Below are 72,089 nucleotides of genomic sequence, written 5' to 3'. Positions count from 1 at the left end.
AAACTCATAAAGTACATCATTCTGATTGAAACTAAGGGCATACAAAACTATTTAACAAGCTCTGTAGAGCCCAAAAATCTGAATCCAACGACTCCAAGATCACCCGAGTTCGACACCATTTACCCCATCATCCTAAGACCTGAAGCTGGAACCGATTCCGATCGTTCGATCAGAGTTATTTTGATCCTAATCCTCATTTCACATCAAATCCAAAATTTGAGACCATAGGTATGTAGAGCCCAAAAATCCAACACCAGCAACACCAAGGTCACCCAAATTCGACACCGCTTTGAAAGAATGGTAGGATCCATCTAATGGACGCCATGAAGGTTGCGGAATGGGTGGGGCGAATTTCAAAAATTTCCTACCTTCTCCCAACTGGGAATCATATTCCCTGAATTTAGAATACAATATTCAAGGATCTACTTGAACCCTAATCAAACCAGATCTGTACCAAAAGATAAATGGGAGGATTATACCTGATCCGGAGAAGCAGTATCTCCCAAAGTTGGTGTTCACGCCCAAAGAATGCTCCAAGATCTGTCCCTGCTGAAGATGACACAGCTGTGGATGGAACAGAACCAGCAGGGTGCGTCCTACACACTGGATCCTTCACAAGAATCCCCTGGATGTACTAAACACTGAATTCTTTCAGTCTTTCTTGCAAGACTGATGTCAAGAACTGGTTTCTTGACTTTCTTTTCTGCAAAGATCAAATCTTGCAACAATGCAGATGGCGGCGGCAGGAGGAGATCTCCAGAAACGAAAAGGCTGAACTGTTTTCTTTTCTGGAGAGAATGAGATCTAATCTCAATTCGCAGGAACCTTTCTTGCTTACCAGAACCTCTTGGATCGAAATCTGATTTCCCTGTATTTTGGTTCATTCGAAAATCTCCTCTCTTTTCTTCTTGATTAAGAAATCTCCTAATTAGGAGTTATCCCAATCCAAATCAGTATTTGGATAGGGGATAATCTTAATCCCTTTCCCAGATAGAGTTAGCTTACTCCTGATCTTATCAGGAGGTTACCAGATTCAAATCTGATTTGAATTTGGTCTCTAAGAGTGGATAAGGCTAAGAGCCCAATCCTTTTTGCTAACTTCAATCTCAAATTCGCCCCATTGATGGGTGATCATATCAGCCCACTTCGAAATGGGCTTTTGGCCCATTAAGTATTCAGTGTTTAATTAGTTTCCAATCTGCTGCCCAGTTGGGCTTCTTTGTATGGCGTGGGACCCAAGCATTGATCTACACACCAGCCACATGGGTTCGGCCCAGCCTTTAATACAAGGCCCAGCCAAATTCACTGAAAATCTCAATGAACCCCTTGAGTCCATCGTATGAACCCTATGGGCCCAACACTTACATTAAGTGGTCCCTGGGCCAAGCCATCTTATAAAAACCCAGGGACTGTGGGCAGGTGCAAGATTAGCCCATCAGGTATTATCCTAAATGGTCTTACACTTAACCTCTCAGCCCTTAATGATCAAGCACTGCCCGACAAGAGAGGACCTCTCCCTCGGCTGCAAGGAACAGTGCCGCACTCTCCTCTCACATGGATCCCGGGAATTAAAACCATTTGCAAACATTTTGAAACCATACATATATATGTAAATATATTAATTTTGCAAAACAAAATTCCAACGATTGAAATCAACTGCCGGCAGTTTGGTTTCCATCAGAGAGAGTGCATTCCCGATCATTACCCTTTGTCCGACAAAGTGGCCGATTCTGTCACTATGACCACCCACTCAGATGAATTCTCAAACTGCCCCAACATACCCAGGTTTTGATCCCCACTAAGGATCTCACTGATTGGCATATCAAAGGCAGCCTGATCTAGCACCTAGTGAAGTGTCATAATCGAGTCTAGGGGTCAGGTGTAACTTTCCAGTTTTGCCCATCTATCTCCAAGGTCCAGGGCAAGACTGGAAATCTGGTCCGGTTCAAGGATTCAAGTAATCCCATGCTGTATGTGCCTCGGGTCTTACCCTGATGGCTGAGACAGGCCATCCCAACACTTGGTGGCACACCAGTATCAGCCTTGGCAGGATAAATCTCCCCAGACTTATCCAACGGCTGTGAACATTTAAAACTAACATGAGTCTCTACAAATGTCCAGTTTTAGGGTTTTACACAGAATTAAACCAAACAACATGAATCAAACATGCACTTTATTTATTTCCACTAAATAACAAAAGTACATCAAAATGATTGAAGCTAAGGGCATACAAAACTGTCTAACAGCTCCCACTTGCACTTAGGTCCAATCTGGTACAAGCCGGAGTCCCATACTTTCCACGTGTTTCTCAAACACCTTCTGTGTCAGTGGCTTGGTCAATGGGTCTGCCACATTATCCGCTGATGCTACCTTTTGAATTAGGACGTCCCCTCTACCAACGATCTCCCGCAGTACATGGTACTTCCTCTCGATGTGCTTTGACTTCGAGTGGGCCCGAGGCTCTTTAGCCTGGGCGATCGCTCCATTGTTGTCACACAACAACGGGATGGGTGATGTGCTGGATGGAATCGCTCCCAATTCGTGTATGAATTTCTTCATCCACACGGCTTCCTTGGCAGCTTCACTTGCGGCAATGTACTCGGCCTCGGTTGTGGAGTCTGCAGTGGACCCCTGTTTGCTGCTTTTCCAGCAAACAGCACACGATCCTATCTTGAAAACATACCCAGATGTAGACTTTCTATCATCTGGATCCGACTGGAAATCGGCATCGGTATACCCTAGAACTTGCAGTGAACTACCATCGAATACCAGACAACTCTTTCGTCCTTCGAAGGTATTTGAGTATGTTCTTCACAGCAGTCCAATGCTCCTGTCCTGGGTTTGCCTGGAATCTGCTTACCACACTCACCGCCTGAGCTATGTCCGGGCGAGTGCACAACATGGCATACATGATGCTCCCCACAGCTGAGGCATAGGGAACGTCTCTCATGCTCTCAATCTCCTCAGAAGTCTTGGGAGACATCTTCTTGGAGAGAGTGACTCCGTGCCTGAAAGGAACGTTTCCTTTCTTGGAGTTTTCCATGCTGTATCTTTTGACAATTTTGTCAATGTAAGCAACCTGGGATAATCCAATTATCCGCTTCGATCTATCTCTATAGAGTCGAAGACCCAGTATGTATGAAGCTTCTCCAAGATCTTTCATGGAGAACTGCTGTGATAGCCATACCTTGACCGAAGTCAACATTCCTACATCATTCCCAATGAGTAGGATATCGTCCACATACAAGACTAAAAAGGTGATCTTATCCCCACTGGATTTCCTGTAAACACAGGGCTCATCCGGATTCTGCTCAAAGTCAAACGTTTTGACTGCAGAATCAAAACGGATGTTCCAAATCCTAGAAGCCTGCTTAAGTCCATATATGGATCTATTAAGTTTACATACCATGTGTTCCTGACCAGCAGCATTGAAGCCTTGCGGCTGCTGCATGTAGATATCTTCACTAAGATCTCCATTCAGGAACGCTGTTTTGACATCCATTTGCCAAATCTCGTAATCATGGTACGCTGCTACAGCTAGCAGGATCCTAATGGATTTAAGCATGGTCACCGGTGAAAAGGTTTCCTCATAGTCGATGCCTTCTTTCTGAGTATACCCTTTCGCCACCAAACGAGCTTTAAAGGTCTCAATCCTGCCATCGGGGCCCTTCTTCCTCTTGTAGATCCATTTGCAACCAATTGCTTTTACCCCGGAGGGCGGATCCACTAGAGTCCAGACTCCATTGGTCTCCATTGAGTCCATCTCGGCTCTCATGGCCTCCACCCACTTCTGGGAGTCTATGTCTAACATAGCTTCCGCGTAAGACACGGGATCCTCTTCACTAGTCAAGGCTTCCACCAGGTAACTATCCTGGTCATAACCATATCGGACTGGTGGTCAGGATACCCAGGTGGACCTTCTAGGTTGGTCATTACCTGGAACTTGTGGGTCATCTCCCACTGCTCCTGAGCTCTCCTCATCAAGAACTATTTCCTGACGATGGGTGTCCAGGATGTAATCGGATTCTAAGAATCGGGCGTTTCGACTGCAGAACACTTTCTGCTCACTTGGGTCATAGAATAGATAACCCACCGAATCCTTTGGGTAGCCTATAAACAGGCAACGGCTGGTTTTAGATTCCAACTTGTCCGCACTTGTTCTTTTAACGTGTGCAGGACAACCCCAAATCTTCAAGTGTCTCACACTTGGCTTCCTTCTGGTCCAAAGCTCATATGGAGTTTTCGGAACTGATTTGGTTGGAACCCTATTCAGCACGTAGATAGCAGTCTCTAATGCGTATCCCCAAAAGGATGTGGGTAATTCTGAGCGTACGAGAAGTGACCGGACCATGTCTAATAAGGTTCTATTTCTCCTCTCTGAAACACCGTTGAGTTGAGGTGTAGCAGGAGGAGCTAGTTGTGACACTATCCCATTGGCCTTTAAGTAGTCTCTGAATTCGTCAGAGAGATACTCGCCACCTCGATCTGATCGAAGGGCCTTAATTTCTCTCCCTAACTGTTTCTCGACTTCCTGTCTGAACTCTTTGAACTTTTCAAATGATTCAGACTTATGTCTCATTAGGTACACGTAACCATATCGTGAAAAATCATCTGTAAAGGTGATGAAGTACACGTGTTGATTCCGTGTCCTAACACTCAGGGGACCACATACATCAGTATGTATTAGGTCAAGTGTGCCTGCACATCTTTTAGGCTTACCGTCAAATGGCCGCTTAGTCATCTTACCTTGGAGGCAAGGTTCACAAGTGGGAAGATTTTCTACGGTTAGAAAATCCAAAGGACCATCCTTTACCAGTCTTGTGATTCGGTCGACACCGATGTGGCCAAGTCGGTAATGCCAGAGGCACGTGAGATTTACTGTATCACGAGTCCTTTTCTTGGGATTTTCGACCGACGTAGTTTCGGTTAAGTTAGTTTCCAAAGAAGGATGCAGAACATAGAGACCGTTCTCTAGCTCCCCGCATGCGATGAATTTATTATTCCGTTTAACAGTAATCATATTACTAAAGTAAACAGTATATCCATCAGCACACAATTTTGAAACAGAAATTAAATTCCTTCTCAAGTTCTGTACATAAAGACAATCTTTAAGTACAAGGACTCCTTCTTTAAAAACTAATTCTACGGTTCCTATTGCCACAGCTGCAACACTTGCAGTTGTTCCCAAGAACAGTGTCACTTCACCTTCACTCAGCCTTCTGCTAACTTTGAACCCCTGCAGTGAGTTACACGCATGAGTTGAAGCCCCGGAGTCAACACACCAGGACACAGAAGTAACTAACATATTAGTTTCTCTGACACAAGTTTCGATATTACCTTTCTTAGATTCCAGGTAGGTAGGACAGTTCCTCTTCCAGTGGCCGGTCTGCTTGCAGAAGTGACAGACATCAGATGCCTTGTTCTTCTTCTGCTTCTTGGGTTTGGTAGTCTTCTTCTGGGGCTTCTTTGCCTTTCTCTTTCTCTTGCCCGATTTGTTAGCTTCAGCAAGCATAACCACAGGCTCATCCTTCTTGAGTAAATCCTCGGCCCTCTGCAACATATTGCTGAGTTCCTGGACGCTGACATTCAGCTTATTCATATTGTAGTTCATAGTGAACGCATTGAAGGAAGAGGGCAAAGAATTTAGGATGGCATCCACTTGCGTGCCAAGATCTAGCCCGGATCCAAGAGCTTCAAGTTCGTTGATGTATCCCATCATCCGAAGACAATGGTCATGAACTTTCTGCCCTTTGGTCATCTGCGCGGTCATGAACAATTTCAGGACCTTCTGTCGAGTAGAACGGTTCTGCTCCTCATACATTGTCCTTAGACTGTCCAATATGTCCTTGGCAAGTTCGATCTGATCGAACTGCCTCTGTATTGAGTTGTCTAATGAGGCAATGACAAAGCAGCGGGCTAGGGAGTTCTTATCCTCCCAATCTTGGTAGTCCCTCCTACGGGCCTCAGAAGCCCTATCACCCGGACGTTCCGGGGCAGGATTTTTCACTACCTTGTCTAACTTTTCAGAAGTTAGGACCAACATAAGATTTCTGTACCAGTCGGCATAATTTGGGCCCTTAAGCTTGTTATTGTCTAGAAGCTTTGCAAATTGACCGTTTGCCATTTTCTGATAAAACAGCAAAATCATTAGTCCACAACCTTAGTTTGATTCATGTTTACCTACATAGATATGGCTTTTAATCTATGTTCCATTCCCATTTGTTCATCTCTGAGATTTCCCTCCTATCTCAGTGACGGAGACGACGAAATGTCTCTGGAAATGTGGGAAATCACATGGGGTGCGTGAAGCCAACTGTTTCAGCTGCATAACCCCACCACCTTTCTGTGACGGATCATATCCACTCATCAAATGAGTTTCCCTTTGGCCTCTGTCAGACAAGGTTCAGAGCCGTTTTCAGGTAAACCCTTCTGTCAGTGAGTGCACACCCATCATATTCAGGTTACGCCAAGGTACCGTGAGAGAGTTCCCATTTTCTGGTGAAGCCCCTCCCACATCGGTCTATGACGCCCCTATCATCTTATGAAACACTCTAACAGATCCAACAGCAAATGGATAGCCCAATTTTATGGTGCGTTTCCTCATTACTGATGGACCCATCATTGTGCTAATGACGGAAGGCCTTTAGAGAGTCCATCATATGGATCTCCCTATCACTTGCATTCATATTTGCTGGAGGGAACAAAATCACGGCCTAGTTCTAATTTAGGTCAAACCAAAGTGGCTCCCACTGACTTTCATAAAGTCAGATTTCTGGTGGGCCTTCATCGGCTAGGGGTTCCGTACGCATCCCTTTTCAGGGTTGTGGGGCCCACCAGGCAAAGAGGGGGTCATCCAATGACCTTCAGGGACACCATGGCAATGATGTGCATTCAGCCATGGTGTGCGCAAGAGCCACTAACGAGTCATCACGGGCCAAGTACTTATGGCCCATGGTCGCAGCACATCAAACATCCAAACATCACATGTAAAGGAGGAATTGATCCAATCAATTAATTGCTGTAAAGCCCATTCAACGGCCCATTTAAAAACCAAGTCATTAACGATTAATGTCCACTAGGTGTATGGGCTGAATCGCAGATAGCAGTTCGGCCCATACAGCTTATCTCACAATAATGGGCTTTTGCAGTTTTAACCCTTTAAAACTGGGCTTTACAGGTGGGTCGAATTAATCCCTGTAATTAAACATCAGATTTGGAACAAAAGTGTGAGACAATTGGACTGAGAACAGCCCCTTTCGAAACCCAGATTCGGTCCAAACAGTTTTGGTCCAATCTAGTCCGAAATGGTCCAAAACTGATTTTCAATTCAAGAATTAATTATTGAATGATCTGAAATTAATAGTTTTGATTTCTAGCAAACACAAAACAATTATGGACTGTTCGCACCACCTGCAAAACAGAGGTTAATCACAAGGGTTGCAGTTTCATAAACTGCAAATCGCAGAAAATGATTTCTCCATCTGCAAATCTCCTGCGCCGCCATCTTCTTCCATCTTCTTTAATCAAGAAAAATAACAGAAATCCTATTTCTATTAATTACATTCTTGATCAAATCCTATACATTCAGTCTAAAAAATAAAAAAAAATTATTTACAGACCGAATTGAATGAAATAAATAAATAGAAAAGAAAAAGGGTGCGCAGACCATCTGCGCTAAAACTGCACTGCGATCTCCAGGTTTGAACAGTCCATTAAATCAAAATAAATAAAGAACAATTCCAAATAAATTTTGGATTTAATAGAAATTAATTTCAGATCAATCGCCCTTAACAAGAAACAGTTTCTTGAAAAAAAGAAGACAATCTGCGCAATCTTGAAAGAACACCTTCTATCCATCTGCGCAGGGTCAGATCTGATTTTCTTTTGGTTCAAGATTCGAACCTGTGGCTCTGATACCACTGAAAGAATGGTAGGATCCATCTAATGGACGCCATGAAGGTTGCGGAATGGGTGGGGCGAATTTCAAAAATTTCCTACCTTCTCCCAACTGGGAATCATATTCCCTGAATTTAGAATACAATATTCAAGGATCTACTTGAACCCTAATCAAACCAGATCTGTACCAAAAGATAAATGGGAGGATTATACCTGATCCGGAGAAGCAGTATCTCCCAAAGTTGGTGTTCACGCCCAAAGAATGCTCCAAGATCTGTCCCTACTGAAGATGACACAGCTGTGGATGGAACAGAACCAGCAGGGTGTGTCCTACACACTGGATCCTTCACAAGAATCCCCTGGATGTACTAAACACTGAATTCTTTCAGTCTTTCTTGCAAGACTGATGTCAAGAACTGGTTTCTTGACTTTCTTTTCTGCAAAGATCAAATCTTGCAACAATGCAGATGGCGGCGGCAGGAGGAGATCTCCAGAAACGAAAAGGCTGAACTGTTTTCTTTTCTGGAGAGAATGAGATCTAATCTCAATTCGCAGGAACCTTTCTTGCTTACTAGAACCTCTTGGATCGAAATCTGATTTCCCTGTATTTTGGTTCATTCGAAAATCTCCTCTCTTTTCTTCTTGATTAAGAAATCTCCTAATTAGGAGTTATCCCAATCCAAATCAGTATTTGGATAGGGGATAATCTTAATCCCTTTCCCAGATAGAGTTAGCTTACTCCTGATCTTATCAGGAGGTTACCAGATTCAAATCTGATTTGAATTTGGTCTCTAAGAGTGGATAAGGCTAAGAGCCCAATCCTTTTTGCTAACTTCAATCTCAAATTCGCCCCATTGATGGGTGATCATATCAGCCCACTTCGAAATGGGCTTTTGGCCCATTAAGTATTCAGTGTTTAATTAGTTTCCAATCTGCTGCCCAGTTGGGCTTCTTTGTATGGCGTGGGACCCAAGCATTGATCTACACACCAGCCACATGGGTTCGGCCCAGCCTTTAATACAAGGCCCAGCCAAATTCACTGAAAATCTCAATGAACCCCTTGAGTCCATCGTATGAACCCTATGGGCCCAACACTTACATTAAGTGGTCCCTGGGCCAAGCCATCTTATAAAAGCCCAGGGACTGTGGGCAGGTGCAAGATTAGCCCATCAGGTATTATCCTAAATGGTCTTACACTTAACCTCTCAGCCCTTAATGATCAAGCACTGCCCGACAAGAGAGGACCTCTCCCTCGGCTGCAAGGAACAGTGCCGCACTCTCCTCTCACATGGATCCCGGGAATTAAAACCATTTGCAAACATTTTGAAACCATACATATATATGTAAATATATTAATTTTGCAAAACAAAATTCCAACGATTGAAATCAACTGCCGGCAGTTTGGTTTCCATCAGAGAGAGTGCATTCCCGATCATTACCCTTTGTCCGACAAAGTGGCCGATTCTGTCACTATGACCACCCACTCAGATGAATTCTCAAACTGCCCCAACATACCCAGGTTTTGATCCCCACTAAGGATCTCACTGATTGGCATATCAAAGGCAGCCTGATCCAGCACCTAGTGAAGTGTCATAATCGAGTCTAGGGGTCAGGTGTAACTTTCCAGTTTTGCCCATCTATCTCCAAGGTCCAGGGCAAGACTGGAAATCTGGTCCGGTTCAAGGATTCAAGTAATCCCATGCTGTATGTGCCTCGGGTCTTACCCTGATGGCTGAGACAGGCCATCCCAACACTTGGTGGCACACCAGTATCAGCCTTGGCAGGATAAATCTCCCCAGACTTATCCAACGGCTGTGAACATTTAAAACTAACATGAGTCTCTACAAATGTCCAGTTTTAGGGTTTTACACAGAATTAAACCAAACAACATGAATCAAACATGCACTTTATTTATTTCCACTAAATAACAAAAGTACATCAAAATGATTGAAGCTAAGGGCATACAAAACTGTCTAACACGCTTACCCCTTCATCTCAAGACCCGAAGTCAAAATCGATCCCGATCGTCCGATCGAGATCATCTCTGATCCTAAATCCTAAACCCCCGAAAATCTGAAATCCAACCATGTAGATGGATAGAGCTCGAAATTCCGAGTCCAACGGTACCAAGATCGTCCAATTCCAACCCATTAGCCCCTCCATCTTGAGACCAAAAGCTAGATTCGATCTGGACCCTCTGTTTAGAATCCTCTTCACAATAACTTCGAACCTAAGGCATTCCATGACCAGAGCTTCCCCTTAGCCTCTAGAAACATCTTAAAAATCAAAGATTTGACCAGATATAGCTTCCAATCAATCAAGTCAATCACCTAAACTTGGAATGTCCAATTTAGGTAAATTTCTTTCACTCTTTATCTTGATTGATTAAGAGAATTTCTCACAAAGCTGTCTTAACAGCTCATTCTCTCAATCAATCTCTTTCTAAAAACTATTTAAACATCAGTCATTGATCTCCATTGTCTCCCATCTCAGCCCTCCATTCCCCTCTCAAAAAATCTATAAATAACACCCATTTCTCACATCCTAGACACTCACTAGTGTAGAGAATATACTCCCTTCACCTCCCAAGCAGCTCCAACTTTCATCCATCACGTCTAAAACCTTCCCCATACACTCTCCAATACCCATGGCTTGCATCTGATCATTTTGTGCTTTTATTCTTTCAATCATTGTAGGTTTCATCAATTGATCTTTCATTTCTACCGTATCTTACAATTACTCTCCATTCATTCTTTCATAGCTTAAGGAATTGGTCCATGCATTTATCTTTCATTCAGGATCATAGCATGTGTCAGTCTTGAGTTTGGCATCTCTTTGCTCACATGACCGATAATTATTCACCCAACTCGTTTTGTTTTCTTGCATTTATATCCCTAGTTAACACACGTAGAAGTTGCTGTTTGACCACCAACCTCATGCTATATTTTGTAAGTCCCTCTCTAAATGTCAAGTCTCATTAATCCCTTTGATCAGTCCTGTATCATCTTCTCAACCATTCTCAATTCACTTGGTCCGTCAACATCTTTCGATTAGTAGCAATTAATATGACCCCATAGTGCTTATCCGTCGCTAATCTGAATTCATGATTGAACATTTAGGCCTTAGTCAATCCTTTAATTATATCATCAAGTTAGGCATGTTGGTAGATTAAATTGTAACTTTTTCTATCCTTCATAAGTGTGCATTAAGTTAGATTCAAGTCCCGTCAACTAATCAAAATCATTTAACTTGCATATAGCATTTGCATATATGTTTTTCCTTGACATTTATCTTCTCTCTAGAATTAGTAAAGTTTAGTAGAATGCATCTGATGTAGTGCGATCCGATCACTCTTAACTGGCACTTATGTGGCTCTTGAGAGGTACTTGAAACGAGGAGGAAGAAGAATTCCCGGGGGATTTACCCAGTGGGAACGCTCCGACGATTAAGTCAGTATTCTGTGTGAGAAGCGAAGGGAAGACGAAGGCTAAGAGTGCAGATTACGCAAGTGGTTCCAAAAGATACCTTGTTCCTTGAGAATAAGCCCCTTATAACAGAATTCCGTTGCATCAGGCCCTCTGGCTTCTGACAGGGCAGGTATAACCGCCACTGTCAGTCTGCCACAGCCGTTACAGGCAAGGCTGAGGTGGCACGCGCGGGGCCGTCGTCGCAGGGTACGTGCCTGTCAGGTGTAAGGCACCTTCTAAAGGTGGCAGGCGCGATGCTGTCCCCAGGTTTGTCGGGTATGGTGGTCGGGTAGGAGATCTTTCGGCGGTATGCCGAATTACCTTTTCACGAGTTACCCTGTGCCGGGCTATCCCATAGGCAGTGAGCTGCCTGTGGCAAGCTATGCCGAGCTGTCCAGCCCGAAGTGTTTTCACCCCGGGGTGTCTAGAGGTAGGTCAGTGAGCTCCCATTGGGGAGTGGCCCGAAGTCCATCGGGAGGAGCTCGGGTATCGAGAAAGGTCAGGGTGCCCCGACCTCGGGGCACCTCAAAGTTCCTTAACCCTGGGGAGGAGATGCAGGCAAGACGGCTTCTGGTGAGTAGTTTATCTGCCCAGTTGCTGAGCTCAACTCGGTGAGACCCTCCCTCGAGATGCGGTTATGTCAGCTGCGCTGTCACGCTAAGTCATTGTTTGAGCAAGGTCACGCCCACATGTACCCGTGTTGCGAGGTCGAGCCAAATCACCCTCCATCAATTGCCTCCCACTCCCTGCGCTGGCGGCGATGACCCAGCTCGGGGAGGTCATGATGCGTTGGGTGGATTTGGCGTCAGTATTTATGCCGCTTTGTCGCACGCTCTATCTAGCTGGACCGGTCTAGCGCCCGGTTCGATCGAAAAAAGACTCGAGTCGCGTCCAGATCCCGCACGGGCTTCACACGACTTTGACTTCGCGGACGTCAAAAACGCGCTAAACCGTTTTCGCCTCAATGAACCCGTAGCTGTGGCTATAAATAGGGGGACCCTGGGCCATTTTCTTAGCCACAAAGCTTTCGTCGTTAGCGTTTGAGCTCGCGCCAGAGGCCTCTTAGCTCAGGTCTTCCAGTTCGTCCAATTCTCTCAGTCCGGTTGCGTTCCTTTGGTGAGTCCTCCCGAGCTTCCTTTTCCCTTCTAGTTTGTTTCTTTCCCTTTGGTCCGCTATGTCGTCTAGCATAGACAGCCTCATCGACGAGCCCGAGGTGGGTTCCTCGGCTTGGGGTGTCTCTTCTGCCGCCTAGCCATCCGATGTATGGGTGGCTTCGGGTCATCTGGCATCCACCCACCGAGGTCGGGTGCCATATCAGTTCGGCCCTTCCACCATGACTGTGGAGAGACTCTAGGACCTCATACAGAAGTTCCATCTTCCTGGGGAGTACTCTTACAGTCTTCCTACCGGCAGTTTCCCATGGGAGCACAGTCCTGATGAGGTCGTGGTCTTCAGGGAACAATTAGTAGCCGGGCTCCCACTTCCTCTCCACCACTTAATTTCTAAGGTGCTGGTGCACTTCAACATAACCTTGGACCAACTTCACCTGAATTCCATACGGAATATAGTTGGAACCATTTCTCTTTGCTTCGACCATTCTCTTCCTATTGACCTGGACATCCTTAGCACCATTTTGGCCATAAAGAAGAGTGCTTCGGGCACTCTCCCCGGGCATAAACGGTCTTACTACCTGTCTCCCCGCCCGGGGTTCAAGCTTATGCACAGACTCCCGAGTAAAGTCCTGGCCTGAAAGCGGGACTACTTTGTAGTTTGGAGCAGCACAGGGTGGCCCTTCCCTATTGATTGGAGGGTGGCTGTTCAAGACCCCAGTGTCATCTTAGATGGGAAGACCAAGAAGGCACTTCAAATGCTGGCTCAGCTCAGGTTAAATTATAAAGACTTCACATCCGAAGAGAAGCTTATCTAGGCCGACTTGAGCTCGGGTAGGTTTTGCTTTACTTCGGCCTTTTGCACGTATGCTTACTTCGGATTGCTAATGCCGTGTCTTGCTGTAGGTCCCATGGAGGTAGAGAGAATAGATAACCAGAAACTCTTCCGCCAGATGAAGAGAAAGAAACGCGTAGCCAAGAAGGCGCGTGTTGAGTCCCCGCAATCCTCAGCCGAGGCCCAACCTCCGCAGACTTCAGCTTCGGGGCTCGAGGTGGTAGTGGAGCCTGTCATCGACTTGGAAGGAGGGGCGGTGCCTCAGGGGCCTGAGGTGGTAGAGGAGCCTGCCATTAGGCCCACCGAACCTGCTGCCAATCCCACTGAACTTGCTGATGAGAGCGTTGCCGAGGCTTGTGCTGCAGGTTCTACTGTCGGGGCTCATCCTGCCAAAGCTGCCGCCGAGGCCTCTGAGAGTTCCACTCGCGATGTAGAGATGACGACGTCTAGCTCGGAGGGTCAGGGGAGTCAAACCGTCCTGAACCCCCAGTGCAGCCTGAAGAAGAGCAAGCTGGCTGCATATCCGGGGGAGGTCAGCGAATGGGCTGATCTCACTCCTGGTCAGCTCAGCGCCCGAGCTGCCACCCATACTATGGTGGTGAGTTTTTTTTTTTTTTTTACTGGTTTCCCTCTTGACCGGTTTCCCTTTTGCAGGTGTACTCCGCAATTCGCGCCTTGACCCTTCAATCAGATCGACACCTGAGGCGGGCTCTAGAGGCTGAGAAGTCATCCCGCGCAGCCCATACTGAGTTGAGGGCAGCTCGTTGTCAGGTCCACCGCCTAGAGAGTGACGCCTCGGCTCAGAAGAGCTTCATCGAGGTGTTAATGGCAAAGAAGGGAGAGCTAGCCTGAGACAAAGATAAGTTGAGGGCCGAGGTAAATGGGCTCAAGGTCGGTCAAGAGGCCTTAGGGCTTGAGGTGAACAGCCTCAAGGCTGAGCGAGATGCCCTGAAGCTCGAGATGCAAGGCCTCAAGGAGGCAAAGAGGAAGCTGGAGCATGAGGTGGAGTACCTCCAAGAAGATATAAGAGAGAAGACCGCGATCTTCGAGGGTTCTCTCAAGGAGGCCAAGACTTAGGCCGTCATCGACTATGTCAACTCTTCAAGGTTTGATGACGTGATGACCGAGGCCTACCGCAAGGGCTTCAAGCTCTGTCGGTGGCTAATCAAACACCTCTACCCCGACTTGGATACGAGCGCCATCACCACTTAACGGATCACTGACGACATCGTGCGTCAGTCAAAAGATGATCCAGATTCTGAAGATGAGGGTGCCGAAGATGAAGCAGAGGATGCTAGCCCAGTTATTGCCCCCGAGGAGGTCCCTAACAGAGGCAACGAGCTCCTGAAGTAGTTTGCTCCCTGTATTTGTAAACTTAATCTCCTCCCTTTTTCTTTCTTGTAATTAAGACGTTCTTAACGGAATTTATGTAATGAATCTTCTGCAATGAAGAGATTTTTTCTTTTTGTCAAAAGTTTGTGCAATTTATTTTTGTCGAAATGGCTATCTCACCCCAAGCTGTTAACCTATCGAGTTGAACTTCCGAAGTGGGTGTTCCTTAATGGCCATTGTAGCCCCGAACTGTTTAGTAGGGGTAGCCTTGTGTACGCCGGGGTGAGGGACATAGTAGGGTGCGTGCCCGACCTGTCTGCACTCGAGGTAGGTTGCCGTTTGTTGTCCTTAACGGGTCCAACTCTTTGCATGCCAGGGCGGGCTATTTGTTGTAAGGTTCGTGCTCAAGCCGCCTGCACCTCAGGCGCTGCAAGTACTTATTTCATCCTGATGGGGCAACTTAGTTTTGTATGCTAACGAGGTTTCTTCATTAACTTGGCGTTTCAACCCTTAGGCTGAAGGAGTGGCTCCTGGCCCACTCTCGGAGTCTGCCCATGCCATAGAGGCGACTGGGTCCTGTTGTGCCGAGGTCATATTAGCTCGGCATTCTGGCCCTTAGGCTTTGAGAGTGGCTCGTGGCTTACTCAATTCTTACAGATAGTATTGTCTTAGGTTGACAATATTCCATGCCCGAGGTACTTGTTTCCCTTCGAGGGTCTCGAGCTCGTATGTTCCTTCCCTGAGCACTCGTTTCACTTGGTAGGGACCTTTCTAGTTGGATCCGAGCTTGCCAACGCCGGGCTCAGGTACCATAACTTTATGAAGGACCAGGTCACCAACGCGGAGGTTCCGCCTCTTGACCCTGACGTTATAGTACCGAGCTACTCTCTGCTGATAGGCTGTTGTCCTGATGTACGCGAGGTCGCTTACTTCGTCGAGTAGATCGACGTTGGTTCGCAGTTCATCTTCGTTTGTTTGATCACTGTATGCTTCTAGTCGCAGCGTAGGTACTTCGATCTTTGAAGGGATCATTGCTTCGGTGCAGTAGGTGAGATTGAAGGGTGTTTCTCCCATGGCGGTCTTCTCCGTGGTCCGGTAGGCCCATAGAACACTGGGTAGTTCATCTGCCCACAATCCTTTAGCTCAGTCCAACTGTGCCTTTAGTCCGCGGAGGATGGCTCTGTTCGTGACTTCTGCCTGACTGTTTGCTTGAGGGTGTGCGACTGAAGTAAAATTCTGTCGGATTCCCATGTCTTGGCACCAGTCTTGAAATTTGATGTCCTCGAATTGCTTGTCGTTGTTGGAAATCATTACCCGAGGTAATCCGAAACTGCACATGATGTTCTTCCAAAAGAAGCTTTGAACATTTCGGGCTGTGATCGTTACAAGAGGTTTGACTTCTACCCACTTGGTAAAGTAGTTCACTACTACTACTAAAAACTTTCTCCCACCCGTTGCTGGCGGGAATGGCCCGAGTAGATCGATGCCCCACTGTGCAAAGGGCCACGGGCTGGTGAGATACTTGAGGTTGGCAACGGGTTGGTGGTGAATATTGGCATGTCTCTGGCATTTGTCACATTTCCTAACGAGCTCGACGGCGCCTGCTTTCATTGTTGGCCAATAATACCCCTGTCGGAGTGCCTTCTGGGCAAGGGCCCTGCCCCCCAAGTGTCCGCCGCACAATCCCTCATGAGTGTCGCGGAGTACGAGCTTGGCTTCGGTAGGTCACAAGCAATGTAGGTAGGGGAGCGTGTAAGATCTCTGGTATAGCCGTTCGTCTATCATGACGTATTTGGCTGCCTGGCGCTGCACCCTTTTGGCTGCATTGTGATCTGCAGGGAGGGTCCCGTGTAGCAAGAAGCTCGCAAGCGGGTCAATCCAGCTCGGCTCTACTTGGACGACGGGAGCGACCTCCTCTGCCCTCCTGAGAATGCTAGGCCGAGGCAAGTCCTCTTTGTACACGGTTCTCATGGTGACGTCACTGGTGCTGGCTAATCTGGACAGGGCGTCGACCTCAGCATTCTCCGACCTAGGGATTTGCCTGATAAAGTGTGACTGAAAGTTGAGCAGGGCCCCCCTAACTTTGGCTAAGTAGGCGATCATGGTTGGCTTGAGAGCTTCGTACTCGCCGGTGACGTGGTTGACCACGAGCTGGGAGTCACTGCAGATAACGATGTGCTTGGTTTTTACTTCTCTGGCTAGAGCTAGTCCAGCTATCAACGCTTCGTACTCCACTTCATTGTTAGATGCTGCGAACCCGAAGCGTAGCGCGTACTCCAGTTTCGTGCCACTTGGGCCGTGCAGAACTATTCCGGCTCCGCTGCCCTGTTGGTTCGAGGAGCCATCTACGTGAAGGATCCAGGGCTCCTCATCCTAGCTCGCACTTGGCCGAACTAGGAGAGATGCCACACTGGCTGCTACCTCATGGGGCTTGGACTCGACCGGCCTGGGAGCCTCGGGCTCACTCGAGCTAGGAGCCTCGTGCTCAACCGGCTTGGGGACTTCGGAGCTGAATGTGCACTCTGCGATGAAATCTGCTAAGGATTGGGCCTTAATGGCAGTTCGTGGCTTGTACTGGAGATCGTACTCGCTGATCTCAACGGCCCATTTCGTCAACCGACCAGAGAGTAAGACTTGCCTCAGAGGTTTGTTGGTGAGGACGATAACAGTGTGAGCCTGGAAGTATGGGCGGAGCTTCCGAGCTGCAATTACCAGGGCATATGCTAGCTTTTCTATCTCCGGATATCTCGTCTCTGCTCCCTGCAATATTTTACTAACATAGTAGATGGGTCGTTGGACCCGATCTACTTCCTTTTTTAGTACCGAACTAACCACTTTGTCGTTCGCCGAGAGGTACAGTTCCAAAACATCGCCCTCCTCGGGCCGGGTTAAGATCGGTACACTAGCAAGGTATTTTTTGAGCTCGTCAAAAGCGAGCTGGCAGTCTTGGGTCCACTCGAACCCTTTGCTCTTAATCGCCTTAAAGAATGACAGACATCGGTCCGCCGATTTGGACATGAAGCGGCTAAGGCGGCTATGCGGCCATTCAACCTCTGAACCTTCTTCAACTTCTGGGGCGATCTCATATCTAAGATGGCCTTAATTTTGTCCGGGTTGGCCTCAATGCCGCGCTGGTTAACGATGTATCCTAGGAACTTGCCCAAGGTCACACCGAATACACACTTGTTTGGGTTCAGTCTCATATTAAACTTACGCAAAATTTCAAAAATAGAATGCAAGTCTTGTATTAATTCATGTAAAAATTGTGTTTTGACGACCATGCCGTCTACATAGCATTCTACTTTTCTACCGATTAATGGCACAAACAACTTATTTGCAAGTCTTTGAAAGGTTGCCCCTGCGTTTTTCAACCCGAAAGGCATAACCTTGTAACAGTACAGACCGAACTCCGTGATGAAGGCAGTCTTTTCTTTGTCCACCGGGTCCATCTTGATTTGGTTATAGCCCGAATAGGCATCCAAGAAACTTAGCAACTCGTGCCCTGAGGTCGCGTCCACCAAGCGGTTAATTTTGGGGAGCGGGAAGTAGTCTTTTGGGCAGGCCCGATTTAGGTCGGTGTAGTCGACGCACATGCGCCAGTTGCCGTTGGCCTTCTTCACCAGGATGGGGTTGGCTACCCAGCTAGGGTAGTGGACTTCTCTTATGAAGTTAGTTGCGAGGAGCTTCTCGACCTCCTCGTTGACCGCTTTCCACCGCTCCAGGGCTAGGTTGTGTTTCTTTTGTCTAACGGGCCTAACTACAGGATCAATATTCAGCTTGTGAGTTATGAGGTCGAGGTTTATACCGGGCATCTCTGCCGCAGACCATGCAAAAATATCCTACTTTTGAAGTAAGAAACCAGTTCGGATCGTAGAGGTTCCTGAACGGAAGCGCTGATCTGAAGCGTCTGAGCTGGGTCTGTTGCCAAGGTCGGAACTGCGACTGTTTCTTTCGTGGGCGCGGCTTGTTCCTCGCCTTGCTCTGTAGGCCACTCCAGTTCGAGGTCGTTGGCCACCTTGGTCTTTCCCTTCAGGGCGGCGACATAGCACTTGTGGGACTCAAGATGGTCGCCCCGCGCTACCCCCACACCAAAGTCTGTAGGGAACTTCATTGCCAAATGGTAAGTGGAGACCACCGTCCGTAGGATATGGGTGATCGGCCGACCTATTATGGCATTGTTGGGGGAGGGGGTCACGACCACCAGGAAGTCGTGTTTGAATCTGACCACGCAAGGCCATGTGCCAACTTCCATAGGTACTGTTATTTTCTCAAGGGGCCGGACTTCTTCTCTGCTGAAACCCACCAAAGGAGTGTCTGCAGGTTTCAAGTCATTTTTCTGCAACTGAAGCTGGTCGAATGCAGCTTTGAAGAGGATATCTGCCGAGTTGCCCGAGTCAACGAGTACGCGCCTGACCTCAAAGTCGTTGATCCTCAGCTTTATCACAAGTGCGTCATCGTGGGGGTAGTGGACCCCTCACGCATCATCTTCTGTGAAGAAAATTGGCTCTTTTGTCCTCGACCACTTCAGAGGATTCCGTTCTTCCTGGGCAGCTTCACGAACTGACGTCCGAGCTGCTGCTGAAGTGCAACCCACGACGATTGAACTTCCCACTATAACGTGGATGGTGCCTCGGACTGGCCTCTCTTCCGGAGGCTGCCTCTATGACTACTCGGTCGGCCTGCTGCTAGACTCAAGAGCATCCTTACCGTGCTCCCCTTGCCGACCTGCTTTATTATTATTATTGTTGTTTTGTACAAAGTTCCTTAAATATCCGCGACGGATGAGTTCTTCAATCTCGTCGTGGAGATTTTTACAATTTTTGGTACTATGACCATGATCTTTGTGAAAGCTACAATATAGATTCTTATTTCTCTCATTGGGATTTCCCCTCAAACGGGGTGGCCACTTCATATACGGAGGTTCCTTGATCGCCATTAGGATTTTGGCCTGCTTCGTGTTCAGTGGGGTGTAATCAGTTCGGTCCGCTAGAGGAACTCGGAACGACTGACCTGGCTTTGCCCCCCGAGCTGCATCCTTTTTCTTTTGGCTGTCCCCTTGGCTGGAAGGCTCTCCTTCCCTCCTTCTCTTTTCGGGCGCGCTCTCGCCCTTCTGGTTGATCTCCTCTTCTGTGGCTATAAACTTGTCCACGAGTTTAAGAAATTTAGTTATGGTTGTTGGTTGGTTGACAACCATGTGCCATTTGAATTCTTTGTGCGTCACACCTTTCTTAGTTGCTGCGAGGCGCACGACGGGGTCCAGGTGCGGTATCTGCATGCAAGCATCGTTGAACCGCTTGACGTAGCCCCAGATGGATTCTCCTTTTCTCTGCACTATGTTGAGGAGGCTTTCTTCAGTTCGTGAGCACCGCTTACTGGTAACAAAGTGGGACGTGAAAGCCTGAGCGGATTGCACCCAACTTCTTATTGATCTGGGCGCCAGGTTCCGGTACCATGTACGGGCTACTCCTCTGAAAATGGTGGAGAAGGCCACGCACATGCACGACTCACTTGCTCTTGCTAGGTGCATCTGCGACGGGAAGGCATCTAGGTGATCATTTGGGTCGAACGACCCGTCGTACTTATCAAGAGGGGGGAGCTTGAAATCTTTATGCATTGGGACTGCCAGGAGCTCGGGAGATAGGGGGGATTGAACTGAAAGGATGGGTGCCTTGACCTCACCCGAGCTTACCACTTCTTTGCCTCCGAGCTCGGGTAGGTCGTGGGTGGCAGACCGGTGAGCTCGGCGGTGGCGTCTCTGCTTCTTGGCGGGCTCGACATCATGCTGCTTACTTTTGTACTATCAGGAATGGTGTGTGTAGGAAGCAGCTCAGGTCATTGGTGATGGCTATGGACGGAGGGCTCCTACTTGGAGCCTGCGGCCAGGATTTCGAATCGGTTTTCCAGGAACGGGGTACTAGGCCTTGAGGGCTGAGGCGACGTGGGCCTGGCGAGCTGAGGTCCTCCCGATCTGACTGCCCGTGGCGAGGTCGGAGCGGCCGGTCTTTCTTGTCTGCTACGGGAGGAGGCCTGGCTCCTTGGAGGGTTCTGGGGGGCCTCTCCTTGGCGAGATGGGTGCTCTTCCTGACGGTGAGACCTAGCTCGCTGCGTGACTGGGTGCCGAGGGGGAAGCTGCGATTGCTGAAGCTGAGGTTGAGGTAACTGGGGAAACTGCTACTGATACTGATATTGGGAGACCTGGTGTAACACATGTTGTTGATATAGCTGAAATTGTTGGAACTGTTGCATTTGGGCCTGCATGGCCCGCATGCATTGCATCAAGTCCTCCAGTTGGTTCGGGTTGGCCGTTGGGGGCACGACCGAAGGTTCGATGAAGGTCGCTCTGACTGTAGCAGGGAGCGGCATGACGACGGGTGCCACTGCAAGAGGCACATTCAAGCTAGGGATTCCGTCCGTCGAGAGGGGGACGGTGAACTGTCCAATGCAGACAGTAGGAATTTGGGGTTGTTCCCTGGAGTTATCCAACTCCGTGCTCCGTCCGATGTTGCTAGAGGAAGCCATGAGTGTTGAGTTTCTGGAGAGTAAAGAGACGTGAAAGTTTGGAGAAAGGCTTCTCGAAGTGTTTCCCATAGACGACGCCAAATGATGTAGCGCAATCTGGTAACTCCTAGCTGGCACTCACGTGGCTCCTGAGAGGTACTTGAAGCGAGGAGGAAGAAGAAGAATTCCCGGGGGATTTACCCGGCGGGAATGCTCTGACGATTAAGTCAGTATTCTATGTGACAAGCGAAGGGAAGACAAAGGCTAAGAGTGCAGATTGCGCAAGTGGTTCCAAAAGATACCTTGTTCCTTGAGAATAAGCCCCTTATAACAGAATTTCGTTGCATCAGGCCCTTTGGCTTCTGACAGGGCAGGTATAACTGCCACTGTCAATCTGCCACAACCGTTACAGGCAAGGCTGAGGTGGCACGCGCGGGGCCATCGTCGCAGGGTACGTGCCTGTCAGGTGTAAGGCACCTTCTAAAGGTGGCAGGTGCGACGCTGTCCCCAGGTTTGTCGGGTAGGAGATCTTTCGGCGGTATGCCAAATTACCCTTTCGCGAGTTACCCTGTGCTGGGCTATCCCATAGGTGGCGAGATGCCTATGGCAAGCTATGCCGAGCTGTCCGACTCGAAGTGTTTTCACCCCAGGGTGTCTAGAGGTGGGTCGGTGAGCTCCCATCAGGGAGTGGCCCGAAGTCCATCAGGAGGAGCTCGGGTATCGAGAAAGGTCAGGGTGCCCCGACCTCGGGGCACCCCGAAGTGCCTTAACCCTAGGGAGGAGATGCAGGCAAGACGACTTCTGGCGAGTAGTTTATCCGCCCAGTTGCCGAGCTCAACTCGGTGAGACCCTCCCCCCGAGTTGCGGTTATGTCAGCTGCGCTGTCACACTGAGTCACTGTTTGAGCAAGGTCACGCCCACATGTACCTGTGCTACGAGGTCGGGCCAAATCACCCTCCATCAACATCACTTACGATTCCACTAGTTTTTGTTTTTTTATTTCCTTTGCAAATAACTAGTTTTATTTCTTAGCTCATGTAACCCCCACTCACTTGTTTTAATGATAGGTACTTCTATGTTTTAGCTAGTTGTTGGATAATTCTCTCTTCATTCGATGTTTTCATTTCTTTAGTTTATTTCTTTTAATAGTTTGAATTTTGTTCCGCTGTTATTATTAAAGTTCTTTTTTGTCCAAAATTACTAAATATTCCTTGGAACATTAGTGAAGTAAAGGCCGGTTCAACTGGGCATGTGTGGGGTGCCTAACACCTTACCGCACCGTACCTTGGACCCCAGACCCAAAGAATCTCATCCCCAGTGGGTGACGAGTCACCAAGAAAACAAAATGTTTTTTCTTGAAAAATCGCAGGTTTTCCTAAATTTTCAATTCAAAAAATCTAGGTGGCGATTCCGAACTTCATACCCAAATTCGTCCCTTCCTCCAGATCGATAAGCCACAGAGGACATTCTTTATTGCAAGGATTTATACCTACCCATAAGTGGTGATGAAGCAAAGCCAAGTGACATGTCAAGTGATGAATGGGGAATCATGCATCGGAAAACTGTAGGCCAAATCCAACAATGGATTGACCACAGTATTTTTCACCATGTTGCACAAGAAACTAGGGCTGATGCTTTATGGAAAAAATTAGTCTATGTATACGGGTTTAAACAAGGCTGCCTTGATTAGAAAACTTGCACACTTGAGATATAAAGATGGGACTAATATGTCTGAACGTTTGAGTGATTTTCAAGCTTTGATAAATCAATTGGCCACTATGAAATTGAATTGGGATGATGAAGAGCATGCCTTGTTGTTACTTAGTTCCTTACTTCACAGTTGGGAAACCTTGGTGGTTTCAGTCGGTAATTCAGCTCCTGATGGCATAGTAACCATTGACATAGTTAAAGACGCCTTGTTAAATGAAGAGTCTAGGAGGAAGGATCAAGGAACTTACTCAAAATCTCAAGCTCTTGTGACAAAAAAGAAAGAAAGATAGAGAAGAAATAAGAGTAGAGGTCCCCGTAACAAATATGATAAGTCTAGAGGAAGGTCCAGGTCCAAGAAAAATATTATTTGTCATCACTGTAATAAACTGGGATATTACAAGAATGAATGCAAGATATAGAAAAGAGAGCAAGCCAAAGGAAAAGGTGAAGCAAGAAAGAAGAAAAAGATACTACAACTGTTGCAGCCAAGGGTGATGTTGTTATTGTTTGTGATGATAACTATGTCAACTTTGCATTCCCAAATAGTGATTGGGTTACATATTCGGGTCCTTCTTTTCATGTTACTCCCCATGGTGATTTTTTCACATCTTACACTATAGGTGATTTTGGAAATGTTCGTATGGGGAATGCTGGTGCATCCAAGATTGTTGGCATATGAGATATTTGTTTAGATAGCAATACCAGTTGCAAATTAATTTTGAAGAATGCTAGACATGTTCCTAATAGCTGCCTAAATATTATTTCCACCGGAAGGTTAGATGATGAATGTTACGCAAACACGTTCAATGATGGAAAATGGAAGCTTAGTCGGGGTTCATTCATTGTGGCAAAGGGAAAGAAGCATAATACCCTTTATGTATGCAAGCAAGGTTGAGCAAAGGAGAGGTGAATGGAGTTCATGATCCATCGATTGAGCTTTAGCATTGGAAGCTTGGACATTTGAGTGAAAAAGGGATTCAGATACTTTCAAGATAAAATCTTCTTCCTGATGTGAAAGGTATGCCTCTTGAAACATGTGTACATTGCTTAGCTGGCAAATAGAGTAAAGTTGCATTCATAAATTTCCTCCATCTAGAAAACCTCATGTTTTAGATTTAGTTCACACTGATGTTTGTTACATGAAAGATAAATCTCTTGGTGGTGCATTATATTTTGTGACATTTATTGATGACCACTCTAGAAAAGTGTGGACATTTGCCTTGAAATATAAGGATCAGGTGTTGGATGTTTTCAAGTATTTTCATGCCAAGGTTGAAAGAGAAATAGGGAAAAAGTTGAAGTGCATCCGAGTTGATAATGGTGGTGAATATAGGGGTCCTTTTGATGAATATTGTAGGATCCATGGTATCAAGCTTGAGAAAAGTGTTTTCAAGACTCCTCAACACAATGGAGTAGCAGGGAGAATGAATAGAACAATAACTGATAGAATTAGATGCATACTCTCTCATGCTAAGTTACCTAAATCATTTTGGGGTGAGGCTATGAGAACTGCAGTTGACCTCATCAATCTTTTTCCTTCAGTTCCTTTGAAGGGAGATACTCTAGAGAGAGTTTGGACAGGGAAATCCATATCATACAGTCATTTGAAAGTGTTCGGTTGCAGAGCATTTGTTTATATTCCCATAGATGAAAGATCCAAGCTTGATGATAAGGCTTAAATAGTGCATTTTCTTAGGCTATGGGCATGAAGAGTTTGGGTATAGGTTATGGGATCCAATGGACAAGAAAGTGATCAAAAGCAAGGATGTTGTATTTCTTAAGGATCAAACAATAGAAGATATAGAAAAAATTGAGAAGCCAAAATCCTCTATTGATGTTCAAATCAACCTTGACCTAGTTTCTCCACCTACAGTTTATGGTGATCATGGGGGAGCTGTACCAAATGAACAGGATGATGCAATTGGTGATGAAACTCCTATAAATGAAAATACAGAGAAAGTACAGAATGAACAGGTACCTCTAGTTTCTTCACCACAAGTTTAGCCTTGAAGATTCACCAGAGAGAGAAGACCTTCCACTAGGTATCCTCCATATGAGTATGTGATGTTGACAAATAGGGAAGAGCTAGAGACTTATCAAGAGGCTATGTCACATGACAAGAAATATGAGTGGCTGAAAGCAGTGCAAGAGGAATTAAAATCCTTGCATGAGAATCACACCTATGATTTGGTAAAATTACCAAAGGGGAAAAGGGCTCTCAAAAACAAATGGGTCTACACACTGAAATTTGACGAGAGTATCTCACAACTAAAATACAAGGCAAGGCTGGTTGTGAAGGGTTTTAGTTAGAAAAAAGAGTGTCGACTTTGAAGAAATATTTTCTCCTATGGTGAAAATGTCTTCTATTCGAGTTGTACTTGGACTAGCTGCAAGTCTAAATTTGGAAGTTGAACAATTTAATGTGAAGACTGCCTTTCTTAATGGTGATTTGGAAGAAGAAATCTATATGGAGCAACCAAAAGGATTCAAAGAAAAAAGAAAAGAACATTCGGTGTGCAGGTTAAAGAAAAACTTGTATGGGTTGAAACAAGCACCAAGGCAATGGTACAACAAATTTGATTCCTTCATGGTTGATCATGGGTACACCAGGACCACTTCAGATCATTGTGTATTTGTAAAGAAAATTTCTGATGGTGATTTCATTATTCTCTTGCTTTATGTTGATGATATGTTGATAGTTGGCCATAATTCTAACAAGATTGACAAGTTAAAAAAGGAGCTTAGAAAGTCTTTTGCAATGAAGGACTTGGGACCAACTAGACAGATTCTTGGTATGAAGATCTCTCGAGATAGATAAAATGGAAAGTTATGATTATCCCAAGAAAAAATATATTGAGAAGGTTCTTGAGAGATTTAACATGAGCAATGCAAAACTAGTGACTACTCCACTTGCAGGTCATTTCAAGCTCAACACTAAACAATATCCTACAAGTGAGAAAGACAAAGCAAAAATGAAGAAAGTTCCTTATGCTTCAGTAGTTGGTAGTTTAATGTATGTTATGGTGTGTACGAGGCCAAATATTGCTCATGCTGTTGGTATAGTTAGTCGGTTTCTCTCTAACCCCGACAAAGAACATTGGGCAACAGTAAAATGGATATTCAAGTATCTCAGAGGTACTTCTCAGTAGACCTGTTCATGGGCCGGGCTCGGGCCGGGCTTTTAGTGTTCATTAACAGAAAAATAATAGGCCCGAGCCCAAGCCTGGCCCGACCAATGGGCCTAGAACTTGGGCTCGAGCCCGGCCCTGATAAAAAGCCTGAAGCCCGAGCCCGAGCTCGAAGCCCGACCTAATAAAAGAAAATCAAAATTTTCCCTATTCAAATAGACATTATCTATTTTAATTCAGGTGTTTTTCCCCTATTTAAATGAACAATGGGCCTACAAGTGAATCAACAACCTTCTCAAATCAAAAAATTTATTCAAATGGACATCACATAGGGTTTTTACTTAGGTTTAACTATAGGTCAAGCCGGACCGGGCTCGGGCTGGGCTATTTTGGCTAAGCCCGACCCCGGCTCGAATTTTATGCGGGCCAGGATTTTTGGCCCGAGGTTAAGCCCGCGGGCCAAAAAGCTTGTTCAAGCCCGTCCGGGTGTCGGGCCGGGCCGGACCGGCCCGTCGGGCCACCTGGCCCATGAACAGGTCTACTTCTCAGATATGCTTATACTTTGGGAATGCTAAAGTCATGTTGGATGGGTACACAGATGCACACATGGCTGGTGATGTTGACTATCGAAAGTTTATTTCGGGATACTTAATGAATTTTGCAGGGGGAGCAATTTCATGGCAATCCAAACTTCAAAAATGTGTTGCTTTGTCCACAACAGAGGCTGAATACATTGCAGCCACATAAGCTTGTAAGGAGATCCTATGGTTGAAGAAGTTCTTACAAGAATTGAGGATGAAGCAAGAAAGATGTGTTCTCTATCGTGATAGTCAAAGTGTTGTCCATCTCTCTAAAAATACAACTTTCCACTCAAGATCCAAACACATTAATGTAAGGTACCATTGGATTCAGGATGTGTTGGATATGAAGTTGATGAATATTGAGAAGATTCATACTGATGAGAATGGCGCAAATATGTTTACAAAGTCCTTGCCTAGAGACAAATTTGAATTTTGCAAAGAAGTTGCGAGCTTGGTGAAGCCCCCCATATAAGCTAGAGGGGGAGAATTGTTGGGTGTGGGTCCAGCCCATATGAGGGGCCTACCCCACCTTTACATGCTCCCAAAAAGGAGCTGTATAGTGGAAGCCAAAAAGGCTTCCACCTTTTTCATTTTTGGTATGCTCTCATTCATAACCACCATAGCAAGACGTGAAGGAGAAGAAAAACAGAACTAAAGGTTTTCTGGGCTTTGAGTTTTGTGAAGAAGAGAAGAAAAGGCTGGTTCATATTCCATTCAAGACCAAGTTCGGAGGTGTCTTTCAAGCCCGTTCTTGATGAGATTAAGTGTTGGAGTTAAGTATCCTTCTCCAGTTCAGATTTGTTGTTTCTTCCTTCTTCTCAGTTTAGATTTACAGCAACTTGGTGAGATCTAAACCTCTGTCTTTGTTGTATCCACCTTGCATTTGGTGATGTTAATGCTGTACTTGTGAGCCAAGGATTATTTCCTTGATGTTTATAAGCCTCTAGTTGCAAATAGAGAAGACTATTGTACCCATTAATTTCTGAATTAGTGGAAGACTTTTACGGACCATAGGTCCCATGGTTTTTCCCCATTTTTGGGGTTTTTCATGTAAAAATTCTGGTGTGCTATTGTGTGGTGACTGTTATATGTTTTTTTGTTACTTGGCTGAACTGTTTATTTGTTATCGTTGTTGTTTGCATACCCATTTCACACACAAACTTAGGGGAAAAGTTCTTGTTGTCCTGAGATTGTTTTTTTCACTCATTTTCTGCTACTGTAGTGTATCTTCCCCAACACGTGAGACTACGTGGTGTTTAAAATTCTTTTAAAATCCAATATTATTTCCTCCTTTGTCTTGAATTCATTTTCGAGAGAACCTAAAAAAAAAAAAAATATTATTCATTTTCAAGAGAAATCGAAAAAACATTCTTCATCATCTCTTCCAACTCTGGGCACAACGACGATGAACTGGCATTGACCCTCTCCTCCTTTAGCCAAGTCCCTTCTATTTTACCCTTCTCTTGATCACCCCAACACCATTGTTAGTGCTCGTCGGAGCTGTAGTTTCAGATATTGTTCCGTTGGCTGGAGCAATATGTTCCTCTCATTTCTGGTGGTTCTTCTGACTCACCAGGCCACTGTAGCACCTTACAAATTGATTAAAGCAAAGACTCTCTAGATTGTATATCCTCTATGTTTTTGCATCGAGTGACTCATCACACTGTCTTTTCTTTTGATTTCTTTTGTTCACAAATTTGACACGCAGTTTCTACAAGCAAAGAAAGCACATTGACCAAATGAACACCAATGAAAATTTTGAAGCATATAAATACATAGTCTAGTCGGTTTTCTGAAATGAACCTAAAGAGATGTCGATAACCCATTCATACAATGACTACAAATAATGAAAGCTGCAAAAGATGCATAGTTTTAAATTTAGTGAAGTGCCATTTTAGCTTCAACGAAAGCTATAAAAGATGCACGACAATGGGGTTCGGGGTGTGAAGGACGCATTGAGATAGAAATTTTAGGGTTTCACGATTCCACTCCATTGTGGACAATAAACCTAGAGAGATTGGTACGTACGATTGACATCAAGCACAAATACAGATCTCAGAAAGGAAAGAGGAAGAGATCGGTACTGCGACTGAGAGAAATGTCCCAATGGCAATAGCAGGTCATAGTTATAGAGAAGCGGCGTCTCCATTCTCCTAGTGCAGACTGGGAAGCATCTGGACGAACCCCGCGGTCGCTGTACTAAGGCCTCCCTTGCTGAAACCTCTAACATATTACATGATGTAGATCTTCATCCTATATGGTTGGGATGTTTTGGTTTAGTTCTATCAAGTCTGCGTGAGCATTCTATGATGGCAATCATCGGAATCAATTTGGGGAGTGGGTTTTTGAGTTTGGTGCTTAGTTTTACACAACTAGGTTATATGCAAGTTCATAAGAGTAGCACCAATAACTGAGATCCGAAAAAAAGAAAGAAAGAGTGATGACCGGAGAAGTTGGATGGAGTTGAAGTGTTGACCGAAGAAGTGATAGATAGATCTCCAGAAAGACCGCCACATAATGAGTGTCCAAAAGATCAACTACGAGGTCCCACTACCGTTTCGAAGCTCTAGAGAAACCCTAGGGCAGAAATAGAGAAGGTACAACTAGTATAGTTGTTTAGAAGTCTACTTCCCTTCTCAAATTGCCCTTGCTGGTGTTGGATATTACCGGTGACTGGTCCAATCATAAAAGGGTACTTTTTAAGACAAAATTGTCTCTCCAAACGAAAAGGGCATTTTTTACCATAGAAGGGTAAAATAGTCTTTTTATCTTGTTGTTAATGGAATATTAAAAGGTACTAACGTAAGGGAAGCATTAGTCAATTGTCAAAAACAATAGGGGTAGCGTTAGTCAATTTTCAAACAGTAAAGATACACTTAGTCAATTAGCTAAACCATAAAGGTAATTTAAGAAATTTACCCTATTCTTTAACCAACAAGAATATCCCGGATGCCACTTCCTTCTTATTCTTGGGGTCGAGAAGGGCAAGGATAAGATTCTAACAATCCATCTCAAAAAGAAGATGAGTGTTGGGTGGCATTTATAGAATCCTGGCTAGCTTTACCCCCTCAAATCTCTAATAACAACGCCACAAGAAAGTTATTTGCATCAAAAGAATTACCTTTACCCACCCAATGTTCAGAGGTGACCAAAAAGAAACCGCAGAATCTTGTTTTCAACCTGCCAGCAAGCTTGCAAGTTTGACAGCGAGCATACCATCCCCTCCTAATAAAGCTTTCTTGTTAATGCAACAAGGGATAAAATGAGGTCTTGTCATTTTTCTCAAAGAACCATTCAACCTAAAATCTTAAGCTGTTAGGTGAGGCCCTTGAGTAGGTTGATGTTCTCTAACATGCCCCCTCACACAAAAACCCATTGGGCTTGAAGTGTGAACAAGCACAGGCCCACTCATACTTTGTGTTGAAACTTAATTAATTATAATGGGGTAATGAGTATGGAACACTAGACCACTTGGTCAAAGTGGCTCTGATACCATCTCAAAGAACCATTCAACCTAAAAGCTTAAGCTCTTAGGTGAGGTCCTTGAATAGGTTGATATTCTCAAACAATTTCAAACACAAAATTATTTATACTATTCCATATTGCCCATATAGATTTAAATCCACATTTCACAATGGGAATGGGAAAGGATTTTGAACATTGTCTTTTTGCACTCTCTTGAAAGCGAAAGCACAAGTCCATCTGTACTCTAAAATCAATATACTCATAATAGAAATCAATTCTAAGGCCAAGAAGTATACCCCCCAAAAAGCATACACTTCTTACAAAAGAGTATGACACTAGAGCATTTGATTCTTCCTTATCTATACTACTAGTAAATTTGCACATGCCAATTTTAGATGATGAAGATAGTAATATACATCCAAATTATTTTAAATTTTGTATATATTTCTATATGTATAAAACAATTCTATATTAAAGATGTCCCAAGAGTTTTATACAAAAATTATGTATTTTTTGTATTTTTTATGTTTTTGTTCTTCTTTAATTTTTATTATTTAATTATGACATAAATGGTTTGACCCATTTGATCAAATGGTTGACTTGCTAACCCACCACCTAGACAAAAGGACAATTTAATTTTTTTTTGGTTCAATTTAAAAAAAAAGAGATTTTTATTGTTAAAACTATTGGATATAGTTATAATAACAGAATTTATTGGTGAAAAATATCTTAAATATGTCATTTAATGAGAGAGAATGGGCATTGGCACCTCAAATATATGACTTAATGTGAGGGATTTGAATAAGGTGAAAAATAATAGTTCAAATAACATTTTCCCTTACAATTAAAAAGAGACTAAATTCAAATTACATTTTTGACATTTTTTATATTTTCATATGTATAAGAATAATTCATATTTATGACACTTGTTTGTGTTTAATATGACAAATATACAATATTAGATATGTGCCCAAATGTTTTTATTGCAAAATTTATGTATTTTTTTATTTGATCTCTTTCTTAATTTTTATTATTTAATTATGACATCAAATATTGACACATTTGACGTAACAGTTGAACTGTTGACCCTAACCAGATAGGAAATCAATTTCATTTTTTGGTTGGTTTTAAAATTTGTATTTCATTTTCATAATCAATAAAAAAATTCTTCTTTATGACTATTTAATATGATTAATATAAAATATCAAAGAAATGGCCCATTTTTCTACATTTTTTATTTTGTAAATTTGTTTCTATTTTAAATATTTTATTATTTAACTATGACATCATGGATTCACCCAATTGATTCAAATGGTTGAATTGGCCTACCCACCACTTGGATGGAAGAATGATTTCTTTTTTTTTTTTGTTAATTTTCAAAAAGGATATAAATTGCTGAAACCTCCGTTGAAGTTTTTAAATGTTGATGCAATCTCCCATAAAATTTGGTAATTGCAATTGCCTCCCCTGAACTTTCTAATACAGCTGCAAGTAAACCCCCTCTCTTAGTATCCTCTAACAAGAGGCATACAAATGTCCAAAATACCCATTTAATAACTATTAAGGCTAGTTTTTGCATAACAAACAATATAAACTTTATGAAAAAATAAAAGAAAGATTGGAAGGGCTTGGGGTAGTGATTGACATGAAGGGGATATTTGGAAAATAAACATTTTAGTCAAAGTAATTACATGGTTATTTTGGACATTTTTATGCCTCTTATTAGAGGATTATAAGAGAAGGGGTCTACTTATACATGTTAGAAAGTTCAGGGGAGGTGATTGTATTTACTAAACTTCAGGGGAGGTTTCAACAATGGTCATGGTTTCGGCATTTTACCCTTTAAAAACATGGGTTTCATATTGTTAAAAAGTATTTAATAAAGATATAATTATTAAAATCTATTAAATAAGAATACCTTAAATAGAATATTTAATGTGAGAGAATGTGAGTTAATACCTTAAATATAAGACTTAATGAGAGAGGATTAAATAAGGTGAAAAATCCTAAATGATATTACATCATTAGCCCTCAAAATTAAAGAGGGACTAAATTCAAAAATATGTGTACTTTAGTCAAAAAGAAAGTTCCACACCGTTATTATTATTTGATATGTCAAATATATGATTTAAAAATGTTCCCAAAATTTTCTTTAATTTCTATATTTCTTTTTGCATTTTATCTATTTCTTAATTTTTATTGTTTAATTGTGGCAACATGAATTGGCCCATTTGACCCAAAATGGTTTAATTTCTTACCACTGCCTAAATAAAAACACTATTTTTCCATGTAGATTTTAAAAGTGTAAGTTTTTATGTTGTTGGAATTATTAATTTATTATGTATGGATTTAATTAGTGGAATTTAGTCATGAAAATAAGTTAATGCTTGAAACATATGATTCAATAAGGGTGAATGTGAGTTAATACCTTAAATGTGAGATTTAATGAGAAGGAATTGATTGTATTGAATAATAGTAATCAAATTACATTTTCTACCCTCATAATAAAGGGACATATTTAAAAAAAATGGCATATTTTAGTAATAAAAATTCCATAAATTTTAGAGGCTATTCATCTTTTAATAGTAAGTATAGATTATTAAAAGTACAAGGTGTGAAACGTTTCTTGACTAAAATGCCCATACTTGCGTATTTAGTCCATCCCTAATTATGAGGTTGAAAATATAATTTCAATTAATTATTTTCATCTCATTTAATGCCCTATCATTAAGTCTTATATTTGAGGTATTAACTCCTATTCTCTCTTATTAAATCCTCTATTTAAGTTATTTTTCACTAATAAATGTTACTAATTAGATCTATGTCAAATACTTTTAACGATATAAACCCATACTCAAAAATAAAACCATGCTTTATCAAGGTAATGAATAAACAATTCAACCATCTGAATGAAACTGGTCAACCCATGAATTCATAGTTAGATAATAAAATCTGTAAATAGAAATAAATATAGAAAATTATAAAAATGTAAAAAATAGACACATCGATGAAATTTTTTTAATCAAATTAAAAAAGTGTGATAAACAAGAATTATTTTTATTAATGATGAAAATGAAATACATAATCTAAAACTAACAAAAAATGAAATTATTTTCCTGTTTAGCGAAAATCAATAATTCAACTTTTGGGTAAAATGTGTCAACCTTTAATGTAATAATTAATTAATAATATTAAAAAACATAAAAACAAAAATGAGAAAAATATATAAATTTTACAAAAAAACTAGTGTACATAACAAAATTATTTTTACACACAGAGAAATAAAAAATATAGAAAAATTGAATACATTTATATTTCTATATTTACCTTACTATTAAAATATGAATAAGATTGTGAAACTTTCTTTTGACTAAAATACTCATTTTTTGAATTTAATCCCTATTTAATTGTGAGATTTAAAATGTAATTTGAACTTCAACTTTCACCTCGTTTAATTCCCTCTCTTTAAATCTTACATTTTTTATAAATGAACAAAAAAAGATACACTAAGAAGATAAAACATTACAAAAAGAAAAGTTCAACCAATCTAGTAGACTTGTCAATGATGCCCAGATGTTTACGTAATTGGACTTGGATTTTTCAATCTGCATTCGATTAATAATGATAAACAAAAGAGAAACATGAATTTTATAGAAAAAATCTGGATACATTATTATTATCATTATCATCGTCCAGAATTGCCACGTGCAAAGCACGTGCACACTTACTAGTCTTTACAAAGAGGACATAGGGGTGAGTACACCTATTCACGGGCCGGGTTTTTTGTCTCTATATTAACATAAAATATTCAGGCCCGGGCCCGACCCTCATATAAAGCCTAAAGCTTGGGTCGAGTCTGAAGCCTGATTAGAAAAGTGGAAAAAGTTTCTTTTTTATTCAATAAAAAATTGATTTATTTGTATTCAAAGACCTCTAAACCCAAAATAATGAAAGATCTCACTTTAACTTGAAAAAAGAGAAGAGAAAAAAAAAACATATTATATAATATATAATGTGTTATCAAGTTGGGCTCGGGTATGGGCCAAACATTTTTGAGAAAGTCCAAATCTGACCTGAAAAATGTTGTCTCTAGTGTTTTGGGCCTAAGCTCAAACCTATAGGCCTAAATTCATGTCCAAGCTTGACTTAAAACAGATCGGGTAGGGCTGGCCTATCTGGATACCTGATCCATCAATAGGTCTAGGGGGAGATAATAACAGTCATTCTCTTCCACAGAAATTGGTTTACAGACAAGACCTTGTTTGAACTTTTCCAAAGAAAGGACACTTAACTTTCTTTTAGACAAGATGATGCTAGTAGATTGTATGCCAAAACTTCTTTTGGATTTGGCCTTTGTTCTTAATTGTGCATTGGACTTTCGAGGTTTGGACTATTTTTCTTCATTTGTTTTGATTATTCCTTGATAGCGATTAAAATGAATATATTAGGGTACATTTGGTTTGTGGGAATAGGGGTTTGGAAGTGAAATCAACCGATTCCAATTCCAACCATTTCGTTGAATGGAATTTGAATCTTGACTCCCATTCATGGTGGAATGGTATTTCTCCATTTGAGAGAATGACCATTCCCTCCCCTTCCCTTGAGAGTGAATATTTCATTCCAACCAATTCTGATTTTGATTTTGGTTTCCATTTGAACCAAATTGGCAAGAGAATAGACCAAACACTTAGCAAACCCCCTACTAAAATTTCTCTTAAATTATCTCTCCCACCTAAAGTTCCTCCTAAAACAACTCTTAATCTATATTACATGCCCAATAAACCAACTAAAAGCCAAAAAAATGTGATTAAATTTGTTAGGGTAGTTAAATTAGTTTGTGAAATATTTTTGATGTTTTCAATAATTATTGATACTATTGAATATTATTCAGTAAATATCAACACCTAAACTATAATTTTTTTTTGTAATTTTGGTAAATTGGAAAATTTAATTACTAAAAATTACATGCTGAAAATGACTGATTTCGGTAATTTAATTTTAGGATTTTTTGAAAATTAATTATTGAAATCAATAATTACTGAAAATTGATAATTAATTAAAATATTAATAAATACAAATTTATTAATAATAAATTATCGGTAAATTTTCATTGAAAATTTTATTTCAATAAATATAAATTTATTTTTACATTTTCAGTAATTTTGATATTATCAATTATTTTTTAGCAACATGTAGTTATTGATATTTTTAGTAATTTTAGTTAATTTATTAATATTTAATGATATTATCTTATTATAATTAAATTTTTTAGCAATTTATTTTTATAATCGAGGTTGAGGCGAGGTGTGGACTTCACTCCCCCTCCCAATCCCGGTCCCCAGGTATTCCTATTAATCCCATCTCCACTCTATCTCCACTAAGGCAATCTCCATCCCCATCCCCACTTGGTCGGGGGAGGTTGGAGTTGAGATGGAGCGTTTGATATTAGATTAGGACAAGATTGATTAGTTAGAGACTGTGTTAGGTGGGCTATGTCTTGAGAGTTTGAATATGCTCCTCACACCGACCTCACAGCATGTACCACTCGCATATCAGGAATATCTCCCATATTTGTGTGTTATTATTATTTATGGGATGTGGCTGTGAGGAGTTCACATCTCCCAATTTGTGTATTTTTTCTTCTATAAATTCTCATAGCGAGGAAGCCCCTGCTTCATAGGGGCAAAATTTAAAAATGCCATTTGGAGATACAACTTTTTTATGCCTATTTGGAGAGATACAATGGTTTTAGAAAATGACATGGAAATAGAACCGTTCTGGCCACTGGTTTTTGGGTTGACGGTTTAACCATCCGGTTTGAACAGATGGTCCGTTTTGACAAAATTAAAAAAAAATAAAAAATAAAAAATGGCCAAAACAATTGAATAGGTTAGTGGATTGGCGGTTCGACCACCCGAGTCAACGGGTCATTGATTGATTCAATGGTTTTTTGCTATGGACTGGGTTTGGGGTAAAACGGAACCGGTTTCTTGAATAGTTCCTAGGCCAAATGGTCCGACCGCCCGGGTCAACAACGGCTCGAAAACCAAGCGAGATACAATAATAAATTAAGTTATATTTCTTAAAATAAAATAACTATAACTATATTATTATGAATAATAAACAACCATATAGAACCAATCTTGAACCGATTATTTAAGTGGGATCAAATCATTGACCTCATTATATTGAAAACAATAGTCAAAATAATACTAATTTATTTTTATGTTAATAAGTTTAAAACATTTTTAACTAATATTATCTTATTGATTATTTATTAAATTTACTATTTAAAACATGAAACATGATAAAAAAATACAAGAAAGATAAAAAATTATATATTTCATAAAATGTTTGGTTCTTGACCTGAATCAATTTTGGCCAAGTAAGAACAAAAATCAATCCAATAATTAATTAAGACAAAATCATGGAACAAAAACTGTTATAATTATGTTTAGTCAATTTAGTTCCATTAGGATACCCAACCATTGGTTCAACCCTAGTTTTTGTTAAAATAAATAAATAAATAAATAAATAAAAGTCTATTGGGATGGGACTAGTATAGGCTATCTCAAACCAAACCCAACCCGTTGATAACACTAAATATTGGGCTTAAGGGGAGAGAATATATAATTTGTTAGAAAATTATTTATAAATAAATAAATAATTTAGTAAAATAAATAAATAAATGTTTATTGAAATCTATCTCTTAATATCACATCTCTTTTATTCTGTTGATTTATTTTATTAAAATAAATAATTTATTTAATTTTATTAAATAAATAAATGTTTAGATAATAATAATAAAATAATTAAATGAATAAATAAAAGTTGAGAAAGAAGAGGAATGACATTTTATTTATAGGATGTCATAATCGTAAATAATTGTATGTGGCTCTACTTAGCTTTCAAATGCCATTGAGTCAATTATAAAGGAGATTTGTCTTATATATGGCATTGTTGTTATTTTTGAATATTACATAGGTAATTATATAGGGAGGTTTGTCTTATATGTGGCATTCTTGTAATTTTCAAGAGAAAGAGAGGTAGGAGAAAAGAGAGAATAAAGAAAAGAAGGGAGAGAGAGACACGTGTCAATAATTTAGAGAACAAAAAATATATATAAGTGTCAACCTCACAATGTTGTCGTACACCCTCCCAATGCTTTAAGTATATAGGTAGATGTATTATCACATTTAGTACTAAAACCTTTTCAACTTTTCTTATATTCTGAGTCCGGATTTCCTACCCATGATAGTTCTACCTACACCTAGGGTTGTTAATGAATTCGGTCTGAGTCGGAACCACCTGGAATCAGAATTGACCCAACACGAAATGTTGAGGATCCTGACCCAATAGGGTCTATAATTTTTGGACATGAAACCGAATTGATTAGTTCTTGGAACAATTGGATCTGACCCGATAGACCCAAATATAATAAATAAAAAATAAATATTTATTTTAATATATATTAAATATTATATATATAATTTATTTAATATATTACACATTTAATTTATATATTATATAAGGTCAGGTCTGAATCAATTTGGGGCTAGGTGGAAGCGATTCCGAACCAATAATAATGAGAATCCTATATTAGGACCCAAAACATGGGGAGATGTTCCCAATGCACCGGGTGCTTTATGGGTAGGCGTGGGTAGAAGATCTAGAGTCATATTCTACATGGTGTTAAGACAAAGGTTTGAACCTAAGGCCCTTCAACGTGTTTTCCGTATTTCCGACAGGTCTACTCTGCACTAATGCTTTACTTTCATTCTTTTAAAATAAGGTAAATTACAAAGACCCCCTGTATTATGGGATCTGCGACAAAGACCCCCTTATACTATGACCATGAGACAAAGACCCCCTTTCTGTTAGCTTTCCGTTGAAATTTGCCATTGCAATATTTTTTAATCTCCATACTACCCTTGCAATAAGGACGATCGAGAGAAAAACAATGTTAATCTTCTCCGACCTCACGATACATGAACATCGCGATAATCCCTTCTACACCAGATTCCTTCACATTTCTCTCTCTCTCGATTTCTCTTCTTTCCCTTCCCCTGTCTCTCCTCCCCTTTCTTCTTCTCGCTTTCCTCTGTTTTCCGTTCCTCTCGGCCATAGCCGCCACAACTCGTTGCGGATAGAGAAGAACCATTGTCCTCTTGAATTGATCTGATTCATTTGCCAAGAGATGATGTTAGGAGATCCCAAGAAGAGACAACGGGTGGGAGGTAGTAGTCACCTCTCCACCTTCTCTGATATCGAATCCCCCATGCTTGATGACACCCTAACTGAGATCTCCCAAAAACCCTTAGGGCTTCACTGTCTCCACGTTCCTTCGTCTTCCTGTAACTTCAAAAACCCCTCCAACGTCGATGTCATTCTCCACCTATACCTCGAATCCTCCCCTTTCAGTCCGAACCCCGACTTAATATCCTCTGTCGGTTCTATTAATGAGGATGACATTCAGCTCCACCTCCACTCTGATATCCTCCGTCGCTCTAAATACTTCTTCGCTCTTTTGTCCGATCGATGGAAGAGGAAGTCCGGCGATGATTCATCAGATGATTTGGATGGGATTCTCTGCCTCAATTTGAAAGCTGCACACTCTATTGGATCCATTCACTCCCATCTCACGGTCCTCCATCTCCTTTATACCAATGATTTCTCCACTATCATTGGTAGTGCCTCCTGCGCTCTGGCAATCCTTCCAGTCACCCATGAGCTCCTCTTTGAGGACTGCATTAGAGCTTGTGTTTGATTCCTCGAAGTTGTACCATGGAGTGAAGAGGAAGAAAATATGGTTCTAAGTTTAATTCCTAATGGAGGGTGATTTGGCCTGACCTCATAATGGGGGGACATGTGGACATGACTCGACAAAAGTGACAACTCGGCATGACAGCCTGGCCGCAACTCGGCGTGATGAGCTCGCTAGAACCCAGCCTGATAGCTCAGCATGGGCAGAAATGAACACCTTCGGAGAGCAACTCAAGATCCCAGCGGTTTGTATTGGATGGTTCACTGTCCCCCTCTCTGCGGATGGAGTTCCCATTTTGAACGTGCCTCAGACAATGGCACCCGTGAACGCTCCACTCCCTTCCACGGTTGGAACAACCTTCATCGAACCCCCCCTTGTTCCTTCGGTGACCGCCCAAAACCAGCTTGAAGACCTGGTGCAATGCATGCGAGCTTTGCAAGCTCAGATGCAACAGGTCCAACAGTTCCAACTATATCAGTAACAAGTGCTGCACCATGTTTCTTAGCATCACTACCAGCAACAGTTTCCTCCACTGCCTCAGACCCAGCAACCGCTTCCTCCTCGACATCTGGCCGTGCAACAAACCAGGCCTCGCCGTCAGAACGAACATCCTTCTCGCTGGGGAGAGACCTCTCAGACCCAGAATCCTCTCAAGAGTCAAGTTTCATCCCACGGGAGGAAGGAAAGACTAGTTACCCCAGCCTCGCTGCGTGCAGTCAGGTCAGGAGGGTCCCAGCCTACCAAACCTGTGTCACCTCAGCTTTCTGAGTTCGTGGCTCTGCTTGTGGAGAACCGGTTCGAGGTCTTGGCCACAGACTCCAGGCAAGATCCCTCTATCCGCAGCCATCACTAGCAATCTGTCCCCCTCCCTATGAAAACTGTGCTCGACAATACCGAGGCCAGTAGCAGCAATCCAGAGCCCGCAAAAAAGCAACGGAGGCGTCGCCGAGCTCGCCAAACTGCAACACACAACCTGCCCGAGCTCAAGGGTAAGGAAAAGGTAAGCTCGGGCGAAGTGAAAGCCACTCCGCTCCTCTCTGTACCATCCCCTCTGTCTCCAGAACTCTTAGTCGTCCCAATGCCCAAGGACTTCAAACTACCTCCCCTAGACAAATATGACGGATCGTTCAACCCGAATGACCATGTTGATGCCTTCCAATCACAGATGCACTTGGCAAGGGCCAGGGAGTCTGGCATGTGCGTGACTTTCTCCACCACTTTCAAAGGAGTTGCCTGCACATGGTACAGAAACCTGGCGCCCAGGTCAATAAGAAGTTGGGCGCAGTTCGTGCAAGTCTTTACCTCCCATTTCGTCACCAGCAAGTGGTGTCCGAGAACCCAAGAGAGCTCCTTGGTATAGTCCAAATGGAAGGAGAGTCTATCCGCAGTTATATCAAGCGGTTCAATGATGCTTGTTTACAGATACCTAACCTGAACCCCGCAACTCAGCTTACTGCGGCCAAGAGAGGCATCACACACAAAGACTTCAAGTGGCACGTAGTTGTTAATCGGCCCAAGACGGTAACTGAGTTCCTTAAGCTTGCGGACCAGTTTATAGGGACAGAGGAGGAAATCAACCAGAAGTGGGTGAGTAGATCCCTGAAAAAAGAAAAAGAGAAGCCGAGTCCTGGACCCAGGGGGACAGCAACAAGAAAAAAGATCTAGCTCGGGGGGCAAGGCCATGTCAGCCTTTCCGAGCTCCACCAGCAGAGAGGACAGACTACACGCCCTTGAACGCGAAGCGGGCCGAGATCCTTATGGCGATCAAGGATGGCTCGTACGTGAAGTGGCCACCCCGGATGAAAGGGGACCCTAATGTAAGGAATAAGAATTTGTATTGTAGCTTCCATAAAGATCACGATCATAGTACCGAGAGTTGTAAAAACCTCCACGACGAGATAGAGGAGCTCATCCGTCACGGATACTTAAGAAATTTTGTACAGAATTATAATAATAATAAAGCAGGTCAGCAGGGGGAGCAAAGTAGGGATGCTCCCGAATCTAGTAGCAAGCAAGCAGAGCAGCTACAGAGGCAGCCCTCGGAAGAGAGACCAGTTCGGGGGACTATCCATGTGATCGTTGGAGGATCGATCATCGCGGGCTGCACCTCGGCTGCAGCTCGGACATCAGCCCGCGAGGTCGGAAGGGAAGACCAGAACCCCCCGAAGTGGCCAAGGATTGAAGACCCGATCTTCTTCACGGAGGATGATGCGCGTGGGGTCCACTACCCCCACGATGATGCTCTCGTCATGAAGATAAGGATCAACGACTTCGAAGTCAAGTGTGTCTTCGTCGACTCCGGTAGTTCGGCGGACATTCTTTTCAAAGTGACATTCGACAAGCTTCAGCTCCAAGAAAGCGACCTCAAGCCTTCAAGTACTCCCTTGGTGGGCTTCAACGAAGAGGAAGTCAGGCCCCTGGGGAGAATCACTGTACCTGTGGAGGTCGGCACGTGGCCTATCATAGTTAGGCTCAACCATGACTTCTTGGTGGTCGCGACTCCCTCCCCGTACAATGCCATAATAGGTCGGCCCATCACCCAGGCCCTACGTGCGGTGGTCTCCACCTACTATCTGGTGATGAAGTTCCCTATGAACTTCGGAGTTGGGGTGGTGCAAGGCGATCAGCTTGAGCCTCGCAAGTGCTACGTCGCCGCTCTCAAAGGGAAAGCCAAGGTGGCAGACGACCTCAAGCTGGAGTGACCTGCGGAGTAGTGCGAGGAGCGAGCTACACCCACAGAAGAGACTGTCTCCGTCCCGACTTCGACAGAGGACCCAACTCGGACACTCCAGATCGGCGCTTCAATCGAGGAGCCTCTGCGATCCCAACTGGTAAGTTTTTTACTTGAAAATTTAGATGTTTTTGCATGGTCCGCGATAGAGATGCCCGGCATAGACCCAAACATCATTACTCGTAGGCTAAATACTAATCCTGTAATTAGGCCCGTTAGATAGAAGAAACGCAACTTAACCCCGGAGTGCTGGAGAGCAATTGACAAGGAGGTCGGGAAGCTCCTCGTAGCCGACTTTATTAGGGAAGTCCATTACCCGAGCTGGGTGGCCAACCCCGTTTTGGTAAAAAAGGCTAACGGTAAATGGCGCATGTGCATCGATTATACCGACCTGAACCGAGCTTGCCCGAAGGACTGCTTCCCACTCCCTAGGATCGACCGTCTGGTGGACGCGACCTCAGGGGATGAGTTGCTGAGCTTCTTAGACGCCTATTTGGGCTACAACCAGAAAACACAACCTTCATAACTGAGCTCGGCCTGTACTGCTACAAGGTCATGCCCTTCGGACTGAAAATGCCGGGGCAACATTCCAAAGACTTGTAAATAAATTGTTTGAGCCGTTAATCGACAAGAAAATAGAATGCTATGTAGACGATGTGGTCGTCAAAACTCAGTCTTCAAATGACTTAATAAAAGATTTGCATTTTGTTTTTGAGATTTTGCGTAAATTTAATATGAAGTTAAACTCAAACAAGTGTGTTTTCGATGTCACCTTGGGTAAAATCCTAGGTCACATCGTCAGTCGGCGTGGCATTGAGGCCAACCCAGATAAAATTAAGGCCATCCTATATATGAGACCACCTCGGAAATTGAAGGAGGTTTAGAGGTTGAATGGCCGCATAGCCGCTCTGAGCCGCTTCATGTCCAAATCAGCAGATCACTGCCTGCCTTTCTTTAAGGTGATTAAAAGCAAAGGCTTTGAATGGATCGAAGAATTCTAGCTCGCGTTCGATGAGCTCAAAAATTACCTTGCCAGTATCCCGGTCTTAACCCAACCCGAGGAGGGTGATATTTTGGAGTTGTACCTCTCTGCAAGTGACGAGGTGGTCAGCTCGGTACTGATAAGAGAGGTAGATAGGGTCCAACGACCTATCTACTATGTTAGCAAAGTGTTGCAGGGAGCAGAGACGAGATATCCAGAGATTGAAAAATTGGCATATGCTCTAGTTATTGTAGCTCAAAAGCTTCGTCCATATTTTCAGGTTGATACTGTCATCGTCCTCACCAACAAGCCTCTGAGGCAAGTCTTGCTCAAGCCCGAGGTCTCCGGTAGGCTGACAAAGTGGCCATCAAGCTCAGCGAATACGACCTCCAATACAAGCCGCGAACTGCTATCAAGGCCCAAGCCTTAGTTGACTTTGTCGCGGAATGCACTTTCAACACCAAAGTCCCCAGGCCGGTCGAGCCCGAGGTCCCCAGGTCGGATGAGCCTGAGGTTCCCAGGCCGGTTGAGCTCGAGCACTGTGAGGCAGCAACCAGTGTGGCTTCTCTCCTAGTTAGATTGAACCTGAGTTGGGATGAGGAGCCCTGGATCCTTCATGTGGATGGCTCATCCAACTAGCAGGGCAGCGGAGCTAGAATCGTTCTGTATGGGCCAAGTGGGGTGAAACTGGAGTATGCATTACGATTTGAGTTTGCGACGACCAACAATGAAGCGGAGTACGAGGGGTTAATAGCCGGGTTGGCTCTAGCAAATGAAGTGAAAGCCAAGCACATCGTCATCTACAGTGATTCTCAGCTCGTGGTCAACCAAGTTACTGGTGAATATGAAGCTTGCGAGACAACCATGATCGCCTACTTAGCTAAAGTCAGAGAGGCTCTACTTGACTTCTAGTCTCATTTCATCAAGCGAATCCGGAGATCTGAGAATGCTAAGGCCGATGCCTTGTCCCGGTTAGCCAGCACCAGTGATAATACCATGAGAACCGTGTATATAGAGAACTTGCCTCGGCCTAGCATTCTCGGGGGGGGGGGGGCAAAGGAGGTCGCTCCTGTCGTTCAAGCAGAGCCGAGCTGGATTGATCCACTTGTGAGCTTCCTGCTACATGGGACCCTCCCTCCATATCGCAATGCCGCAAGAAGGGTAGAGCGTTAGGCGGCCAAATACGTCATAATAGATGAACGACTGTACCGAAGATCTTACACGCTCCCCTATCTGCGCTGCTTGCGACCTTCCGAGGCCGAGCTCGTGCTCCGCGACACTCATGAGGGCCTGTGCGGCGGACACTTTGGGGGTAGGGCTCTCACCCAGAAAGCGCTACGACAGGGATACTACTATCCAACGATGAAGGCAGACGCGATCGAGCTCGTCAGGAGATGTGACAAGTGCCAAAAGCACGCCAACATCCACCACCAACCTGCGGTCGACCTGAAGTATCTCACCAGCCCGTAGCCTTTCGCACAATGAGGGATCGATATACTTGGACCATTTCTGACAACGACAAGGCAGAGGAGGTTCTTAGTGGTGGCAGTTGATTATTTTACTAAGTGGGTAGAAGTTGAACCTCTCACAACGATCACAACCCGGAACTGCGGAACTTCTTCTGGAAGAGTTAGTGTGCCATTTCAGACTACCCCGAGTACTGATCTCCGATAATGGTAAGCAGTTCGAGGATATTAAATTCTAGAACTGGTGCAAAGGTATGAGAATTCAACAAAACTTCACCTCGGTGGCGCACCCTCAAGCAAACGGCCAAGTGGAGGTCACGAACAGAGCCATTCTCCGCGGACTGAAGGCATGCCTCGACCGAGCTAAGGGAATATGGGTAGACGAGCTACCCAGTGTACCATGGGCTTATCGGACCACGGTGAAGACCGCAACAGGCGAGACCCCCTTCAACCTCACTTATGGCACAGAGGCAGTCATCCCAGCCAAGATCGAGATCCCCACGCTACGTCTAGAAGTGTACGATGACAAAGCAAATGAAGACGAGCTACGCACCAACCTCGACCTACTTGACGAGGTACGAGACATCGCATACATTAGGACCGCAGCCTACTAGTAGAGAGTAGCTCGGTACTATAACACCAGGGTTAACAAGCGGAACCTCCGCGTCAGAGACCTGGCTCTTCGTAAAGTTATGGTGCTTGAGCCCGGTGTTGGTAAGCTCGGGCCAAATTGGGAAGGACCTTACCAAGTCAAGCGGGTGTTCGGGGAAGGAACACATGAGTTTGAAACCCTAGAAGGGAAACAAGTACCTCAGGCATGGAATATTGTCAACTTAAGACAATATTACCTATAATTACCTGAGTGGACCATAAGTTGCTCCCAGGGCCTAAGGGCCAAAAAGCCGAGCTAAGGACCTCGGCGCCCAGTTGCCTCTTTGGCACGGGCGAACTCTAGGAGAGCGGACTATAAGTTGCTCCTCGAGCCTAAGGGCTAAAGCTATGAGCTAACAAAAGACCTCGGAACCTCATAAGACCTAGTTGCCTCGTTGGCATGAGATAAGTACGTTTAATGCCAAGGCACGAGCAGCTCGGGTGTGAACCCTATGATGCATAGCCCGCCCCGACATACAACTAGTTGAACCCGCTAGGGGCAACCGATGTCAGCTTAAGTAGCCCGGGGGCAGACTGTTCGGGTATATACCCTACTATGTTGCTCACCCCGGTGTACATCCAGAAGTTACCCCTACTAAGTATTGGGAGACAGTTCGGGGTAACAACAGTTGAGAGATCCCCACTTCGGGTACTTGGCTTGATGGCCTAACACTTCAGGATAACCCCTACACCCATCAGTCCGATCAAAGAAGGATAATGGCACAAGAAGGTCAAATGCACAACACTTAGCAAAAAAAAAACGTATTTCATTATCAGTTTCATTACAATGAGTTCAGTACAAAAAGAGAAGGAAAGAGAAACTGAGCTCATGGGCTTAGAGTACAAAGGCTGAGACTACTCATCATCATCTTTGGCAGAAGTCTCCGCAGGAGTGCCAGCTCGGTCGGCAGCCTCCTTGATGTCAGCGACTTCCTCCTCCTCCTCAGAGTCCGGGTCCTCGGTGGCTAAGCGGGCTACCTCTCCTGTGACCCGCGAGGTAGTGATAGCGCTTACATCGAGTTGTGGGAATTCACGCTTTATCAGCCACTTGCTGATCTTGAAGCCCTTGCGGTAGGCATCTACTATTACCCCGTCGAACTCCTCCAACTTGACATAGTCTTGGACAGCCTTGGCCTTGGCCTCCTCCATAGCGCCAAGAAGGATCTCAGTTCGCTCCTTAACGTCAGCTTCGAGGTTCTCGACCTAGCACTTCAAAGTTCCCTACTCTGACTCAAGGTTCTCCACCTTGCATAGCAACTCCTCCTTCTCGCGTTGCCACTCCTTCTCGCACCGCAACTCCTCTTTCTTTGACGACAGCGACGTAACTAGCTCCCTCTGAGCCAGCACGTCGCCCTCTAGCCAGTGGATTTTTCCGCGAGCTAGTTTCAGATTGGAGTGGGCTGAGTCTTCGACAGCCAGCGCTCGCTTTAAATGCTGCTCAGATTGGTAGGACAGGGCGTGCACGACATTGTTCACCTGCCAAGAGAATGCCAGAGGGCGTCAATAAAGCAAGAATTGTAGAAATTGAAGTCGAAGTGCAACAAGACTTACCACCATGCAGTGGGTAGCCGCTCGAGCTCCGAGCTGAGTGGGTGTTAGCTCGGCCCAACTAGAGACCTCCTCGGCACACACAACCCCTTTGCTCTTCCGGAGTCTATACCGTGGGTTCAGAATACTCCGGGCTGGTGCTCGGGCTGATCCCCCACTTCTCGAAGTAGTGGTAGAGGTCTCAGGAGCGGGCTCCGTAGTTGTCTCGGGAATGGGCTCCGCAATCGCCTCGGGCTCCCGAGGTGAGGGGTTCTCCGACTCCTCCAAGTTAATCACTGGAGGAGCATCAGCAGGTCGCTCAGCAGGCCGGTCGGGCTCGGGAGTAGAAGCCCGTGGAGATTCAATACATGCTTTCTTCGCAGCTCGCTTCTTTCTCCCCTTCATCTTGCCAAAGAGTTTTTCTGCGCTGAATTTCTCCATGCGGCCTGCAACAAGAGTTCGACGTCACTAATACTACCAAAAAGTAGAAACTGGCTACTGAAGGAAAAAATACTAACTCTTGACAAGGCGACCTACCGGGACTTATACCGGCCTCAATGAGCTTGTTCTCAGCGAGGTAGTCATTGTAGTCGAAGCTGAGCTCCACCCAAGATTGAAATACCTCACTTGTTTTCTTGTCCAGCCTAATGCCGGAGTCTTGAATGGCCACCCTCCAGTGCGTAGGGAAGGGCCACCCTGCAGCGTTACGAACTACAAAGTAGTCTCGTTTCCAGGCCGGGACTTTACTAGGAAGTTTGTGTAACAACTTGAAGCCCAGGCAGGGGGAGAGGTAGTAGGTCTGCCTGTGCTCGGGGAGAATGCTAGATGCATTCTTCTTTATTGATAAGATAGAAGAAAATATGTCAAGATCAAGAGGAAGGGCGTAGTCGAAACAGAGGGAAATTGTACCGACCACGTTCTGGACAGAGTTCGGGTGGAGTTGATCTATGGTTACATTGAAGTGATTCAACACTTCAACAATGAGAGGGTGCAGTGGAAGGCGGAGCTCAGCCGCGAGCTGTTCCCCGAAAATTATGATCTCATCATGACCGTGTTCCCAAGGGAAGTCACCCGTAGGAAGGTGGTAAGTGTACTCCCTAGGGAGGTTGTATCGAGCTATCAGGCCCCTAAGCCTGTCTACCGTCATGGTAGAAGGACCAAACTTATTCGGTACGCGACCTCGATTAGAGGTTGATGTCGGGTTACCCGAGGTCCTCCGCACCTCGTAAGTGGAATGTGCCTCGGAGGCACCTACTTGAGCCGTGGTATCCACCTCGGGTTCATTTGAGAGACTTTCAACTGGAGCCAGGGCACCCACCTAGGGCTCATCTAAGAAATTGTCGAAGCTATGGTCTGACATAGCTACAGACTGAGAAATGGGCTAAAGGAAGCTAACTATGAAATTGAAAAACTGGAAACAAACTGAAAGGAGCTGGGGAGACTCACCAAGGAAACACAACCGGACTAGGAAAGTTAGACGAGTTGAAGAACCTGAGCTAAGGACTTTTTGCGCGACCTCAAGGTGAATGCTAAGAACTTATGGCAGGGAAAAATGACCCAGGACCCCCACTATTTATAGCCGCTATGCTCGGGCATCAACGGTTGGATGCCCGAACTCCGAGCCAAATCCACCCGTCGTACCGTGAACTCCCCGCGCTGGGTCAAGACCCCTAGCACGGGGAGTGGGGGGCAATTGATGGAGGGTGATTTGGCCCGACCTCATAATGGGGGGACACGTGAACATGACTCGACATAAGTGACAACTCAGCATGACAGCCTGGCCGCAACTCGACGTGTGGTATTTAGGTTACCCCGAGCTCTCTCCCAAAGGGGGAGCGCTTCGAGGATTCTCCAAGTGAGGAGCCCTGAGCTCCTCCCAAGTGAGGAGTCCCCGAGCTCCTCCTCAGTAAGGAGCCCCCGAGTTCCTCCTCAGTAAAGAGCCCCCGAGCTCCTCCTCAAGAAGGAAGCACCCCGATCTAAGATCCCTGGGTAAGGAACATCCCGAACTGAAGGCACTTCGGGTAAGTTCGCCAATAGGTTCCTGCCCAAGCCTAAGTAACCAACTCAAAGACTTACTTTGGGCGGAAGCACCTCGATATGTCAGTAGTAGCTTGGTACCAGATAACTTGGTGTATCGCCTGACAACTGTACCTGCCAGATCTGGAGACTGCACCCACGTCTCTGGCCAGGCGGCGTCGTGCCTGCCAGGCTCTGACAAGCGTCCCCTGTCTGATAGGGCCGTACCCTGCAACGGTTACCTATGCCCACTACCTCCGGTCTGGCAGTAACGGCTACGACAGAGAATCAGTGGCAGTTACGCCAGAATTGAAAGGGCATCAGTATAAAAAGGCCTTGATCCTCAAGGGAAAGAGGGTAATTGATCTCGCGCTATCTGCACTCTTAGCTTTCCTTGTATTGTCTGCAATTCTCTCTTAGAGTTCTAACTTGATCGTCGAAGTGTTCCCGCCGGGCGAGCTCCCCGGGAGTCCTTCTTCTCCATCTCAGGTAGTCCGTTGCCAGGTAGGAGCCAGGCCATCGCTAGCTAGGAGTGACCGAATCGCACTACATCAATTCCCTTTCTTAAGGAAGAGTAATCTCGGGAGCTTCTTGCCAGGGTTTCTCCCGCCTATAGTGACTCATCGGAGGACATGCTCCATGGCTTGATAATTGCAGCCATTCATAGCTATCCCAACATGGCTTTTGTAAAAGCTTTCGTGGTGAAGCTTCTGAGGGATTTCTCATCGAGGGATTCCGTAAGGAGGATGTTGGATCGAGCATTTGAGACAAGCTTGAAGATTGTCAAGGAGTCGTTGGAAGAGAATTCAAGCCCAGATTTTAGAGGGGATCACAACGAGACGGAGGCAATTCAGCGGTTGAATCTGCATACAACCATGACTAATGGGAGGCATCTACTATGGCTGGTCGAGAGGATGATTGAATTGAGAGTGGCGGATAATGCAGTGAAAGAGTGGAGTGACTAAGCATCATTCACCGCCAATTTGCAAAGGGCATTTCGTGATGATGCATGGGGGAATATAGTTCCAGGCCTTCCAGCTATCATGCTTAGATGCACCTCCAAGCTTGCTAATGTCGTTGCTGCCGGGTCAATTTTAGCTGCTAAGCAGGTACTAGTGCAATTCAGAACTTTGTTGCATGCACACTTATTTTCTATAGAATTGTTGTTCAATCTGCTTTTTAGCTGTAGGTTTCTTGATGTTTCTATATTTTCTACTTTTTTCATAAACCGGGCAACGCTTGTGTCTGGCGGATAGCGAGTAGCTGATCTCTGCCGCCACAATTCTGGTGCGGACACTCAATAGAGAAGAACCCGTTGCCCTCTTCATGACTCACTGACTTCCTGCAACTAGGGCACGGCTTGATCTCTGCCATGGTAGCTGCACTCGTTGTCGTCGTCGGAAAATTAGAACCAGAAGCCTCAGCCTCTGAAACCACAATCCCGGCACTTGGTTTAGTACGCCACCTGAAAACAAGACCACAATTCTGGCACTCAATATAGAAGAACCACTTGCTCCATTCATGCCTCAATGGCTTAGTCTGATAACTAGAACTAGAAGCTGTTGGGTGTGGGTCCAGCCCATATTGAGGGGCCCACCCGTGGCAAAGTGGTTACCACATTTTCGGTTTGTTTTTTTGAGTGGCGTCAAACTAGTAACCACCGAATAGAGAAGAAACAAAGAAGAAAGAAAAAAAAATATAGAAAACCAAAAAAAGAGTTTTTTTCTGGTTCTTTGAGTTTTGTGAAGAAGAGGAAAAAGCTGGCTCTTGTTCCATTCAAGATCAAGTTTGGAGGTGCCTTTCAAACCCGTTCTTGATGATATTAAGTGCTAGAGTTAAGAATCCCATTCCAGTTCAAATTTGGTGATTCTTCTTTTTCTCAACTTCTCAGTTCAGATTTATAGCAACTTGGTGAGATCTAAACTTATGTTTGTGTTGTATCCACCTTGCATTTGGTGATGTTAATGATGTTCTTGTGAGCCGATGATTATTTCCTTGATTTTTGTAAGCTTCTAATTGCAACTAGAGAATACTATTGTACCCATTAATTTCTGAATTAGTGGAAGACTTTTACGGACCATAGGTCCTGTGGTTTTTCCCCAATTTTGGGGTTTTTCACGTAAAATTCCGGTGTACTATTGTGTGGTGATTGTTATCTATTTTTCTGTTACTTGACTGAATTGTTTACTTGTTATTATTGTTGTAGGCAAACCCATTTTGACACATAAATTTGGGGGAAAGGTTCTTGCTGTCCTAGGATTGATTTTACATTCATTTCTACTACTATATTGTAACTTACCCAACAGAAGCCTCAGGCACCGCTACAGGTTGAGCAAAGGCACAAATAGAGTTGAACGTGCATGGGCATAGGCACCCGATCGAATACCATACTCATGCCTCTCGGTGGGTTGGGATAAGACGCTCCACGCTTTGGGGATATGCTTGAAGACGCCCTCAGCAACAATAGAGCTATTCTTGTCGGGGTGAACCTTGAGAGACATCCTCTTGTATTGCCTCTTGATCGTTTCAGTGTCTACAGATGCAACATTGGCGATGTTGAGAAGCGTGTGCCAATCCATGTCGTCGTTCCTTGTCCTCTTCTTTGTAGCAGCGAGATGGACGTTGTAAGTAGTGAGGAACTGATCAATGACCTCCTTGGTGGCGTTGACATGCTTGATCACGCCTTCTAGGCCTTGAACTTTTCTTCCGCATTGTGTAGGGCTCAACTCGTTACGCTACAACGAGTTGTGGCGGCTTTGGCCAAGAGGAACGAAAAACGGAGGAAAGCGGGAAGAAGAAAGGGGAGGAGAGAAAGGGGAAGGGGAAGGGGAAGAAGAGAAATTGGGGGAGAGAGAAAAATGTTAAGTAATCTGAGGTAGAAGGGATTATTGCCGCCGCTATTCGTGTATCCTAAGGTTATGAAAGATGAACAGTGTTTTCTCCGAATTGTCCTTATTACAAGGATAGTATGGGGATTAAAAAATATTACAACCATGAAAACTAATGGAAAGGGGGTCTTTGTCTCATAGTCATAATACCAGGGGTCTTGGTCGCAAAAGGAGTCTTTGTCACAGACCCATACTACACGGGGGTCTTTGTAATTTACCCTTTAAAATATGGTTTGTTAGTTTTTGTTTCTTCTCCAATTTGTCTCGATTTGCAGTCATTCCATCTATCTCTTTCAAGTAGTGTCCTGCTTTAAGAGATAAATTCCTCAAATTTTCCCTCGACCACATGTGGAAAGCTATAAGCCTACCTTTTATAAGGCTTGAAGCTAGCAATCACAATACCTTAGTACTGCATACAACAACAAGTTGCAGTCATGGTGACGATCTTGAGATCAAAGTGTGCTTTGGTGGCCACACGAAACGAAACTATCAACAGCTTGTTGTCTATGTCGTCTATCAATTTCATCTCTCCTGACACCTTCTACCTTTTGTTTTCTTATATTTCTGGCAAGTTGAATCTACACATGGCTCTCTTGTGGGCGAAGTCTTCTTACCTGCATCGTCTCTAATGCGCGCGGTGATATCAACCAGCCAAAATGTCTGATGTTTGAACCGCCATTTTTAGCAAACAGAGACATCCCTCTTCGGGTTTTTCTCGGAATCCCTTAAAATACATCTTCGTAGGTCGTGGCAGAAAGCTACACCTCTGTTTTCTCATCAGTTGACGATCATGCATTCCCGTCCACACCAGGGTTGATACTTGATAGCTGATACCATCACTTGACGATCACCAGCTGCTCTTTTGAAATCTGCCCTGATTACTGAACGCAAAACATTGGCTGACGTTGTTAACGTTCGGTCCGTTTGATGCATTTTTTTGGGAAAATCTTCTGGTAATTCTGATAGTCAAAAGACGCATTGAGCTTTTGCATGAAAATTTGAGCAGTCCGAAGCACATTTGGCAGATGCATGTCTTTCCGTGTGAGAATAAAATGCATGCGTAAGACACAAGAAATTTCATTTGGAGTTTTCCAAATTCAGTCCAAAATGGTCTTTTCGCATCTTTTCGATGTTTCATCTTTTAGCGGTTAGATCTTATGTGCACCAAACAAAAATAGACCGAAAATTAGTCTTTCCAGTTTAAAAACAGCCGAAAGATCACAGGAAAATACATACCAAACACAGCGGTCATCTTGCAATTCCAATGCAGACCATTAAGGCCCATTCTTATTGTTTATTGATAGTGTTCTTATCAAGATCACTTGTCAAGGCCCATTAGGCCTATTTTCAGTTCTTTTTTTTTTCTTCCTTAAGTTATTGAGGTATTTTTATTTTGGCCCATAAAGGCCTTGCCTATATAGGCATTTTGTTGGCCCAATGTGGTCCTTATTGGCCTTTATTGGCCCATTTCAGGCTGATCGGTAATGGCATGTTATCATGTTGGCCCATAAATGCACCAATGAGGCCTACTGGTGGCCTGTTTTGGCCAATTTCGATTCAGCCCATGTTGGTCTGTTTTGAAAGTTTTTTTCATCAGCACATAGAGGCTCTCCTTTTGAAATAAGCAGGATTGCCACATCATCATCACAGCAGATCTGGAGCATTTTCCATGTCTTTATCACAACAGATTTGGAGCATTTGAATACATATCACGTTGTAACATATTGGTCAAGAGCCCATAAAGATCTTTGATCTCGATGTGTTTGAGGGGACATATTAGGTATTAAGATAGTGATCAAGTGGTTAAGTTGAGATGTAGTATTGGAGTTGTTCACAACTAGATTAGGGTAAGATTGACTAGTTAGTTAGAGGGGTTGTGTGTTTATTCTTCTATAAATTCTCACGAATTATCAGATTTAGTAATTAAATCTTTTCAATTTTTCCGATATTTATATAGACCAGTCTTTTCATGGTGGATGTCAAAACCACGTCATTCAATATATCATAAAAAGTTCGAAAAGATTTTAAATTGTGAGATGTGGCCTCCTCATCCAATGTGAAAAAGACCCATTTTCTCTTTTCTTTTTTTTCTTAAAAAAAAAGAGAGAGTTCCTTGTCGTGTCTTATGCTGAACTTGACATCAGATGCATTGATCCTTTACTTTGGTTCAAGACTAGAGAAAGTATGGGCCAGTATTATGATTTTTTTTTACTTATGTATTATAATAAATTTTGTTTGACGCCCATTTTTTATGTTGTAAATTTATATTATTATTATTATTATTATTATTATTATTATTATTATTATTATTATTATTATTATTATTATTATTATTATTATTATTATTATTATTATTATTATTATTATTGTTGTTGTTGTTGTTGTTGTTGGGTCATGGCTAAGCTGGCCCAAAGAGACACATGGCCGCCTAGTCACAACTCGGCCACGTCGGCATAGCTTGGCCATGTCAGCTTAGCCTGGCCACATCGATCCAGTTCGGCGACATCGGCATAGCTCGGCCAAGCTACGTTATTATTGTGGCCCCCCATCTTATCCTTTCATCCACGTCAGTTACACAACACATGGATGAATACAACTACGAATAAAAGGAAGATGGTTCCGCTGGGGAATGAGACTCTATCCCGAATACCTCGGCGACTAACCTCATCCCGACAACCCCGAAAGCCCAATCCGACCAGGACACGGATCTTCGGCTATAAAAATGCACTCCATGCTCAAGGTAAGGGATCCCCAACTTCTGACACCCATACTACTACTTAGCTCGGACCAGCATCCCTATAGCTCGGCTTGGCAATTCATCACCTCCTACTGACTTGAGCATCAGAGTACCTACCTGGGCCTCTGACTCCTCCTTTCTTGATCACAGGTCTTGAAGCGCGGCTTTGTCCTTATAGCTCGGCCCCGCCCCCTCAGCAAGGACTATCTGGTTGCTCTCCTCAGTTTGTGCACCACCTCGGATAGATTAGCATCAGATTGGCACCGTTTGTGGAAACACACAAAAAGCCTTTCCCAAAAAGTTTTTCTGCGCAGCCACAAAACCGACCAAGATGCCTAAAAACCATTCTAAACGATCAGCAGGCCGTTCCCCATCTCGGGAGAACCGACATCACAGCTCCTCACATCAGGAAGCCCTGTAGCCCCCGGCTGTAGTGGACCCAACGAAGTTCCGGGCTATGCAAGAGAAGGTTGTCAAGATCTTTGAGTTCATGCAAGCGCTAGGGTCTGTCGCGCCACCCAATCGGGTCGTCCCCCTCATGCCCTGATGCGCACGACAGATGATCCTCGGACCGAGGACCCCAAAGTACGTCGGTTGGATGTGAGGGGAGTGCAGTCCGAGCAAGAGAGGCAGGACACGACCTGAAGAGAGGCTCCCGCAAGCAGGATCATCACAGCCAGACACACCAGTCAGCTCGGATCCCCGCCAAAGAGAGGCTCGGCAAGAGGACGCTGCCCTTTGTGGTCTCCGTTGCCGAGTCAAGCTCATTGAAGGACCTCCCTGCGCAACCTAAAAAGGAGAAGGCCACCCACACTATGGTCCAGGACGATAGAGACGCTGAGATTAGAGAGAGCTCCGACAACGTTTGGAGGAATTGAAACGCACTCAGACCCATAAGAGCATGACGCCTGTCGTGGACCAGTTGGCACGGGCTGCCGCGGATACGACCAAAGAACCGCCCTTCATCCAGAAAATCATGGACGAGATACCCCCTACTGGATGGTGAGCCCCCCATTTCGACAAATACGACAGGAACACCAACCCTTTCAACCATGTCACGACACTCAAAGCTTAGATGATGTTGCATGGCGGGTCAGAAGGACTTATGTGTAAAGCCCTTGTAGCCACCCTGCACGGTCCAGCTTTGGCATGGTACTCCTCTCTGCCGCTGCGCTCCATAACGTCATGGGACCAGCTGGAGACCTAGTTTCTGACGCAGTTGATCGCTAGCCAGAAGCATTGGAAACTTTGGCCAGCCTCATGTAGATCTGAACCAATTAGTCGTAGTGACGGCCATACAGAATGGGCTCCGCCCTTCCCCGTTCAACTTCTCCATCTCCAAGAATCCCCCTCAGACGCTAGCCACGCTAATGAGCCACACACAGAAGTATATTAATGTTGAAGAGGCTCAGGCGCAGCTCAGAGACGAAGAGGAGAAGCCTGACAAAAAGATGAGAGATACCGACAGGCGGAAGTCCGAGAGGTCGGATAGAGATCAAAGAAACAGGATCGCCGACCAGACCATAAACCTTAGACCTCTCCACTGACTTATCGGAATTTCACGCTGCTCAACATTCTATGTTCTGAAATTCTGATGCAAATCCACGACCGCAACTATGTTAGTTGGCCTGAGAAGACAAAGACGCAAAGTAACAAGAGGAACGGAGACAAATACTGTGAGTTCCACAAGGACCACGGCCATGACACGAAAAACTGTTTCGACCTACGCAACCATATTGAAGATTTGATTAGGCGTGGTTACCTCAGTGGCTTCATAGATAGAAGTGAGAAGCCATCCCAAGAGGAGCGAAGAGCGGATGAAGATCGACAAATGCTGCCCTGAGAACCCCCAGTCGGCGTCATCCACGTCATATCAGGAGGAGCCACCGCCGGAGGGGAGAGCAACTCGGGTCGGAAAAGATATGCTTGGCTGTACGATATCGACCACCGAGGGCACAAGAAGAACTGCAGCACATCTATCACCTTCACCGACAATGAACTCCGAGGGGTCCAAACATCGCACGACGACACCTTGGTCACGGCCGAAGTTGCTAACTTTGAGTTGCGGCAGATCCTAGTCGACACAGGGAGCTCTGCCCACGTACTATTCGAACATGTGTTTGCAAAGCTCGGCGTCGGCAAAGAAAGGCTCACACCAGTTAACACGCCCTTGATGGGATTCTCGGGAGAGTCCCTCCTGCCCACAGGGAGGATAACTCTTTCCTTCTTGATTGGGGATGGCGACATCACTGCGACGGCCATGATAGATTTCATCGTAGTGCGTTGCCCCTCCTCCTACAATGTAATCCTCGGCAGGCCGACCCTCAATGCTCTACAGGCCGCAATCTTGAGATACCACCTTGCCATGAAATTTCCAACTAAGTACGACATAGGGTGGTATGCGGAGACCAGAGAGTAGCGTGGCATTGCTATCAACTTTCCTGCTAAGGGCCACGTCCAACTGCTGAGACACTGATGGCAGAGGCCTATGACCTACGCGACGAGGTAAGGGCACAACGCGACCAACCTGTGGAAGATCTCATCCAAGTCCCCCTCTCTGAAGAAGATCCCAAGAAAATAGTCCAAGTCGGCTCCCTACTAGACGACCACCTCTGAGAAGAACTTGTGCAACTACTGAGGGACAACACCAACGTATTCGCTTGGTTGGCAGCAGACATGCCCGGGATCGACCCCGAAGTGATCACACATCGGTTGAACGTCGACCCCCGTTATTGACCTGTGAAGTAGAAAAAGAGGAACTTCGCCATAGAGCGATGGCAAGCAATCGTCGATGAAGTACAAAAACTGCTTGATGCCGACTTCATTCAAGAAGTCAAGCACCCTGATTGGCTGGCCAACGTGGTAATGGTGAAAAAAGCCAAAGGAAAGTGGAGAATCTGCATCGACTTCATCGACTTACATAAGGCCTGCCCCAAAGACAATTTCCCCTGCCAAGGATCGACCAACTCGTCAATGCAACGGTGGGACCTGAGCTGTTGAGCTTCATGGATGCATTCTCAGGATACAACCAAATCTGGATGCACCCGGATGACCAGGAGCGGACAACTTTTGTCACCGACTGCGACCTATACTGCTACAAAGTAATGCCCTTCAACCTTAAAAACGCCAGCACCACTTATCAGCGGCTGGTGAATGAGGTGTTCAAAGAACAACTTGGCCGGAATGTAGGGGCATATTTAGGCGATATGCTCGTGAAGAGCAAGAAGGTTGAGCATCATCTGGCCGACCTTCATGAAGTCTTCAACACCCTCAGAAAGTACAAGATGAAGCTAAACCTAACAAAGTACGCTTTCAGGGTCGGCTTTGGCAAGTTCCTAGGGTTCTTGGTAACACAGAGAGGGATCAAAGCAAACCCGGATAAGATAAAAGCCATCCTTGACATGCCATTCCCCCAGACCCATAAAGAAGTGCAACGGCTCACCAGGAGAATAGCCGCCCTTAGCAGATTCATGTCCAAATCCGCAAACCGGTGCCTCCCTTTCTTTAAAGCACTTAAGCTGCCAAAAGATTTCCACTGGATTGAAGAATGTGAGCACTCTTTTCAGGAACTAAAGCAGTACCTGAGCTCACCACCCCTCCAAACTAAGCCGAACCCAGGGGATGAGCTATTGCTCTACCTCTCGGCCGGAGATGAGGTCGTCAGCTCGGTGCTGGTTAAGGAGGAAGACCAAGTACAGAGGCCGATCTACTACACCAGCAAAGTCCTCGACGGCGTAGAGACCCGGTACTCCAACCTAGAAAAGTTAGCCTTAGCTCTTGTCACAGCTTCCAAAAAACTCAGACCCTACTTCTAGGCCCACAACATCCAGGTACTTACTAACCAGCCCCTTAAGCAGATACTACAAAGGCCGGAAGTGCCTAACCGCTTAGTCAAGAGGAGTGTGGAACTAAGTGAATTCGACATTAAGTACACACCCCGACCGGCAATCAAAGCCCAATCCCTCACAGATTTCATTGTAGAATGTACATTCACCACTGAGAAACCGACCCCACTGCCCCTAGTGCGAACTCTGTACGTGGATGGCTCGTCAAACTAGCAAGGCAGTGGAGCTGGCCTCATCCTCCTCGGCCCAAATGATGCGGTATTGGAACACACCCTTAGGTTCAAGTTCAAGGAATCCAACAATGAGGCCGAGTATGAGGCCCTTATTGCTGGGCTCCGCCTTGCCTTGGACCTCGGGGCCCAAAGAATTGAGGCCTTCAATGACTCCCAGCTAGTGGTCAACCAAATCCACGGCCAGTTTGAGGCTCGGACCCCCTCCTTGGCAAGTTATCTACAAAAGGTACAGGAGCTCACTCGACAACTCGAGCACTTCGATATTCAATAGATCCCGTGAGCTGAGAACACCCGAATCGACGCCCTTTCGAAGTTAGCCAGCTCACTGCAAACCAACCTTGACTCAACTGTCTGACTGAACACACTAGCCCAACCGAGCATCATGCCAACGACCCTCCTCATCCGCCCAGTACAGCACGACCCATCCTGGATGGAGTATCTTCGAGAAGGTACTCTCCCAGAAGATCGAGTAGAGGCGAAGAAGCTCCAACCCAAAGCAGCCTGGTACTGCCTGATACAGGGCCAAACTCTACCGCTGCTCCCACACACCTATACCTAAAGTATCTCCCCCCGGCCGAAGCAGACTACGTCCTCAGGGAGATACATGAGGGCATTTGTGGAGATTATCCCGGTGTGTACACATTAGCCCATAAGGTACTCCGGTAGGGCAACTTCTAGTCGACGATGAAGTATGCCACCCAATTAGTTCGAAAGTGCGACAGTTGCCAGCGACACTCCAATCTCTATCATCAGCTTGCAGCCCCTTTCAAGCTGATCACCAACCCATGGTCATTCGCCCAATGGGGAATAGACATCCTCAGCCCTTTCCCCACCGCGGTCACGCAGAAGAAATTCCTTCTCGTGGTAGTAGACTACTTCACGAAGTGGGTGGAAGCCGAAGTTTTAGCACGCATCACTGTTCATAATGCCTGGAACTTCTTTTGGCAAGCTATTATCTGCCGCTTTGGCGTCCCTCGCATGCTTATCATAGATAATGGAATGCAATTTACTGACAAGAAGTTCGAAGCCCTCTGTGTTGACCTAAGAATCGACCATCCGACCACCGCAGTGCACCAACCCCAGAGTAATGGGCAAACTGAGGTAACCAACCGCACCCTGCTACATGGCCCGAAAACGCACTTGGATCAAGCCAACGGAAGGTGGGTTGAAGAGCTATCGAGCATTCTCGGGGCATATAGAACAGCCCCACAGACCGCCACTAGAGAGACCCCTTTTAGCTTGACCTATGGGGCCGAAGTTGTAGTTCCTGTGGAGATAGGTTTCCCAACTATCCAGACCGAGCTATTCAATGAACAACAGAATGACGAATATCTACGCACAGAGCTGGACCTGGTAGAAGAAGCCCGGGACCGAGCACATGTAAGAATGACCACACAACAGCAAAGGATGGTAAAGCACTATGATTCCAAAGTTAGAAGATGCGAATTCAAGACAGATGACTTCGTCCTACGCAGAGTCATAGTCCCCGCGCCTGGATAAGGTAAGCTCGGACCAAACTAGGAAGGGCCGTACAGAATCTCCAGGGTCCTTGGACCAAGTACTTATAGACTCGAAGACCTCGAAGGTCAACCAATACTGAGGATTTGGAACTCGGGAAATCTTAGGATTTACTACCAGTAGACCTACAAGCAATGAAAGTTTCCTTTCTTTTAAGCTACATCTCTGACCCCCAGGCACGCACACCCTCACCGCACACACTACACATGCACAAGCCAAGCCACACTACCGACCAAGTTGACTCCGCCGATCCCTGAACTGCTGAGCCCATCACGCCCAGCTCAGCAACATATTGCCGACCAAGCTACCTGACTCAGCTGACCACGTCTGAGCCGAAACGTGGAGGAAGAACGCCCTCACCCACCGAGGCCTGAGGGTGGTCGTGGAACTCCACACAACTTCTGGCTTAACGACAAAATTAGCTAGGAAATGACTAGCCCTAAAATGGCCCCAAAGACTCCCGAGACCAAAAACTGAGCATCCCATAGCTGAGAGCTCGGGAACCGAACGATCTTGAACAACTACACCTCGGTCGGCACAAGACAGGGGATGCTGAGGCATAGCCCGACCGGCCATACCTCGGCCAACAAACTAAAATCGCATAAGTATGAAGAAGACGCCCAAGGCACAACCTGCCTCGGCCCACGCAGTAGACCGGTCGGCCACACCCCATCCAACGGAAGAAAATTGTACAAGTAACAAGATGTCGAGGCATAGCCCGGAACGACACACACAATAGTCCGACCAGACATGCTTCGGTTGGAAAAAGAAAAAGGCACAAGTAAGGATAGCAACATACATATGGTCAATAAAGAATCACTAATATTCAACTCAAAATGGTCCATTACATCGTTTAAGGCTCGACATACCGAGCCCATAAAAACAAAGAAGATAAGAGCATGGCAAAAAGTGGAAAAAGAATGGAAGAAACAACCGCTCAATTCTCGATGGCAAAGTCAACAACACCATCAATAGATTTAACCTCGTCCCTAGCCTCTTCATCAGCTCCCTCGGCAGATCCTTGCGGAGTATCCAGATCGAAAGCGACCCAATCCTGCGACTCCTTGGCTAGCTCTGGATGGCAGCTAAGGATACTTTGTCGGAGGACATTGAAACTAGTCGCAAAGGAAGCCTCGGCGTACTCATCCATCTACAGCTGCATCTCCTCTGACGCCTTGTACTGATTGATTACCTTCCCGGCAGCCTCCTGCCTCAACTTGTCCCGCTCCGCTTTAAGCCCGGCGATCTCTTGCTTCAGCCCCCGAACAAGGCTGGCCTGCTCGGCTAGCTGCGCCTTCATCTTGGCCACCTCCTTCTCTAACGCGGCCGACTGCTCCCCGATAGCTTGAAGCTTGGTCAATTGGACCTTGTGTCGCAGATGCTCGGAGTGTTCCCGCTCGTACGTTAATCGAAGGTCTCAAAGACGGTCAACCAATGTGATCGCCACACAAGCATTTTGTAGAAGAAGATGATTAGTGTACAAAAAAAAGCAAAAACCCAAGGAATAAGAAAGAAAGGAACTCACCAGGGAAGCAGACCGTAGAAGCGCAAACTCTAAGGCTCCGCTGCCGACCCTGACCGACTCCCGAGCGATCAACATGGTCATGATCCCCCACAACAACTAGTCGGGAACCCCAGGCGTCTCCAAGTTATCATCGACGCGAACCGACCACCGTGGCATGTGTAGACCCGAGGTGTTGCCGCCCACTTCAGTTACCGACACACCTGGAGGACAACGAATCCCATCAAGGTCAACCACGACAACATCGTCCTCCTCGGCCTCCCGCTATCAAACTTTCCTTTGCTGACGAGTCACCCTATCTAGGGATCGTGGTCGCTCCTCTATCTTGGGTCGAGCCTTCAGTTGCGTACCAGCTCGCCCCTGTCTCTGCCGGAGTGCCTTCACCCGACGAACAATCTCTTCTTCGCTGGCCACCCTTATACCTGCAACACAAAATACCCAAGATAAGTAGAAAGCAAGCAAAGGAACTGCGATTTGGCAACAAGTAGTAAAAGAAATAGACTGGCCACCCTCTCCATTAACCCAACGAGCCTCAGCATCTTCAAGTAAGCGCCATCCACTAGGGCTGCGGCATAGTTGTCCTTAGCTCCCGCAGCTCGGCAGGAAAAGGGAGACCCCGGGAATGCGCACAAAAAAGAATGACTCCTTCCAATGCTTCATAGAAGAATGAGCCACGATCAACGACCGGATATTCCGCCTACTGGAGAAATAGTAGTACCCCTGCTGGTGGTATTTCAGCTGGAGCATAAAGCTCACCATCCCCAAGGTTAATTCGCTATCACGGGCCATGCAGAAGGACATGAGGCCGAGCAAGAACCTAAAAGAGTTCAGCATCAACTACACCAGCAACACCCTGTACCAGTCCAGCACCTCGGCGACCCCCTCGCTCAACGGGAACCTCAGCCCAGCCTCCAAGCTATGCTCATAAACGCATAGCTCATCGGGCTGAGCATCAGTGGCCATCTTGCCAGGCAATGAACACCTCATTTGGTATTCTGCGGGGATGATGTATGTAGCTCGAATCTGAGCCATATCCCCAGGCGCCAAGACGTAGGGCGTGGTGCCAAACCGGTGACCTACCCATAGAGGAAGCTCTGCCTCCGTCCCAGAGGGACCAACCTCAGCCTCCTCAACTTCGGCAGCCACAAAATCTCTCAGCTCAGGCTCATAGTTTGAGCCATGAGAAGAGTTGGAACCATAACTACTGGAGGACCTGGAAGAGGAAGAGGACCAATGAGATGAAAAAGACATACTAGGCAATCTATAGAGCTGAGGAGCGTAAACTACCGAGCAACTTGCCGAGCTATCTGCCGAACAACTTGCTGAGCTATATGTCGGGCAACCCACCGATCAATTTCTCAAGCAACCTATCGAGCAATGACCGTCGAACAACGCCAACCACCTTCTTGCAAATAATATAGAGGAGAGGGCCCCACCTCCTTTTTTTTATAACCATCATGAGCACGGATCGAATGAGAGATCAACGGTGCAGATGAAGCATCTCTGACAACACCTCGGAAGGCCAATCGTCGTGACCAATAATGTATGCGCAAAGCCTCAGAAACCGAAGCGGAGCCCCCAACAGGCAACGGTTATGACCATTGATTATGTCGGTTCGACCCTCAATACCGGTCCAACCACCGATGCGGATCCTCGGATGGGCCGCTCAAGGACGCCAGCCCAACCGAAATGCCCAGTACCAACCTCAACCAACGCTGAACAAGGCTACGAGGCCACGCAATAGTCCGGCCGAGCATTCCCCTTCCTCGATAGCAGAACTGGGGGAGTGGTTCAAGAACCGAAATTTCGGTTCTTATTTAAGTTCTACAGCTGACGATCAGAGGACTCCTCGACAACGACCAACACGGCGTGGACAGGACAACAGCTCGGAAGTCCCTCGACAATGACCAACATTGCGCAGACAATATGCATGCCCGGAAGTTCCTCAGCCGAGCAACGAACCAAGAAAACCTCATCCCTCGACTTCGAAATTGGGGTAGTCGTGTTGGGGTCATGGCTGAGCTGACCAGGAGAGACACGTGGCCGCCCAGTCACAGCTTGGCCACGTTGGTATAGCTCGACCACGTCAGCTCAACCCAGCCACATCGATCCAGCCCGACCACGTCAGCATAGCTCGGTCGAGCTACGTTATTATTGTGGTCCCCCATCTTATCCTTTCAGCCATGCCAGCTACACAGCACACACTACGGATAAAAGGAAGACGACTCCGTTAGGGAATGGGACTCTATCTCGAATACCTCGGCGGCTAACCTCATCCCGACAACCCCGAAAGCCCAATCCGACTAGGACAAGGATCTCCGGCTATAAAATGGTACTCCATGCTCAAGGTAAGGGATCCCTAACTTCTAACACTCATACTACTACTTAGCTCGGACCAGCATCCTTGTAGCTTGGCCCGGCCATCCATCACCTCCTACTGACTTTAGCGTCGAAATACCTACCCGGGGGTAACTCCTTGGGCCTCTGACTCCTCCTTTCTTGATCACAAGTCTTGAAGTGCGGCTTCATCCTTGTAGCTCGGCCCCGCCCCGTCAGCAAGAACTATTTGGTTGCTCTCCTCAGTTCATGCACCACCTCGAATTGAGCAGCATCAATTATTATTATTATTATTGTTATTATTATTATTATTATTATTATTATTATTATTATTATTATTATTATTATTATTTTATTTGATTTTTAATGTATATATTTGTTATTTAATTTTAAGAGGAAAATTTATGATACTGGAAAGATATGGTATTGGAAGAACTTTGACCAATCAAAGTATCCCGTGAATTTTGATGAATACCACCTGATTGGTCACCTCTTTTATGATACCTTTTGATTGGATGTAAGTATTTCTGGGATTATTTCTTTCCGGTATCATAGTCGAACCCTAATTTAAGAGATTAAATCAATCTTTATTTATAAATAATAATCCAACATGCCACCTAAAATTCGGGACCAATCAAAGATTAGCATGTAATCCAAAGTTTGATATTTTTTTTTTTATAAATTTTTAATGAATAGAAATTATTGGATGATATGTGGCTAACCGTAATCAATTTTCTTCAATCATAGCAGCTTCAACCTAGTTAGGTTAGGCAAGGAGGCGGCTATAGACCTATCTTATATCTTATCTTCCAGGCCCCGTTCGCTTTTCGGTAAGTTATTTACTTACCCATGTTCTTTTATTTTCCAAGTAAAAAAGGAAATAACTATTTTAGCCATAAAAATCCATTATTAAAAGGAGTATTTTTGTCAAATTCAAGTGTTGGAAACTTTCCCCCAAGTGGGAAAGTTATTTACCCACCTATGAGATAGGATACCCAAGAAAATAAACTTTCCCTGATCCCCACATTAATCTAAAAAAAATAATATGAGATTCTTAGTCAATGGGAACCAAAACCCCATTAACCTACTTTCCCCCTCTCAAAATCCAAAAAAAAAGAATGCCCCCCTAATGTAAAACATGTTCAAAGATTTTCAAAAGCCCAAGTAAATGCTGAAACTTTAAACTGCCACAACTCTAGTTCTGACTTCTAAGTATGCATATTTTGGACAATGCCAAAACAACGTTTCCACAAGTATTGCATGCTGGTAAAATATAATAATTTGGATTAATTTGGGGTTTTTGACCCTAAATTCTATCGTTTTGGTCTCCAAATGCGGATTTTCAAAAAAAAAAAAACTTAAATTTGTAATAATTTTTATATCCTTATTGTTTAAAAATATTTGAGGGACTTGGATATGTTACCCACAATTTCGGTGGATTGGATCTGTGTTTACATTCAACCCGACCCATTTTATCCATCAATTCGTTAATGACCCATTTAGATAAAATCAAATTGATCGAGTTCAACCCAAACCCTTTTGACCCAACCCATTAATGTTTTAATTCATGAAAACACCAAAAATTGTAGAAATATAAAATTACAGAGAATGCAAAAAAATACAGGAAAATATAATTAAAAAATATAAAATAAAAATAGAAATTGTAGAAAAAATATAGAAATTATGAAAAAACACAGAAAAATGTAAAAGAAAAAACTAACAAAAATTACATACAAAAACCTTGCAAAGGAAAGCAGAGCATAAACATCTCCATGAGCCAATTCTAATCAAGATAATATTGCACGGTCTTCTTGGTAGTTGCTAAGAAGTAAAAATAAAATTATGCAAACACCATTAAACGAAGGGGAAAAAAAATGAAGGGTAAGAACTAAAAACATTAATTTATCCTATAGAATGCAGAGGCACCCATAGAAAGTGTTATGTGCCTTGGGAGAATTCAGCACTACAAGCTATTTGTTAGAGGGAGGGAACCCAAGCACATATATACCACACAACAACATCCCATACTACCATGTGGGATACCTCACATTAGCATCCCATACTACCAAACATGGGACAAATGGATCATAACATTCCACCACGTTTTACAATCCCGATGTCCACGTAAGTTGTCTTTGCACTAGTCCACCTAGTCTTGGTCGAACAGTGCAATGCCGACGTCACCACCTACGACGCATGATTGCAACTGGGGAACATAATGTAGGCTCTGATACCACAATGTCATGAACCTCTTCTCACTACCAAAAAGAGAGGCTGGGGAAACCAATGTCATGAACCTCTTCCCGCTTCCAAGAAGAGGTGCTGGGCTTTCCCCTAGCTATGGTGGCGACTTCATGGAAAGCGGAAGACACCAAAAGAACCAAGAAAGAAAATAAAAAGGTATTTGGATTCAAAAGACACTCTACTTTATTTTCATCCCAAATTTATAGGAGAAATTGGTTACAAAGGTCTGCCATGTCACCCAATCATAACCGACATGATAAGGACCCTAACTGCCTAATCATTGGCCTTTTTTGAGTTGTTAGTGCTCAGAGCAATTTAAGTAATATTCCTTGAGGCTAGGTTAAGGGGTCGTGACATTTCCTCCCCCTTGAGAAATGACTCGTCCTTGAGTTAGAACCCAGGAAACCTCAGAGTGATGTGAGAGAGAGGTTTCCATGTGGCGTCCATTTTTGACATGCCTTCCTAGTGGATTAAGAGCTCGATAGCCACGCAGTTCCCCTGTTTGGTAATGCATCTGTTAGACAGTATATGCCCTTAGCTCCAATCAGATTGATGTACAGATACATTTATTGTAAATGAATAAAAATACATTATTGTTTCATGTTGATATTGGTACATTTCTGTGAAATTATCCCTTAAACTAGACATTTATGAGATTTGTGTTAGTTTAGAATGCTCTCAGTCGTTGGATAGATTTAAGGAGTTTATCCTACAATGGCTGACACTAATGTGCTGCCAAAGAAGTTGGGGCAGCTTGTCTCAGTTGCTAGTGTTAGACTCAAACCACATGTAGTGTGTATTTGGTTGAAACACTAAACCCGAACCATTTTCCAGTTATGCCCTAGACCTTGGAGATTGATGGGCAAAACTGGAAAGTTATACATAGCCCCTAGACTTGATTATGGTATTGCACTAGGTGTGGATTGGGCTGTCTTTGATATACCAATCAGTGAGATCCATTGAGGGTCAAAAGTTGGGTATGTTAGGGGGGGGGGGCAGTTTGAGAATTCACTTGAGTGAGTATCATAGTGATAGGATCGGCTCCTTTGTCAAACAAAGTGAATGATAGGGCTTACACTCTCTCTGATGAAAACCTAAACTATCGGTAGTGGATTTCAATTTTGTTTGAGATTTGGTTTTGTAAAATATATTTATATGATATATATATATATATATATTATGTTTTACGAAAAATGTTTGCAAAAGGTTTTAATTCTCGGGATCCATCTGAGCAGAGAATGACATTTTACCTTGTAGCCAAAGGAGAGGTCATTTCTTGTTGGGTAGTGTTTGATCATTATGGGCCGAGAGGTTAAGTGTAAGAGACCATTATAGGGCTGATTATTTGATGGGTTTTATCTTACTTAAGTTCATTATCTTTGGGTCTTCATAGGATGACTAAATTCAATGATCATTTAATTGTAAATGTTGGGCTCATTTTGAACCCATAGTGATGTGCTCAGGGGTTCATTACGTTTAGCAATGAATACGGTCAAGCCTTTTCACAGAGGCTGGGCCGAACCCATGTGGACTTATGTGAGGTCATTGTGGGGTCCCACGCCATACAAATCAGGCCTAAGTTGGCCATGCAACACCCTTGGGTCGTGAGCCTTATAGCTGATGGGCATAAGGCTCATAATTAATATGATTAATTAAGTTATGTAACATGGGGCGAATTTGGGTTTGGAAATGGGTATGGAGCACCTATCATCTTAAGAGAATAAGGCTTATCTCTTAATAGAGCCCAGATCCAAATTAGATTTATGAGAAGTGATCCATAAAGAGATAAAAGAAGAGAGTGAACTAGACTAGAACACCTCACTATTTTTGTTATCTCTTCTTCTTTTTGTCTCCCAAGAAACCCTAATTAGACCATAGCTATTTTGGGACTGATAGAGATCAATTTTCTTCTAATTTTGCAAGAAAAACCTAGAGGAATTTTGTGCTCACCTTCCCTAGTTCAATCCAAGCAGTTGGATTGCAATTTTGTTGAAAATTGTGTTGTTGAACCGGCTTCAGGAATACACTGTGCCATCTTCAATGGAGGTTGGTTTTAGGATTGATTTGGGCATGAACTTCCACATTGGGATCCGTGTTTGTTGTATCTGTATCAGATATATATTTCCATCTTTGATTGGTTTCAAATCTGGTCCGGTTCAGACCGACCTTGAAAAAATACAATTTTTCAAAACATAGGGAGATTGATTCCCAGAAGGATTAGGAAATTTTTGAAAAGTTTCCCAAACATCTAGCATAGTTTAGTGATCCATATGATAGATCCTAACCCTTCCATCAGTACCAATCCAAGACAGCCTTCGGGTAAGGAAGAAAAGACCCGTCGGGTGCCATGGGGGGCAACGTGTTGTGAATCCGGGTCTGGTCCCTGACCGCCTTCTTTAACCACGAAACATTGATGACCAGGTGAATATTACAGCCTTCTGGGAGTTCCAATCTGTATGCTATTGTTCTGACTTAAGCCAAAATCTTGAATGGTTTGCAATATCGTGCCGCTAACTTCTGGGACCGACGGACAACTACGATGGTTTGTCAGTAAGGTTGCAATCGGAGAAAGACAGAGTCTCCAAACTGAAATTCTCTCTCTGTACATTTGCGGTCTGCAAACTTCTTCATTCTCTCCTTGGTCGGAACCAGGTTCTCTTTTCATAACTGCAGAGTCTTGTCCTTCTCCATCTCACCCTCCATCGGACAAATGATAGCAAAGTGGGTAGTGCATAATCGTATACTGCTTCGAAGGGTGTCAATTTGGTGGAGGTGTGGACTGAAGTGTTGTAACATCATTCTTCCAGGGGCAGCCAGTGAGTCCAATGTTGGGTTGGGTACCGATGTAACACTGCAAATATGTCTCTTGCATCTTGTTTATTATCTCAGTCTATTCGTCTGACTGGGTATGGTAGGAGGAGCTGAGATTGAGCTGAGTGCCCTGTAAACGGAAGAGTTCCTACTAGAAGAGCCTTGTGAATACCGAATCACGATCGCTGACTATGATGGTCGGCATTCCGTGTAGTTTGAGAATCTCTGCAAAGAAGACCCGAGCTACCTCTTGAGTTGTAAATGGATGCTCTAGGGCGATTAAATGGTTGTATTTTAATAACCGATCTACCACCACAAAGATCACTGTCTTCCTATTTAAGGGAGGTAGTCCCTCGATAAAGTCCATGGAGATCTCTGTTCAGTTCTTATCGTGAATAGGTAGTGGCTGCAAGAGGCTTGGCACAGGCAGAATTTCCCCTTTGTACCTTTGACACACATCGCATTGCCAAATCCACTCCTTTACTTGTTTCTTGTATCCCTTCCAGAAGCAGACTCGCTTGAGTCGATGCATGGTCTTATAGAAGCCTTCATTACCCCCAAGAGGGGAGGAGTGAAGTTCGTCAATAGTTTTCGATGCAAGGGTGAATTCTCCCCCAAGATTACCCGACCTTTGCACCAAAGTAAACTATCTCTCACTTGGTATTTTCCATCTCTACCACACTTTTTCTGTAGCTCCTCCACCCAGGTAATCAGTGTAGAGTGTGTGGCCATTTGCTCCCGCCATTCCTTCAGCCATTCCGGTATTGGGTTGGAGATAGCTGCCAGCTCCCCTTCAGTCACCTGAGACAAGGCATCTGCAGCCACGTTGTCTCTCCCTTTCTTATATTGAATCTCAATGTCATATCTCAATATCTTACTGAGTATTGGCTTTTTGAATTAAGAGTTGCCGCAGGCTTTAGTTATCTGTCCGCACCACAAATTTGTGTCCCAGCAGATAATGTCGCCATTTCTGGATGGTTGAAACTACAACTAAAAGCTCCTTATCATAAGTGAATAAGGCTAGGTTCTTAGGACTAAGGGCTTTACTATAGTAGGCAATTGGTAAGCCTCCCTACGAAAGTATTGCCCTGATCCCCCATCCACTGGCATCACAATTGAGGGAAAAGGATTGGAAGAAATCGGGTTAGGCTAAGACAGGCGTGGTGGTTACTGCCTTCTGGAGAATTTGGAATGCTTCCTCCACGTTTAGGTTCCATGTCCAGCTTCCCTTCTTGACTAAATTGGTCAAGGGTTTGGCTATCTTTCCATAGTCCTTGACAAACTTCCGACCCCAGATAATTCACTCTATCCACCCCGAAGAGGAATTTGCTCCTTTTTGCATTGAGCTGGTGTCCCCTGAGGCGGTTGAGCACCTCCCGCAGATGGTTTAGATGTTCCTCCTTAGTCTTACTATAAATCAATATGTCATCTAAGAAGACCAACACTGTCCACCGAAGAAGGTCCCATAATACATCGTTCATCAATGCCTGAAATGTAGAGGGGGCATTGGTTAATCCGAACGACATTACCAAAAACTCGTAATGCCCCTCGTGCATTCGGAAAGCCATCTTGGGGATGTCCTCCTTCATTCGAATTTGGTGATAGCCCGATCGAAGATCTAATTTAGAAAAAATCATTGATCCGTATAATTCATCTAATAGATCATCAATAATCGGCATGGGATATTTATCTTTCACTTTCACCTTGTTCAACTACCGGAAATCTATAGAGCCTCCACTCTCTGTCTTTCTTCTTTACTAGTAGAACTGGAGAACTGTAGGGGTTGTTGTTTGGTTGTATAACCCCTTACACCAACATTTCCTTGACCACCCTTTTGATCTCTCCTTTTTGATGATGCGGGTATGTTGGCACACCGGTTCAACTCCAACTAGTAGGGGTATAGCATGGGTCATTCTGTCTTAATGGGGGCAGGCCTACTGGATCCTCAAACACATCCAAATATTCTACTAACACTTGTTGTATCAGTCCACCTGGCGTTGACTGCTCCTGTTGAGGTTCCCTTGTAGCCACCTGGAGCCAGTAGACGTACCCGGCATTTGCCAAATCTTTCTGTGCCTTCTTACCTTCAACTACTTCTAGTTCAGCTTGTCTCAGACCTTGCAGAAGTCTCACCTCCTAGCCGTCTTTGTAACTCAACTTGAGGGTTGAAAAATTCTAAGTGACATCCCCTAATGTCTGCAACCATTGAGCCCCTAGTACCATATCAAAACCCGACAAAGTCAACAAATAAAAATCTGCCATCAGTGATATTCCTTAGGTGCGGATCTTCACATGGTCGCACCTCCTTGACCCTCTCACTTTCTCTCCACTGGCTACTACTATCACCGTGAAACCAACACCCATTGTCAATATTTATTAAAATATATATTTATAATTTAATATATACATTTTTTATTCTTTTTTTTTTATAATTTCTCTCTCTCTTTTTTTCTCTCTTTATTCAGCCGCTTCAGTAGTAGTAATAGTATGGGCTAAATTTCATGCTCGGGCTCAGGCCCGGGCTTCAGAATTTTTATGAGGGTCAGATTCGGGCCCAAGTTGTAAACCCAATGATCGGGTCGGACTCGGACTCGGGCCCCAGAAAAATCTGTTAATACAGAATGAAAACCCGGCCCAGCCCATGAACAGATCTACCTGTGGTTATAGGTGTCTTACCACAAGGGATCTTAGCCCTAACTACTCGTTGACGCACATTCCATTCTTCTTCCTCCAGGAGGGCCAACCAGAAGCCTTGTGTGAGGGTCTGTGGCTCCAACTTCTCTACACCTGCCCTGATCTCCGTCTTCAGGCTAGAAACAAAACATCCAACCAAATAATCCTCGGGAAGCCTCTTAACCCGACTTGACAGCCGTTGGAACTCTTCCATGTAGTCCTACACCGTTGTTCCCTGGTTTAGTTTGGAGAGTTGTTCGGCGTAGTTGTCTCCCTTGGGGCCCCACAAACCTAGTTTCTATCACCGTGACGAGCTGCTGGCTACTATCACCCAGTGCGTGCTCCTCAGGTATCTCTTGTATCTTCAGATATTGCCCTACCAACGCTAACCACCCCTCCAAGCCGATACCGTTGAACTTGGGTAGATCTACCTTCCAGAACTTGGGTGGTGCACCCGAACCACTCCCAGACTGCGTAGAGTCTTCACCGTTCCTATCAGAGCTCCCGTGCGATATCCAAGCCTTGGATTCTTCCGGACCTTCTACATGTCCCCCTTGTCTATTCCAATGATCGTGAGCTCTGCCAGCTGCTTCAAGAGGGCCTCCTGAGTTTGTTACATTGCTTTGTGCATACGCTCCATGTTTCCGACACGTTCCTCCAGTTTGGCCATTTGAGTATTCCGAGCAATCGCCTACTCTGATACCATTTGTTATATGCCTTAGAATTCACTCTTAAAAGCTAACTGTTAGAGAGAGGGAACCCAAGCACATACATACCCCACAGCAGCATCCCATACTACGATGTAGGATACCTCACATTACCATCTCATACTACTAACATGGGACAAATGGATCGTAATAGAAAGACCCAATTGATAAATTCCACTAAATCGTAAATGACAATTAAACAACTATGACTCTCTCTCTCTCTCTCATAGCTCCAACTTACAAAACCAAAAGTATAAATAACCTTTAATGTAAAGCGTCAACTTCAATTCAGAGCTCTCTCAGTATGAGATGCTTGGTGAGAAATTCTGCCACTGCTGAATTTGTGATGGTTAGGGTTCGGATCAGGGTTATCTATTAACAAGAGAGAGGAGGAAGATAGAGAGAAGTATGAGTTT

At 44.5% G+C, this 72,089-nt stretch overlaps 1 protein-coding gene and 1 pseudogene across 1 annotated transcript; one reads left to right on the top strand and one right to left on the bottom strand.

Moving 5' to 3' along the window:
* Window positions 1–38,218: 38,218 nt before the first annotated feature.
* LOC104596286 (BTB/POZ domain-containing protein At1g63850-like) lies at window positions 38,219–49,347 on the top strand (annotated as a pseudogene).
* A 32-nt stretch (window positions 49,348–49,379) lies between these two features.
* On the bottom strand, window positions 49,380–50,737 carry LOC109114620 (uncharacterized). Its single transcript, XM_019197559.1, has 2 exons — window positions 50,484–50,737; window positions 49,380–49,623 (listed from the first exon to the last, which is right to left on the bottom strand). The coding sequence occupies exons 1-2, from the start codon at window positions 50,735–50,737 to the stop codon at window positions 49,380–49,382; spliced, it is 498 nt and encodes a 165-aa protein (XP_019053104.1).
* Window positions 50,738–72,089: the final 21,352 nt, after the last annotated feature.

This window comes from Nelumbo nucifera, chromosome 1 (genome assembly GCF_055504915.1).
Source record: "Nelumbo nucifera cultivar China Antique chromosome 1, China Antique-T2T, whole genome shotgun sequence".
Lineage (NCBI taxonomy): Eukaryota > Viridiplantae > Streptophyta > Magnoliopsida > Proteales > Nelumbonaceae > Nelumbo > Nelumbo nucifera.
The sequence above is the reverse complement of the archived record's forward strand: the minus strand, read 5'-3'. Positions and strand labels throughout refer to the sequence as shown.

What these genes read in the sequence shown, in the direction of transcription:
- LOC109114620 (XM_019197559.1), bottom strand. Translation starts at nt 50,737, where the DNA reads ATGGATTGGCACACGCTTCTCAACATCGCCAATGTTGCATCTGTAGAC. An exon ending in TTTGTGCCTTTGCTCAACCT is followed by an intron (nt 49,624 to 50,483) that starts GTAGCGGTGCCT and finishes TCTTGTTTTCAG; the next exon opens with GTGGCGTACTAAACCAAGTG.